The sequence below is a fragment of the Theropithecus gelada genome, chromosome 3 (genome assembly GCF_003255815.1).
Source record: "Theropithecus gelada isolate Dixy chromosome 3, Tgel_1.0, whole genome shotgun sequence".
Classification (NCBI taxonomy): domain Eukaryota; kingdom Metazoa; phylum Chordata; class Mammalia; order Primates; family Cercopithecidae; genus Theropithecus; species Theropithecus gelada.
Window position 1 is genome coordinate 29424471 of NC_037670.1, and position 60948 is coordinate 29485418.

At 42.9% G+C, this 60948-nt stretch overlaps 1 protein-coding gene and 1 pseudogene across 2 annotated transcripts; both read right to left on the reverse strand.

Annotated features, from left to right (window-relative positions):
* Positions 1-27986: 27986 nt before the first annotated feature.
* IFNAR1 (interferon alpha and beta receptor subunit 1) lies at positions 27987-58988 on the reverse strand. Of its 2 annotated transcripts, none has more exons than XM_025379780.1 (11): positions 58507-58988; positions 47376-47499; positions 44418-44593; positions 42147-42304; positions 41825-41966; positions 40164-40278; positions 36026-36225; positions 35769-35923; positions 32166-32316; positions 31297-31442; positions 27987-29762 (listed from the first exon to the last, which is right to left on the reverse strand). In XM_025379780.1, exons 3-11 carry the CDS (start codon positions 44584-44586, stop codon positions 29529-29531), a joined length of 1470 nt encoding a protein of 489 aa, XP_025235565.1. In that variant the 5' UTR covers positions 44587-44593; positions 47376-47499; positions 58507-58988; the 3' UTR covers positions 27987-29528. The 2 variants fall into 2 exon arrangements, with proteins under 2 accessions (XP_025235565.1, XP_025235564.1); XM_025379779.1 differs by lacking the exon at positions 58507-58988 and adding an exon at positions 58019-58234.
* LOC112620532 lies at positions 47858-48434 on the reverse strand (annotated as a pseudogene).
* Positions 58989-60948: the final 1960 nt, after the last annotated feature.

Sequence of the window (60948 nt, forward strand, 5' to 3'; positions counted from 1 at the left end):
AAAACTTTCTACTCTCTGAAGGTTTGATAATTGAGCCTATGAAGTAAACTGACAGTGGACAGATGACAGGAGAAAAACCATTTTAGTTGTGTGCACATGCATGGAAGTCCCACCAAATATGAGGCTCAAAAAGGCCAGATGATTGAGGTTTAAGCAGTATTCTGTTTGGGTTTTTTTCTTGTTTTTGTTGCTTGTTTGTTTGTTTGAGATGGAATCTTGCTCTGTCGCTCAGGGTGGAGGGCAGTGGTGCAATCTTGGCTCACTGCAACCTGTGCCTCCCAGGTTCAAGTGATTATCCTGTCTCAGCCTCCTGAGTAGCTGGGATTACAGGCATGTGCCACCACACCTGGCTAATTTGTTTTGCATTTTTAGTGGAGACAGGGTTGCACCATAATTGCCAGGCTGGTCCCAAACTCCTGACCTCAAGTGATCCAGCCGCCTCTGCCCCGCAAAGTGCTAGGATTGCAGGTGTGAGCCACCATGTCGGGCCTTACGCAGAATCTGCTCTACAGAAAGGAGTAGAGGCTTGAGGCTTCCAGGGATTAAGCAACAGCAAGTCATGGCAGGGAAAGGGGAATAAGTGCTTGGTGAGCAAACCCCGTCCTGCTCTGCAGAGAAACAGTCTCTCAGCTAATAGAGGTATTAAAAAAAAAAAAAAAAGAGGTATCCCAGACACTCTGCCTGATACAATTTACTGATGTAGATTTCCTTTGTAGATGTAAATGTTCTTTACAAAAGGACAGCTTTTCAGCTGCGCCTGTGCCTGCAGTTTCTCAAAATAATCAGCTCAAAATATGCCAAGGAAGTATATTTTGGCATGTTCTGATCTCCTATGGCCATATTTTGGGTGGTTTGTCCTGAGCCGAGGCAGGTGGATCACCTGAGGTCAGGAGTTTGACACCAACCTGGCCAACATGGTGAAACCCCGTTTCTACTAAAAATACAAAAAATTAGCTGGATGTGGTTGCTCCTGCTTGTAATTCCACCTACTCAAGAGGCTGAGGCAGGAGAATCGCTTGAACCCGGGAGGCAGGAGAATCGCTTGAACCCAGGAGGCTGAGGTTGCAGTGAGCCAAGATTGCACCATTGCACTCTAGCCTGGGCAACAGAGTAAGAGTCCATCTCAAAAAAAAAAAAAAAAAAAAAAGTAACATACCAATTACACATTAAAACAAACCACATATTTCTCATGAAAAATATATTTTCCAAAACAAAAAAGTACTCTTTGATAAAATTGCTATTCTTTTATTTATTTATTTTGAGACAGAGTTTCGCTCTTGTCACCCAGGCTGGAGTGCAGTGGTGCGATCTCGGCTCAGTACAACCTCTGCCTCCGGGGTTCGAGCGATTCTCCTGCCTCAGCCTCCCAAGTAGCTGGGATTACAAGCATATGCCACTATGCCCGGCTAATTTTTTTTTGTATTTTTAGTATAGATGGGGTTTCTCCATGTTGGTCAGGCTGGTCACAAGCTCCTGACCTTAAGTGATCCACCCACCTTGGCCTCCCAAAGTGCTGGGAATATAGGAGTGAGCAAACGTGCCTGGCCAAAATTTCTATTCTTTAAAAAGAGATTTTTAAAAAGCTCTTTAGTTTCTGTCCTAATAGAAGGAAGTTGGGTTCTTACATCTGCTCTGTTCTGCACAGGTGCAATATCACATATGCAGCCTCTGGAAAATCCCATTGCACATCCCACTGAAAGAATGAGAGTGAAAAAGATAATTCATCTCTTGATTGGTTATGAGAACAGTTTTGACCTTGCATATTCCCTGAAAGGAGTTCCGGAGACTTTGAGAACTACTGTTCTGAAACACTTAGATGCAATCAAAAGCTTCGCCATGGCCAGGCATGGTGGCTCACGCCTGTAATCCCAGCACTTTGGGAGGCTGAGGTGGGCGGGTCACCTGAGGCCAGGAGTTCAAGACCAGCCTGGCCAACATGGCGGCACTCCGTCTTTATTAAAAGTACAAAAACTAGCCGGGTGTGGTGGCGCACCTGTAATTACAGCTACTCAAGAGGCTGAAGCTCTAAATCGCTTGAATCTGGGAGGCACAGGTTGCAGTGAGCCAGAATGGTGTCACTGCACTCCAGCCTGGGCAACAGAGCAAGCCTCTGTCTCAAAACAAACAAACAAACAAACAAGACAACTTTGCCAGTATCCATGAGCTTGGGAAAGTGACTGGATACATGTCAAATGTATGCAAATGAATTGCTTTACCATATACCAACATTTCTGGAATGTCCCAGGCTCCACTCAGTGTGTGTGTATACTGTATCGCCTTTATAGAGAATCTCAAATCTCAACAATTAGATGTCTCTTAGCATATGTTGCTGGGAGTCCAGGCTTTTGAAGGGCTCCTTCTCTTCAGCCATTTCTTCAAAGGGCTCCTGGGTGGGGAGAGAAGAGCAGATGGGAAGCCTAGGCAGAGAAGAAGGGCTCCTACATATTCTCAGAGATGGTACCTGCTGCAAGCAGCCCTACTGTTGGCTGTGCCATGCCTTCTCTGCTATGATGCTGTTGGCTAAGCCTTCTCTGTGCTGCGACACTGCTGCTGACTGCTCCGGCTCTCTTGCCAGGCCTTTCAGACACGGTCCCCACAGTTCTTTCAGCACTGCCTGGATAGTCCCATCGCTCCTGGGCACTGGAGAAGCAAGTGAATGATAGAGGTTGGGCCAAGGGGTAATTAGGTGGGGTATGTCTTCAAATTCTGCCACCCAGCCTCTGCATTCAGGAGACATTTATCAAAAGGGGCTGTGTTTTCTTTTCCTCCAGTTAAGCTCCCTTGCAAGAAGGGAGCTGTACGGATGGGTTTCTGGACCTCATGTGAATCAGGAGGTGACCAGTCATCTGTGTCTGTGAACTTACACAGTTCAGGGACTTTCAGAAGGGTACCACATTCAGGGCAGGTGAGCACACAGTGGCTAACTATGAGTCTCATTTAATACCTGTCAAAATGCTGCGGTGACTGCTATCACTGCCATGAGGATGGGAAATTTTTAAGAGCATGGAAAAAAAAAATCCCAGAAAAACTGGCAAATTGGAGAAAGCAAAGAAGGCGACTGTGCTAGATAGAAAGGAGAGTACGGGGCCGGGCGCGGTGGCTCAAGTCTGTAATCCCAGCACTTTGGGAGGCCGAGACGGGCGGATCACAAGGTCAGGAGATCGAGACCATCCTGCCTAACACGGTGAAACCCCGTCTCTACTAAAAAACATTAAAAAAACTAGCCGGGCGAGGTGGCGGGCGCCTGTTGTCCCAGCTCCTCGGGAGGCTGAGGCAGGAGAATGGCGTAAACCCGGGAGGCGGAGCTTGCAGTGAGCTGAGATCCGGCCACTGCACTCCAGCCTGGGCGACAGAGCGAGACTCCGTCTCAAAAAAAAAAAAAAAAAAAAAAGAAAGGAGAGTATGGGGGGACGGGGGAAGGATAGCATTAGGAGATATACCTAATGTAAATGACGAGTTAATGGGTGCAGCACACCAACATGGCACATGTATACATATGTAACAAACCTGCACGTTGTGCACATGTACCCTAGAACTTGAAGTATATATTTAAAAAAAGGCCGGGTGCAGTGGCTCACACCTGTAATCCCAGCACTGTGGGAGGCCGAGGCGGGCAGATCACCTGAGTCCGGGAGTTCGAGACCATCCTGGCTAACACGGTGAAACCCCGTCTCTACTAAAAATACAAAAATTAGCTGGGCGTGGTGGTGGGTGCCTGTAGTCCCAGCTACTCGGGAGGCTGAGGCAGAAGAATGGCATGAACCCGGGAGTGGAGGTTGCAGTTAACCGAGGTTGCAGTGAACCGAGATTGCGCCGCTGCACTCCAGCCTGGGCGAGAGTGCAAGACTCCGTCTCAAAAAAAAAAGGAGAGTAAAGAAAGAAAAGGGCAGGCTGAGCACAGTGTGTTTGGTGGGAGAAAATGAGGGACCCAGAGGTGAGCAATGCCCACCTCTGGAAGGTTTTGTTTGTTCCCTACGCAGGGTGAGTGGGCCTGGAGGAAGACAAGGCGGGAAGGAAGCTCCCTCCTCCAGCTGTCTCCGGAAGCCCAGTGCGGATGCCGCTGAACATGAAGGGACAGTGTCACTGTCACGGCACCAGTGGCTTCTTTGTGGCTAAATCCAAAGGGTGCATTTTAGCCCTTTCTTTTCAAAAGCAGTTAATATTTTCAGTGTCATTCAAATTTATAAGAAAAAAACTTATTACCCTTTAAAAATCATTAATTATTATTATTGTTTTGAGACAGAGTCTCGCTCTGTCACCCAGGCTGGATTGCAGTGGCACAATCTCGGTTCACTGTATCCTCCACCTTCTGGGTTCAAGCCATTCTCCTGCCTCAGCCTCCCAAATAGCTGGAATTACCAGCGCGTGCCACCATGCCTGGCTAATTTTTGTAATTTTAGGAGAGCTGGTATTTCATCTTGTTGGACAGGCTGGTCTTGAATTCCTGACCTCAGGTGATCCACACGCCTCGGCCTCCCAAAGACTTGGGATTACAGGTGTGAGCCACCGCACTCGGCCAAACATTATTTTTAAAAGATTATTTTCTTGTGTCTACTCAGGATTTTGTCTGTAATACTATTTTTCAAGTGCTTCCTGATTTTATCCTACTTATAATTGCATACTATCAAGTGTAGTTTTGTCTCAGTCCTGGAATTTTCTGTTTAAATGTTCTTCTTAAAATAGAATGTTTTTACATAATTAACAGCTCATTTGTTGCCCAATTAAAAAAAAAAGCCTTATCTCGATATAATTTACCTGCCACAAACTCATCCATCTTAAGTGTATACATCAATAATTCTTATTAACTTCACAGAGTTATAGAAATACTACCACAATCCAATTTTAGAAAAATTTTTGTTTAACTTTTCAAAAACACCTTAAATACAATTAGCATTAGAGAAAAAATATGTCTATTTTAAAAACCCTAAAATTTGAACTTTTTTTTTTTTTTGATGGAGTAGTGCTCTGTTTCCCAGACTGGAGTGCAGTGGCACGATCTCAGCTCACTGCAACCTCTGCCTCCTGGGGTTTAAGCGATTCTCCTTCCTCAGCCTCCCTAATTTTTGTATTTTCAGTACAGACGGTTTCACCATGTTGGCCAGGCTGGTTTCAAACTCCTGACCTCAGGTGATCCACTCACCTCAGCCTCTCAAAGTGTTGGGATTACAAGCGTGAGCCACCACGCCCAGCCTGAATATATTTTTTAAATGGTGTGTTTTTTTCTTTCAATGACACTAGCTTAAACTAAGCCATTTGAACTCTTATTTTAATGGATCAACTATTTGATCATTTACTGAACGTCATGTGATAGTTAATGTTATGTGTCAATTTGACTAGGTTACGGTACCCAGGCATTCGGTCAGACATTATTCTAGATGTTTCTGTGAAGGTGTTCTTTAGATGTGTCCTAATTTTTCTGAATGGTGGCTTGGACCAGGGTAGTAGCAGTGGAGGTGGTAAAAGTGGTCAGATTGGAGGTATTTTGGTAGCATGGGTGCAATTTCCTGACAGATAGAACTCGGGTCATAAGACAGGCAGGAGTCAGGCGTGGCATAAGGTTTTTGATGTTAGCAACTGGAAGAAAGGAGCGGCTACTTATGTTGATGGGAAAAGACTGAAGAGTGGGACTGTTTGATTTAGTTTGAAATCAGCATCAGTACCTCCCATTTTATAATGGAAGACTTTTGTGTATGTGTGAAAGAAAATGTGTCTTGGTTGAGTGCAGTGGCTCATGCCTGTAATCCCAGCAGTTTGGGAAACTGAGACAGGAGGATTGCTTGAGCCCGGGAGTTCAAGACCAATCTGGGCAACATAGCAAGAACCTGTCTCTATGGAAAAAAAAAAATATATGACTGAAGCACATGACCTGTTATCTAGATAATACTGCAACTATGAACTTGCTAGAAGCTGTATGCTCATCATCACTTCTCTTTACAACGTCCCCGTGACACCGATGTGAGCATGAGCATGGCAATTTTATGTTTATTACTATAATTATTATATAATACTCACCAAGCACTTCTTGGGGTTTTAGGTACAGAGACATAAAGTTATTTGACCAAAGTCACACGGTCAGTAGGTGGCAGGGTTGGGATTCAAACTGGGTTACTGTACCCTGGAGTCCCTTTCCCTGCAAGATATTGTTTTGCGCCTAATTGCGAATCTGAACTTTGTACAACCTCCAAAAGAAATACTTGATAATAATTTGGAATCATCTATTTCCACACTCGAGGAGGGTGAACTAAGTAATTTTTTTCCTATGGGAACTGTTTGCTTTTAAGTTCTACAAATAGAAAAAATAAGCATTTCCCTATTGAAGAGGAAGTGTAACTAGACACTACATGCTTTGCTTAGTCAAGGGGAAAATTTAATATAGAAACCACTATACATTTGAGGAAGTAGGTCAAGAAGCCAAAAGGCCAACAAAGAATCAGAGAAATGTATGCTTCTCCGTAATAAGTGTTTACAATTGAAGGAAAGTCCCCAAAGCAGTACACATTCTAAATTTCTACTTTGTCTAAGTCAAAGATCCTTGAACCTGGCAATGAGTAGATGTGCACTGTATAGGGTATACAATACATGTGCACAGTTTGTAGGATGAACAAATGCACTGGGTCTTCTTTCTTTCAGCTTCCTTTCCCTAAAGTGACAAACAGCAACAGAACTGAAGACCCAGCTTTGGTTCATGTATTTATTCTTTTTTTTTTTTTTTTTTTGAGATGGAGTCTCGCTCTGTTGCCCAGACTGGAGTGCAGTGGTGCGATCTTGGCTCCCTGCAAGCTCCACCTCCCAGGTTCATACCATTCTCCTGCCTCAGCCTCCCGAGTAGCTGGGACTACAGGTGCCCGCCACCTCGCCCGGCTAGTTTTTTGTATTTTTTTTTAGTAGAGATGGGGTTTCACCGTGTTAGCCAGGATGGTCTCGATCTCCTGACCTCGTGATCTGCCTGTCTCGGCTTCCCAAAGTGCTGGGATTACAGGCGTGATCCACCGCGCCTGGCCCATGTATTTATTCTTGATGATTATTGTCATAAAGATGTGAGTCACAGGAAGTAGATACCAGCCAAAGCTGGTACAGAGCTGGTTACAGAAGGAAGCTTTTGGGTACAACTCCAGTTTAATTTCAGGGGAAAACACATACGTGCAACAGAAATGCCTTATTTTACCAACTTATCTCTTTAAAAAGAAAAACAAAGTCATGTACTGTTTTCCATGCAGTTATGATTTTAATGAAATCAGATAAACTCTTCTTGCTCAGGGTGAATATATACTTGAACTTCATAAATAATCATTTCAGATGAATTATCCCAGTTTCGAAGCAACTGGTCACCTGGCAGCAGAGCCTGCTGTTTACTCCCCAAGGGCTCTGCTCACCACACTGGCACCTCCTGCCTTTTGCTTTTCTCTCTACTGGTTCAGTCAACTCTGGGCACTTCCTCCCTTCATTTTGCAAAGAGATAGTGGTGACAAGATTACAGCTTTAATGTGACTTCCCTGAAGGTTTACGGGTAAAGGAAGGGAATTCCTACCCAGGCAGTCACTTGTTAACGCTGCCATGCTGGGGCCATGCTTGGAACCCACAGGAATGAACTCAGGGCCTCGAAGGGCCTCCTGTCTGCTAAGGAGCCAGGCCAACCTCTTCAGAATCACGGTGCCCTCAGGCAAATCTCTCACCCTGGTAGGTGCCCACGTGCCTTGAGATCAGAGGGAGGGAGAGGCACCTCCCTGAATCAGGGGTTACGGATTCCTTCAAGTCTTCATTTCCCGACCTGAAGTTCATTGCTTCCCAGGAGGACTTTTTTTTTTTTTTTTTTTTTTTAACCGAGTCTCACTCTTTTGGCAGGCTGGAGTGCAGTGGTGTGATCTCGGCTCACTGCAACCTCTGCCTCCCAGATTCAAGCAATTCTCCTGCCTCAGGCTCCCAAGTAGCTGGGACTACAGGTGCGTGCCACCACGTCCAGCTAATTTTTGTATTTTTAGTAGAAACGGGTTTTCACCATGTTGGCCAGGATGGTCTCAACCTCTTGACCTCGTCATCCACCCATCTTGGCCTCCCAAAGTGCTGGGATTACAGGTGTGAGCCACCGTGCCCAGCCCATTCTCATTTCTTTTAGGAGCAATATCTTTACTCCACCCACAAGGTGAGGCTGGGCCCCAGGGTTCCCCAAAAACAATCCTACCACACCCACAGCACCTGGGCGATGCCCTCTGGAGCCAGTCAAATGGTCTCCTTCAGCATTAAGTGAGGGCACGAATGTCTTGCTACAGACCTAGGGGCTGCTGGCCTCTCTACAGTGACAAATGCAACATCACATACTCATACCTCCCCAAGAAGCAGCAATCATTTTTAGTAGCAGAAAAATCGAAATATGTCTCTCAAAGCAACAAAGCCAAGAGTATGCACGCTTCGGCCGGGTGTGGTGGCTCCCGACTGCAATTCCAGCACTTTGGGAGGATCACAAGGTCAGGAGATTGAGACCATCCTGGCTAATATGCTGAAACCCCATCTCTACTAAAAAAATTAAAAAAATAAAAATTAGCCAGGTGTGGTGGTGGGCACCTGTGGTCCCAGCTACTCGGGAGGCTGACACAGAAGAATGGTGTGAACCTGGGAGGTGGAGCTTGCAGTGAGCTGAGATTGCACCATGCATTCCAGCCTGGGCAACAGAGTGAGACTCTGCCTCAAAAAAAAAAAAAAGAAAAGAAAAAGAGTATGCGCAATCCTAGGGGTTCCTGGTCATTTTCCAGAAGTGCAGACACAGACGTGTTTAAGGCATAATCTCTCCACCTGGTCACTGTTGACATTTTGGGCTAGATGATACTTGGGTGGGGAAAAAGGGACTGCTCTGTGCATGTACCCACCAGATGCTGGTAGCACCTACCCTCACCCTCCAGTTGTGACAACCAAAAATGTCTCCAGACAATGCGAAATTCCTCTGAGGGTAAAACTGCCACCACTGCTGTCATGTAATTAATTTGCAATCTCTCAACTTCCATAAGTGCTTTTGCCTACAATTCATCTTCAGGGCCCATGTTCTGAGATTCTTCTCCACCTTCCCTTCCACAATCACCCTTCCTTCACTTCATAAAGAAAAGCATGCTCTTCTCTCCCCTCCCCGGACTCTCACTAGGATGACCTGGGTGTGAAAATCTCTGGGGCACAAGCTAAGAAACAACTCAGTTGAGAAACAGAATGATTCCAGTGACTGGGTGACAAGCCCTTTAAGAAGGCTGGCACTCATTAATATTTGCTTACAAAAATAATGTAAGTAGGAACTACTCAAATTGTCTGCTGACCAATCAATCATTAAACAAATTTTTGTAGGTTTTATTATGGGAAATTTTATATGCTCCTGAAATTACAGAGAAGTATAATGAGCCACTCAGCTGAGTTCCCATCACTCAGCATTGATTAGCAACAGGAAAATCAGAATGTTAAACATTTATGATGACTGTTATGGGGACCAAGGGAAAACTTCCTTTTCACCCTCTGAAGTTTTGCTGAAAAATCGATGGACAAAAGGCTGATTAAGGCTGGGCCTGGTGGCTCACACTTATAATCCCAGCACTTTGGGAGGCCGAGGTGGGTGGATCGCTTGAGCCCAGGAGTTTGAGACCAGCCTGACCAACGTGGCGAAACCCTGTCTCTACTAAAAATACAAAAGTTAGCCAGGTGTGGTGGGGCATGCCTATAATCTCAGCTACTTGGGAGGCTGAGGCAGGAGAATCACTTGAACCCGGGAAATGGGGGCTGCAGTGAGCCGAGATCATGCCACTGCACTCCAGCCTGAGCAACAGAGTGAGACTCCATCTCAGAAAAAAGAAAAAAAAAAAAAGAGGGCATATTAAAAGGATAGAAGGCATTCAAATGTATTAACGTGCACACAGGAGAACCCCAGAGTGAAGACTCCAACTCCCCAGTGGGGCTCAGTAGCTTCCATGCCTTCCTGAGTATACAGACAGAATGGGGACTTGAATCATGGCAAAACAGGTATGAGAGGGGGAGAAGATGAGGTCTGGTTAGCAAAGGTGGTCTTGTTAGATAGATGAAACTTCACAGATAGCAGCACTCAGAGAAAATAGATGATGAATGCTTTTTGGACCTTTAAAGACATCTGACTCTCAGTTAATCTTTCCTGGATAGGACAAGGGAGGGCCTGAGAGGAAGCCTGGTTGCATCAGTGCAGATTTTCTCGACAGATGTAAATCTCACTGACAAAAGAAAGCGTTTTAGTTACTCTTGTATTTCTAGCCTTTCTGAATTGCCATCTTGAACTATGTCAAGGAAATATATTTAGGGGTGAAATATTTTGGTTTTCTTCACTACGGAAAATTTGAAACTTGTACAAAAATAAAGAGACTAGGGTTATGAACCTCCCTGTGCCTGTCGCCTAGTATATTAGGTTTCTGTTGCTGTGCAACAAATTCCTGCAAACTTAACAGCTTAGAACAATATCCATGGACTAGCTCACACCCTGCAGTCAGAAGTCCAGCATGGCTAGGCTCTCTGCTCAGCATATTGTAAAGTTGAAGTCAAGGTGTTGGCTGGGCTGTGTTCTCATTCGAAGGCTCTGTCGGGGAGAATTCTCCTTGAAGTCTGCTCCTGTTGGCAGAATTCCATTCCTTGCAGCTGTAGGACCTAGGACCCTGTTTCCATGCTGACTGCCCACAGTGTATGCCCCAGCTGCTACCAGTCACTTGCATCCCATGCACTGTGGCTCCCTCCATCCTAAAGCCATCAGAGGCCTGTTGAATCCCTGTGCTTTGAATTGCTATCTGGGAGGAGCCAGAGAAAACTCTACTTTTGGAGAGCTCATGTGATTTGAGTCAGGCCCACCAGAATACTCTCCCTGGCTAGAGGTCAACTGTGCCATAGAACCTAGTTACAGGTGTAAAATCTATTGGCAGACAGTACTGGGGATGATACAGCATGTTTACACCAGAGGTGGGGACCTTGGGGACCATCTTTGAATTCTACCTACCACACTCAACTTTAAGAATTATCCATTCACGGCCAGTTTTGTTTCAACTTGTACAGGATGAGTTCCCTGGGAGCAGGCTCTGAGATCCAGGTTAGCTTGCAGGAAGTTGAATAGGGAGTGCTCCCAGGATCAAATCTATGCAAGGGAGAGAAGGAAGCAGGGCTGGGAAGAGCGAGCTCTAGGGGATGGCCCTGGGAGTTGACCCAGTGGGGCAAGCCCTGATGGAGAAGACACTGGATGTGGACTCTCACAGAGAAGGGCTCAGCACAGGCTGGTACTCCTCAGTGAGGTGCTTCTTGAAGATACTGACAGAGTCAGGCTGTCTCTTGGCAATGCTTCAGCAGATGGAGGAATAAGGCCTTCCCTTGTGCATGGTGCATTACAGCCATTGCACTGCCCTGAATTTCTGTACCCTTCCTCCAGTGTTCCTTTGAAGTAAATTTCAAATACCATCTTACCTCATTTACAAACATTTCAGATGCATCTTATTTAAAGCACAAGATACCATAATATTATTACCTGGCACAAAATAAGTTAGTAATTCATGTTACAAAAAATTGTGGGATGTGCAGTGGCTCAGGACTGTTGTCCTAGCACATAATCACATAATGAGGGGAGGTCAGGTGTTCGAGACTAGCCTGGGCAACATAGGAAGCCCTCATCTATGTAACAAAATAAAACAAAAAAATTTAGCTGGGTGTGGTGGCTCATGCCTGTAATCCCAGCACTCTGGGAGACTGAGGTGGGTGAATCACCTGAGGTCAGGAGTTCAAGACCAGCCAGGCCAGCATGACAAAACCCCATCTTTACTAAAAATGCAAAATTAGCCAGGTGTGGTGGTGTGCACCTGTAGTCCCAGCTACTCTGGAGGCTGAGGCAGGAGAATCCCTTGAACCCAGGAGGTGAAGGTTGCAGTGGGCTGAAATTGCACCCTTGCACTCCAGCCTGGGCAACAGAGTCAGACTCCATATCAAAACAAAAAATTGTTGGTGTTAAAAGTTTTAATGGTCTTGACACAGGATTTTTCTCTACCACTTTGCCAACCAGGGACCTCCATGACTGGGGACACACACCCCCATCCCCTACCTTGCCTGGGCTTTGCTCAGCCCCAGGCCTACTCCTGGAGACATCCTGACCACTCGGCCCCACCTGCGTTATGGCTTGTACCCAGTTCCCAAGCTCTTGTCCAAGAAGAATGAGGATACGCTGCCAATTCAAAGGGGGAGGATGGGCAGAGAAGAATTTTATTGAGCAGAACAGCTCTCAGTGGAGAGTGGACGTGGGGCTGGTCCCTGACCCCCACAGTCAGGTGGTTTCTCTCTCCCAGTGTGGCTGAGTCCTGGGGCCTTTATGGGCTCAGAATAGGGGAGTGCATGCTGATTGGTTTGTGAGTATGCAAAAAACGCTAAAGCAAAGATACCACTCAAAGGAAGGCATGATAATGTAGAAAACCAATTAGGAGGTATATATAAAACAGGTGAAGGGTGGGGATCAATCAGAGGAAAGTGCACCAAATGGGAAGACAGGTTCTCAATCCAGTCCGTGGATTTGACTTGTAGCTTGACTGTCAGGCTTTAAACTGTCTTCGGCTTAGCAGTGGGGTTTCACCAGGGACCCGCTGCTATCCCCCTAGGCATTTGCCTGCCTCTTGCCACTATCCATCTCATAAATGTAATTTCCTCTCTCTTTCTCTGTCACATGCACACACACACACACACACACACACAATTGAACATAGATAAGCTTGGCTGGGTGTGGTGGCTCATGACTGTAATCCAAACACTTTGGGAGGCTGAAGTGGGAGGATCACCTGAGATCAGGAGTTCAAGACTAGGCTGGCCAACATGGCAAACCCAGTCTCTACTAAAATACAAAAATTAGTTAGGTGTGGTGGCGGGCACCTGTAATCCCAGCTACTCGGGAGGCTGAGGCAGGAGAATCGCTTGAACCTGAGAGGCAGAGATTGCAGTGAGCTGAGACTGTGCCACTGCACTCCAGCCTGGGTGACAGAGTGAAACTCTGTCCCAAAAAAGAAAAGAGAAAAGAAGAGAAGAGAAGAGAAAAAAGAAAAGAAAAGAAGCCGGGCGCGGTGGCTCAAGCCTGTAATCCCAGCATTTGGGAGGCTGAGACGGGCGGATCACGAGGTCAGGAGATCGAGACCATCCTGGCTAACACGGTGAAACCCCGTCTCTACTTAAAATACAAAAAAATTGGCCGGGCGAGGTGGCGGCGCCTGTAGTCCCAGCTACTCGGGAGGCTGAGGCAGGAGAATGGCGTGAACCCGGGAGGTGGAGCTTGCAGTGAGCGGAGATCGCGCCACTGTACTCCAGCCTGGGTGACAGAGCGAGACTCCGTCTCAAAAAAAAAAAAAAAAAAAGAAAAAAGAAAAGAGAGAAGCTCTCCCTCTTTTTCCTTGCAATTTATTTGTCAATGAAACTGGATCTTTTGTCATAGAGACTTGCTCACAGTCTGGAGTTAGCATCGGTACAGTGTCACGTAACCTGTTTCTTTGTCCCCTGTATTTTCTATAAGTTGGCAATTCAATCTAAGGCCAGGTCAGTATGGTGTTAGAAACAAGTGCTCAGTGCTGTAAAGAAAAACCAGCACTTAGACAGAAAGTTTCTCAGCAAGGCACATTTACTTCTGCAGAAGGGTGCTGCCTGTGTCCGCCCACTCGCAAGAGCACACTGAACAAATGAGAGAAGGGTTTTTACCCCTCACGCAGCTTCTGTTCCTGTGTCCTTTCCCCATTGGTTAGAGTTGGACCGCACGATCTAAACTAACCCGATTGGGTAAGACTTAAACTTTCTCTAAATATGGTAAACGTGCAGCTAAGAGAAGGAGGGGGTAGGGATAGTTTGTCTGTTGGAGTACAAGGCATGTCTGGACATGGCTGGGCATGTCAGGGCGCAACCAGAGTGGGAGAGTTGTTTGCAGCCTAGAAACAAGAGAGTACAAGGAGGTTGGGCTTCTGAACAAAGAACAAGAACTTTACACAATTAAACCCTTTGAAGAGGAATTTATCATTCCTAACAGTGGGTTTATTCAAGACTACTCCTGATCTGCCCATCAGGAGATGTATAATGTTTGGCAGTTTCTATTTTTATAATGTTAGCGGCTGGGTTTTTTCTTTTCTTTTCTCTTTTTTGAGACAGGGTCTCAATCTGTCACTCAGGCTGGAATGCAGTGGCTCAATCGTGGCTCACTGCATCCTGCACCTTGTGAGCTCAAGTGATCCTCCCACCTCAGCCTCCTGAGTAGCTGGGACTCAGGTGTGCACCACCACGCCCAGCTACTTTTTTGTATTTTTTGTAGAGAGGGTTTTTTACCATGTTGCCCAGTCTGGTCTCAAACTCCTGGGCTCAAGCGATCCACCTGCCTTGGCCTCCCAAAGTGTTGAGATTACAGGAGTGAGCCACCATGCCCAGTCAATGTTAGCTACTGTTGATTGTAAACTGAAAAGTATCTGAGACAGTTCTCAATTGGGAAGTTTATCTTGCCAAGGTTAAGGACAATGCCCAGGAGACAGGTCTGTGCCTTTCTCCAAAGATGATTTTGAGGGCGTCAGTATAAGGGAAAAAACAGGCTGGAGCAGAAAGAAGGAGGGTATGGTCACATTATTGAATCCACAAGTTGTGCAAGAGAAAAGGAGCAGGTAGGGGAATAGTCAATTATTTATTCCTTGGATGTTCAGAAAATCAGCACTTGACGGAAGATAAGGTGAACACAGAGTAGGTTAAATATCCCCCCAGGATACTTACTTTTACCTGTAGCTCTCTGCTTAGGAACAAAAGGAAAGGCAGCTTCTTGCACGACTCAGCTTTCAGCTTAATTTTTTTCTTTTGGCAGAGTGACTTGGAGTCCCAAGATTTTATTTTCCTTTCACATCATGCTCAGTAATTAGATAGAGATAATTTTTGATAAATGTTCACTAAATAGCTTTTGACCTATAAATCAGAAAGAATCCAAAGACTGGAGTGGAGGTGACGCTTTGGGATTCCTTCCAGGCCCATCACAAAGCCTCACCCCAAAGCATGGAAAACAGGAGCAGCAGAGGCACTAGGTCCTGTCTCCACGTGGCAAGAGGCATGTTCATCTGCAGACACCTGCAGTCATTGAAGGAAGAGGGAAGAAGCTCCATCCAGATGCATTTCCAGGCTGGGCGTGGTGGCTCATGCCTGTGATCCCAGCACTTTGGGAGGCTGAGGCAGACCGATCACTTGAGGCCAGGCGTTCGAGACCAGCCTGGCCAATATGGTGAAACCCTGTCTCTACTAAAAATCCAAAAAATTAGCTGGGCATGGTGGCGTGCACCTGTGATCCCACCTGTTTGAGAGGCTGAGGCAGGAGAATCGCATGAACCCGGGAGGTGGAGGTTGCAGTGGCCTGAGATAGCACCACTGCACTCCAGCCCTGGGTGACAGAGTGAGACTCTGTCTCAAAATAAATAAATAAGTAAATAAACAAATCAAAGAGATGCATTTAAGGAAGGAGACCACTACTACTCCTGCTGCCCTCCTCCCCCGACCTTGCCTAGTTCACAAGACAGGAGGAAAAAGAGAAAGCAAAAAGTTAGAAAGAAACAAAAGTAAGATAAATAGCCAGACAACTTTGGCACCACCACCCGGCCCTTAGAGTTAAAAAAAGTAACAATAATAACATCAATCCCTGACCTAAACTAGTGTTATATGTAAATTCCAGACACTGTATGAAAAAAGCATTGTAAAACTTTTTGCTCTGTTAGCTGAGGCATGCAGCCCCCAGTCACGTTTCCCACGCTTGCTGGATTTATCATGACGCTTTCAAATGGACCCCTTAAAGCTGTAAGCCTTTAAAAAGGCCAAGAATTTCTTTTTCAAGAAGCTCGGCTCTTAAGACGCAAGTCTGCTGACGCTCCCAGCCGAATAAAAACCTTTTCTTTCTTTAATCCAGTGTCTAAAGAGTTTTGTCTGCGGCTCGTCCTGCTACACATTTCCAGTGAAACTGGACTTTTTATGCTCAAAAATTATTTATCAAAGGTTATGAAATATTTGTTTTGATCAATTGTGTACTAATAATTGCAATAATAATCCAGAAAAGCTATTTTTCTTTTTTTTTTTTTTTCCAGATGGAGTCTTACTCTGTCCCCCAGGCTAGAGTGCAGTGACTCGATCTCGGCTCACTGCAACCTCTGTCGCCGGGATTCAAGTGATTCTTCTGCCTCAGCCTCCCGAGTAGCTGGGATTACAGGCTCCTGCCACCGTGCCCAGCTAATTTTTGTACTTTCAGTAGAGACAGGGTTTCACCATGTTGGCCAGGCTGGTCTTAAACTCCTGGCCTCAAGTGATCCGCCTGCCTCAGCCTCCCAAAGTGCTGGGATTATAGGCGTGAGATATACGACAGATGATCAATAAATCTATTGCATGAAGATAAACTTTTGTGGGGATAAGAATATGAATTCAAGGAGAAAAGGAAATGATGTAAAGTTTCAGAACCCATAAAGAAGAGTTTCTGGAGTTTCTTTGTAAAAAAATTTTTAAAAATTTTTTCTGAGACAGGGTCTCGCTCTGTTGCCCAGGCTGGTGTGCCATGGCACAATCTTGGCTCACTGTAGCCTTGACTTCCAGAGCTCAAGAGATCCTCCTACCTCAGATTCCCAAGTAGCTGGGACCACTGGTGTGCCACCACACCTGGCTAATTCTGTTCATTTTTTCGTAGAGACAAGGTCATCTCACTATGTTGCCCAGAATGGTTTTGAACTCTTGGACTCAAGCGATCCTCTCGCCTCGGCCTCCCAAGTGCTGGGATTATAGGAGTGAGCAACCAGGTCTGGCCGAGTTTCTGTAATTTCAAAGTAGACAATGATGGGTATCAAATTGCTTTGATATTAGATTCCATTGAATGCATTTATAAGAGTTATAAAGCAAGTTTATTTTAAAATGTGAATATTTACAACCTACTGTAAGGTATATCCTTTGCAACTATTTAAATGTGTCAGGAAATATTTTAGATGTCGATTAAAACATGAAGAAGTAAACTGATTTATAAAATTCTCTTGGGGGTAAACCAGCAGAAATTAAGACATGAAATGTTTAAAGTTTGCCTCCATCCAATCTCCCAGCCCTACTTCTCAGTCTAAACCTTGGCGTTCACATTTCTTTACTGATGTAGAGCAATGAGGAAGTACTTGTCTTATACTGACATCAACACAAGCCTACGTGATTAACTGCACACTCACGACAGAGTCTCATGCTGTTGCCCAGGCTGGAGTGCAGTGGTGCAATCCCGGCTCACCGCAACCTCTGCCTCCCAGGTTCAACTGAGTCTCCTGCCTCAGCCTCCTGAGTAACTAGGATTATAGGTGTGTGCCACCATGCCCCACTACTTTTTGTAGTTTTAGTAGAGATAGAGTTTCATCATGTTGGCCAGGCTGGTCTCAAACTCCTGGCCTCAAGTGATTCGCCCACCTCAGCCCCCTAATTGCTGGGATTACAAGTGTGAGCTGCCACGCCCAGTCTGCACACTCACTTTGGAAAAGGATTTGTGTAGCTTGTAATAAGACATTACTATACTTATATTCTGGGCAGATAAAATAATGGTAGACAGCAGACTTCCTTTAGAGAAAGGAGGAAATAATGTATCAGAAACCAAGAATGAATCACTTACTGTTAAGTCTGCCCTAATTAAAAATAAATAAATAAAATAGTGACCTTTTTAAAGCTGGGTGTGGTGGTACACACCTATAGTCCCAGCTACTCCAGATGCTGAGGCCGAAGGATCGCTTGAGCCTAGAAGTTTGAGGCCAGTCTGGACAACAGAGTGAAACCCTGTCTCTTAAAAAAAAAAAAAAAAAATTACTATCTTAACCATTTTACATGTACAATTCAGTAGTGTTACCTATTTACAGAACTTTTTCATCTTGCAAAACTGAAACTTTATAGCCATTGAACAATTCTCCATTTTCCCCTTCCTTGAGCCCCTGGCAATCACCGGTCTAATTTCTGTCTCTATAAATTTGATTGCTTTAGACACCTCATATAAGTAGAATCACATGGCATTTATATTTTTGTTGCTGGCTTATTTCACATAGCATGATGTCCTCAAGCTTCACCTACGTTGTAGCACATGACAGAATTTCTTTCTTTTTAAAGGCTAAATAATATTCCGCAGGATGTGAATACCACATCTTATCTGCTAATCTATGAAAGCAAATATTTTGCAAATACTTTTCCCAATTCCAAAGGTTGTCTTTTCCATTGATTATTTCCTTTTATATGCAGAAGTTTTTAAGTTTGATGTAGTCCCATTTGTCTACTTTTGCTTTTGTTGTTTGTGCTTTTGGTCTAATAGCCAGTAAATCATTGCCAAGTCCAATATCATGAAGATTTCCCCTATGTTTTTGAGGGGAAAAAATTCACACCGTTTTTCCTCTGCTCTCATGCCACAACAATCAACACAGAAGACTTCTGTGACCAAATGTGTAGTGATCTATCCCCACTAACAAGAAGGCAATCAGTTCCGCAGCAGACACTCCTATTTAATTCTGACACTGTCTACCTGGAGATAGCATCAGATCCTGATACAAGAACTAAACAAAATTTACTGAGGCATTTAGTGAGGATAAGAGAGTCCTCAGTAAGGTTTCCCTTTAAATAAAAAGAAGCCCCAAATCATTTATTTTCTAACAAAAAGAGCCTGAAAAATCAAGCTGCAAACACAGATATGCAAACTGGAAGCTTGCATAGGCAAATGCCAGCCGCTGTGCCAATAGAAAAGGGATACCTGGAAGTCAGGTATATGCAACATGTAAGTTCCCTTTTCCCTTTTCTTTGTTGCCACGTGTGCAGTAAAAAAAGCAGGCAACATGGCCTTGGATAGGTAGAGATGCCATTTGCCATAACAGATGAGGGTGGGATGGCCAGCCTCTTCCTGTGCTGTGTAAATAGGACACCTGGTCCAACCAATACTCTGTGCCCTATGTAAATCAAACACCACTTCCTCAAGCTCATCTATAAAAGCAACCGCATCTCGCCATAAACCTGGAAACCTGCTCGGCACCCCTTCCTCTGCACGGGGAAGCTCTCTCTTCTTTCTTTTGCCTGCTAAACTTCTGCTCTTAAATCCATTCCTTGTGTGTCCCCATCCTCGATTTCCCTGGCTTGGGGCAACGAACCTCAGGTATAACCCCAGACAAACCATGCCACTTCCATCCCACAGGTCGAGAGCTCATTCCCACAAGACTGCCCCCTTCCAATGCCAATTGCAAGCCCCAAGTTTTAACTGTGCTGACTGAACGACTATAAACTGAGGGTCCCATGGCCCCCTCCTTGTGTTCAACTGATTTGCTAGATTGCCTAACAGAACTAGAGGAAACACTAACTTCCACTTACTGGTTTATTACGAAGACTATTACAAAGGATACAGATGAAGAGATATGTAGGGTAAGGTATGTGAGAAGGACTGCAGAGATTCTATGCCCTCTCCAGCAGCCTCTGCATGTTCAGCTATCAGGAAGCTCTCCAAACCTAAGCCTTTGGGTTATTATGGGAGTTTCACTGTGTGGGCATGATTGATTACACCGTTAGCCATTGGTGATCAACTTAACCTTCAGCCCCGCTCCCATCTCTCGAGGTTGAGGGGTGGGCTGAAAGTCCCAACCCTCTAATCATGCCTTGGTCTTTCCAGTGACCATCCCCCACCCTGAAGCTATGCAGGGGCTGCCAACAACCAATAAACTCATTAGTGTACAAAAAAATCACTTTGGAGATTTTAAAGATTTTAGGAGTTGTATGTTAGGAAACAGGTTGAAGATCAAATATATATTTTTACAGTCTCTCAATTTTCTTCTGAGAGTTTTATAGTTTTAGTTCCTATATTTAAGCCTTTAATACATTTTCAGTTTAATTTTTAAATATATTGTAATATAAGAATCCAATTCATTTTTTGCATGTGGATACCCAGTTTTTCCAATACCATTTGTTCAAGAGGCTGTTCTCTACCCATTGTGTGGTCTTGGCATCCTTGTCAAAGATCATTTGACCATATAGGTGAAGGTTTACTTTTGGGCTAATTTGTACCATTGAACTGTATGACTATTATGTCAGTAAGACACCTTTTTGATTACTATAGCTTTATAATATGTTTTAAAATCAAGAAATGTGGGGCCTCCAACTTTCTTCTTCTTTATCAAGATTGTTTTGGTTATTTAGGGCCCCTTCAAATTCCACATGGATTTTAGAATAGTTTTCTATTCCTGCAAAAAATGTCACTAGGAATTTAATAGGATTGCATTAAATCTGTAGGTTCCTTTGGGTAGTATGGACATTTTACCAATATTTAGTCTTCCAATGCATGAACATGGGATATATTTCCATTTATTTGGGTCTTCTTTATTCCTCTTTAATTTCTTTCATCAATGTCTTACACTTTTCTGCATACAAGTTCTTCATCTCCTTGGTTAAGCTTATTTCCATTTTATTCTTTTTGATGCTATTATAAATGGGATTGCTTTAAACATTTCCTTTGGAATTGTTCATTGTTAGTACATAGAAATGCAACTGATCGGCCGGGCGCGGTGGCTCACGCCTGTAATCCCAGCACTTTGGGAGGCCGAGACGGGCGGATCACGAGGTCAGGAGATCGAGACCATCCTGGCTAACACGGTGAAACCCCGTCTCTACTAAAAAATACAAAAAACTAGCCGGGCGAGGTGGCGGGCGCCTATAGTCCCAGCTACTCGGGAGGCTGAGGCAGGAGAATGGCGTGAACCCGGGAGGCGGAGCTTGCAGTGAGCTGAGATCCGGCCACTGCACTCCAGCCTGGGTGACAGAGCGAGACTCCGTCTCAAAAAAAAAAAAAAAAAAAAAAAAAAAAGAAATGCAACTGATTTTTGTGTGTTGATACTAACTTTGCTGAACTTGTTAGTTTGTCTTCAATTTAGCACTCTGGAAATACAAACTTTTTTTTCATAAAGAATTTTATTTTATTAATCTTTGCTAGAACATCATTGGGTAATATGATAGATGACATCCTTAACCACGATTCTGTAGAAAATATAGAAACTTTTTTGGTTGTCATTTATTTTACTTATTCTTTTGTTAACAGATATGAATTAAGCACCCACACGTTCCAGGAACCATGCTTGGATCTGGGTATATATTAGTGGATAAAGCATACTTGATCTCTGTCTCTTTGAGTCTAGATTCTAGTGGGGGAAATAGAAAATAAACTAGTAACCAAACAAAGAAAAACAATGACAAATTTTGGTAAGGACTGTGAAGAAAATGGTCTAGGAGTGGGATCGGGGATTAACAGAAAGATCTCTTTGGGAAGGTGACATGAAAGCTGGGACTTCAAAAAGGAGACTTCCAGGTGAGAATGAACGGGAGGGGCAGTGGGGCCACCACTGAGGGAGATGCCCCTATCTGTCAAGGCCTTGAGGTGGGAAAGAGTTTCAATAAACAAAAAAGAGGCCAATATAGCTCAAGTGTAGTAGGTAAGGAGGCAAAAGGCAAGAGGTGAAGATGGGAGAGGCAGGTAGAGGTCAGGCCAGGCCACGTGGGCAGCCTGTGGAATCATATTGAATTGCAGTTTTGTCACAGGTAGTTAGACACGCATGAGCCGGGCAGGAGAGGGCTCTCCCTGAGCCCCATCAGGAATGTCAGACGATCATCAGGTGATGTGTGTGCAGTTATCACATTGCCTCTCTAAAAATGATAATTTGGCAACGGCAAATTTGGTCCCAGAAAGAAACAATCTCCTGATGGTCCACAGCTGTCACACTGAAGGGTTAATTGAATGCAGGCGCCAGGGAGAGGCAACTCCCCAAACAGATAAAAACCTTGACATTGGTAATCGACTTCTAACAAAATCTCAAGGAATTGGATGAGTGAGCCCGGGCATGTGCAGTAAGAGACAGAATGGCGGAGTATGACCTTCTGGGGGCACTCCACTGGAAAACGAAGAAAGTCTTAGATGGGCATGCGCACAACTTCCTAATCACACTGCACATACTCACCTCCCAAGCCTAAGGAGGGCGCTGTGCATGCGGGCAGCCCACCCTAAGGGAAGAATGAGGGGAAAGGGGTGGAAGATGCCGGAGGTGGGCCACCCTATAAAGCCCTAGGTTTAGTCCAAGGTTAAACACTGAGCTTGTCCTTCAAGTCGCCAGCTTGAGTCTCTTCCAAGTGTACTTTCCTTTCTTTCCTGTTCTAAAGCCTTTTTAAATAAATTTCCACTCCTGCTCTGAAACTTGCCTCAGTCTCTTTTTCTACCTTAAGCCCCTCAAATTATTTCTTCTGAAGAGGCAAGAATTGAGGTTGCTGCAGGCTCATACCGATTTGCTGCCAGTAACTCTTCTACCCCTTCTACCTACCTAGAAGGTATCTAGGAATACCTTCCACCCCTAACAGTTTAGCAAAAGAACAGTCATCGGGCATATCGAGGCCAGTGTGCTGTGCTACTTTCTACATTCAGAGAAGCGGCAAGTTAAGTGAGCTCTCTCCAACTCCGCCACACTTTCTCAACCATAGACAAGATGGAGAGCAGTTCTTCTCAGCTGAGCCCTTTGGGGAGTGTCTGAACTATAGATGTGTGACTGGGAGGAAGAAGTGCCAGATGGTGAAATTAAGGACCTGACACCTGTTCTTCCTTTATTAGAAAGCCATTCCATGTTCCTCCTATCATGTATGCAGTCAAAAAGATTGTAAATATTGCAAAAAGTCAATACAACTTGGAACAGATTTTCAGTGAGATGCAAGTAATTTTCAGTAATACAAAAGTTGCGCTTAAGATGAACCCTCTGAGTAAAATGTATGAAGATACTGTTTCACGGTTTGTAGAGAAATTTGGGAGAGAATTTCAGAGTATACCTAACAAACTAATTTGCCTATCATTTTGGGAAAAGTTGTATTTGCTCCCTTGCATTTTCTAAAAGCGATTAACTATCATTTTATATGGCCCTGAGCTAACTAGTTGAATTAAGACGAAAGGAAAGCATTCTAGTCCGTCCTTCCCATGTGAGTTAATTGAACTAAACATTTTACACAATGCCCTGTAGAAAAAGGAAAATGTATAGGCCATTTATAATAGGCTATTTCTTGGGTACAGTGGACAAAGGAAGCAGTGGCCGGGCGCCCGGTGGCTCATGCCTGTAATCCCAGCACTTTGGGAGGCCGAGGAGGGTGGATCACCTGAGGTTAGGAGACCAGCCTGGCCAAACTGGTGAAACCCCCTCTCTACTAAAAATACAAAAAGTAACTGGGCGTGGTGGTAGGCGCCTGTAATTCCAGCTACTCAGCAGGCCGAGGCAGGAGAATTGCTTGAACCTGGGAGGTGAAAGTTGGAGTGAGCCAGTGAGCCGACATCCCCCCACGGCACTCCAGCCTGGGTGACAAGAGCGAAACTGCCTAAAAGAAAAAAAAAGGAAGTAGTGATACAAAACACTGTCTCCACACTCCACCCTAGTTATAACCTCCAGCTGGTACCCTGAATGGTCTGGCCTCTCCCTGGGGGCGCATAGGACAGGAGACCCTAAAGTATTATCTTTTTTGATCATGGCTCTAACCGTTCTGCGCCATCTTCAACAGGTGAGACTAAGGAAGGGAATCACAGCTAATGAGTCATCTCAGCCAGGCGCAGTGCAGTGATCATTCCCAGAGGAAATGATCTCCTTGCAGGTTCATCTCAGCTCTGCAGCAATGCCTACTTCTTCCCACCCGCTTCAAGGCTGGTACTAAGGATGTGGAGCTCCTTTTCAACAACTCGCTTACTACAAAGTCCTGCTCATTCAAAGGCGAAGGTGGTAGCGGTAGAGGACCTGGTGGGCTATTTGCTCAACTGCTGCTCTATCTTGCTTTGTAACTACCAAACCATTTCTGGGTGAGAGCATGGGGACACAAGATTCTTCACATCTAGCTTCCTTTCCTCATTTGCTCGAGATAATCACAAACAGAACTTTAAGAAACCACCTGTATAAACATCTTCGGGGAATCGAATTATTGAATAGTAACCGATTGTCAGCCTCAGCAGGGTGACTTGTTGCCCCCTAGTGGTAATCAGTGTCTGTACCGTCAACGTCCCCACTCAATCACTGTGAAACACTTAGGTAACCAAGTGTCAGTCACAAAGTTAAAAAACAGTCCTTGCTTTCATGGAGCTTGCCAAATATAGGCAAATGGTATAAAAATCCCTTCCCTAGGGAGCACGCTAGACACACCCGCAGGTGCAGGCACAGACGGGGCATGACTTCTACACATGTATGCAGGGGAGGTCTTTCAGGGAGATTTCAGAGTGGAGGATGTACTTTTATACTACAACATTCAGAATTATCTCTTCCTCTAAGTACAATTCCAGAATATTAAAAATATTATAAAATTTGGGAATAGACAGAGTCAAGTACACAAAAAGCCTATTATATATTTAAGGACTATGCTTAGAAAAAAGGGTCCTTTAACTGGAAAGATAGGAAAATAGGTTTTTCTTCTTAACTTTATGGATCCAGAAAATCTGGGAGGGAGGCCCAAGGGTGGTGAGTCACTGTGAGAAGTAATGTTTAATTTAATCCAGCTACTGAGTGGTATACTTTTTCAACTTCCTCCCTTTTCCCAAGACCTTAACAAAAAAAAAGCCAATAGAATATCTTCTCTGCCAACATTTTTTTTTTTTCTTTTGAAATGGAGTCTCCCTCTGTCGCCCAGCCTGGAGTGCAGTGGCGCGATCTCAGTTCACTGAAACCTCCACCTCCCAGGTTCAAGCGATTTTCCTGCTTCAGCCTCCCCAGTAGCTGGGATTATAGGCGCGTGCCACCATGCCTGGCTAGATTTTGTATTTTCAGTAGAGACGGGGTTTCACCATGTTGGCCAGGCTGGAACTGCCAACATTTTCTTCATGCTCATCATCAATCACTTCTTCACCTACAAAATGCCTTTTGCTAGAACATGAGTTCCAGGTGGAGACAGATCACTGAAAAGGGAGGAAAACTCAGAAATCCTTTGTTACGAGGCACTATCGAATTCCCCTCTTGCCTTTGTTTCCCTCAGGTAAAGAAAAAGATCGCTATTTTTCCATCAATATCACACCACAAATATCCACCTATATGTTGCCCTCAAGAGTTGTAATTCTGTTATCATCCTACTCAAGAAAAAAGGTAGTGAGAAACAACTGGAAGTTACCGGTATTTTGTCATTACTAAGTAACAGGGCATTTCTTGGGCATTAGGGATGATTTATGTATTATTTGTGTCCTTGTCCACTGTAAAAAAGGGAAGCTTAGGAACACAAGTGTGTGTTCAGGTTCCCAGCCTGAATACAAATTGTATTCAACTTCCGAGTGAAACGTGTCCAGACAGCAGGAGAGATCTACTTACCTGTGAGACTGACGAGCCTCCTTGGAACGAACTAATCCTGACAGAAGAAATACTTGTGAAGGGCAAACAGATTAGTTCAAGAAAGCAAGGCTATGCAATACCACAGCAGACTTTCATTCAATGAAGACTGTGCTCCAGCCACGTCTCGAGAGCGGGAAGAAAAAGCAGCAAATGGGCTCTATCTCCACAGGCTCTGGGGACAGTGACGGCTGCACTGGCTCCTTCAGGATGCCCAACCCTGGGCTGTGGAACACCAAGCACAGGCCTCAGCCCTTCCATGATGAATACCGTTTAAAGGCATCAGCTGCAGCATCTCTGTTGCATACAAACGCACTAAGTACAAAAAAAACCCCAGACTTTTGGGCCCATTGCTTATTATATAAAATTGTTTCCAGCAGTAGGGTTTAAGACAAAACACAAGTGAAATAAAATGTACAAGTTTGTTGCACAAAAACACTGAACACACGGTTATGTCCTTCTACAATTCAATAAAACAAACACTGCCACAAACACCCTCAGATTCAGTTTAGATTTCATTCATTCAATAATTATTTTCTAAGTACCTTCATTACTGGGGATGCAGTAATGAATAATAAACTCCCTGCTCTCTTGGAGCCTCTGTTGTAGCAGTGGGGCAGGGGAGACAGCCAGCAAACAGATCAGTACACAACATGTTAGGTAGTCACAGGGCCCTGGGTAGGGAAAGGAAAGCTTCTGCACACCCAAACCCCTCAGGAGCAATTTGAGGCTGCTGTAAATATTACAGCCTCTTTTGGGGGAAGATACAAACTCTAAGTTATATATATATATGAGATACATACAATATATATATATATGATATATACAATATATCATATATATATATATCTCTCTCTAGATATAACTCATATATGTGTGTGTGTGTGTGTGTATATATATATATTTTAGAGATGGGGTCTGGCCATGTTACCCAGGTTGGTTGGTCTTGAACTCCTGGCCTGAGGTGATCCTCCTGTCTTTGCCTCCCAAAAGGGCTGAGATTATAGGCATGAGCCACAGTGCCTAGCCCTAACTTATATTTTTAAAAGTAACTTTTTTGTAAGTTGCAAATTTCTGGTCAGACTCTTAAAGTTCATAATTCTAGGGAGCTGTTCTAATTTTTAGTTACAAGCTATACGAATAAGTACTTTAAGTCCATACTAAAGGAATAACACCCACACCACGTGGGTACATGTGCAGGTACATATATGAGTATGTTTACAGGCTCATGTCAAAAGTTACACAGGTACATATATGTTAATCTGTATTATATATTAATACAAAATTATTTCTGGCTCTAATGATACAAATCTTTCATATAAATTCTTAGATTATACTTGGTCTCTCCAAGAACTACCAATATGCTAATTTTAAGGCAGTTAATTGGTACACCCAAGTACATGGTATTTCTAAGTAAATTTCTGTTCAGAAAATATACTTGTCACTTACAGCTAAGCATATGCTGATGAAGCAACATGTAGAACATAATGAAGAGTGGAATGCAACTGCCTTTTAATGTCTAGAAGACGAGGTAAAAACGAGGTTTTTTTGTTGTTGTTGTTGTTTTTTGCTGCTGGTGCTCAGTGCTTGTTCACTGAAAACCACAGATGGTCTCAAAACGTAAAGCCCTGTGCTCCAAATTCCTAGAGATCTAACAATTTCACTGGTGTCGTATTTTCCCTTCTCCACAACCTACAAGGGCATTATTACTCCTTTTTAGGCTATCCAGTCTGAAGCACGTTTTCCCAGTGGTGAACCCAGGGCCAGAAGTCCTGGGCAGGATCATTGAATTGCAGTAGTCTGATAAGCAATGGTGGCAGGCAGTCAGGATATGTTTCCAACCGCCTCTTCAAAGACGCAAACTTCCAAAGTGACAGGGCTTTTCCAAAGGTCAGGCCAGCCATGCATGGTGGCTCACACCCGTAATCCCAGCACTTTGGGAGGCCGAGGTGGGTGGAGCACGAGGTCAGGAGTCCAAGACCAGCCTGGCCAACATGGTGAAACCCCATCTCTACTAAAATACAAAAACTAACGGGGTATGTTGGTGGATACCTGTAATCCCAGCTACTCGGGAGGCTGAGGCAGAGAATCACTTGAACCCGGGAGGCGGAGGTTGCAGTGAGCCGAGATCAAGCCACTGCACTCCAGCCTGGGCAACAGAGTGAGACAGTCTCAAAAACACAGCCTCTGGTCTGAAAGATGAAAATGTGTCAGTGTGGGGTTCTCCGGCAGAGAGCTGGGTCTCAGAGGAGATTCCTGGGTCTCCTCAATGGCTCACTATGCTCTGCTTGAACCACTCCAGAAGCCAGGTGGCAGGTTCGGGGACACGCATGGTGTGGTCTGCAGACACGTTACGTGCCCAGGATGTGCTGAGCACCACAGCCCTCCCGAGGGCAGCTGCCTTCAACCTCTTCTTCCAACAGGATGATCTGTTTTTTCAGCAGAAATGACTACTTAAATCAGACTGGCCTTAGCAATGGCCGCTTCCCAGAACGCTCTAACTTTGTCTCTTTTCTCTTTCACTGGTCCTTGCCGGAACGGTGCTCTGAGAACTCTGCCCTAGAGGCCACCAGAATTCCCAGACTTCCGGCCTATTAAGGATATCCATGGGTAATCCCCAGTAGCAAGTAATTTAAAAATAAGTTGTAGATGCCTTTGGAAAGCATCATGTGATTTCTTAAATTAGGTTTTTCGTCCTAGTTACATTTTTTCCCCCTCAGTTCAATGATTTGTATTTTAAGGCCAAGCAGGCTGAGCAGAAGGGGTATCTGAATACTGCTAGACAGTGCAGAGAAGCCAGCCTGGTACTCAAAGTGACAGAGACCACCCATAACAGAGTGGGTTCATCACTGAGAGCTGATGAGGCGCTCAGGCTCCCAGTGGAACATTCTTCTTCCTCTTGCACCAAGGCCAGCGACCTCTTTCCTATGGAAGCATTCTTCTTCTGTGTCAGTCTCCCATCATGGCCATTTTCTGGTCCCAAGAGTTCTTGCATACACTATCTTCTGGCATGGCATGTATATTAAAACTTGTACGCACTCTCAGATCTTAAAATACAACAATTATTTCTCTAATTAGATAGTTACTTATTTTCTATGACTTCAGGGATTGCAAATTCCAGCCAGAAACTATTGTTCTAGTAAGTTTTGAATCAGAAGTCTTACTGTGCAGTAAAAAATTGCCTGGCTTTAATCCTAAACCACGTAAGGGTAGATACTGTGATGTAGAAGCCAATGTTCTTGGGATAAATGAACAGAAGTCCCTGAACATTTTTAGGGATCATCTTTCTGGCATCTGCAGCTATTTTCTAGGCTAAGCTACTTTCCAGAAAACCAGGTGATAACGTGTTCAGACTTTCCTAAATAAATTTCCTGAGGGCCTAACCTCAGTGTTAAAAGACCAAATGTTTGAAATATCTCCAGAGGAAGAATGAAATAGAATGTTAGGAATGGCGAACACACAGGTGTGGCACATGCAGTAACCAGCAGCATCAGTGACGGACAGGAACACACACATCATCCTTAGCCACAGTGCACAGCGAGCACAGTTGCACTTAGGCTCGCAAGAGGGAGACAGGTGGCCATCGTTTTGATCTGACTCATCTCATCCAATGCAGGTCCAATGACAGGCTTTTTCAAGATTTTACACGTGGAAAATAATGTAGGAAACGTTTGTCTCAACTCTTATAATTACTTTCTTTATTTTCTTTCTTTTTTTTTTTTAAAGAGAGTCTCACTTTGTTGCCAGGCTGGAGTGCAGTGGCGCTATCTCGGCTCACTGCAACCTCCACCTCCCGGGTTCAAGTGATTCTCCTGCCTCAGTCTCCTGAGTAGCTGAGACTACAGGCACATGCCACCATGCCCAGCTAATTTTTATACTTTTAGTAGAGATGGGGTTTCACCATGTTGGCCAGGATGGTCTCAATCTTTTGACCTCATCATCTGCCTGCCTTGGCCTCCCAAAGTGCTGGGATACAGGCATGAGCCACCGCGCCTGGGCCTGTAATTTCATTTTTAAATAGTAAAGTGCTTGCCTGTATTTTTAGGGCCTATGATCTGAAGATGTTTTTTCTTCCCCGAAACAGGGAAATGTTCTCTTTGTAGTTACTGAGAGGAAGGCAAGGAGCTCAGGATCCCAGTGTAACTCCTGCAGAAAAACCTTATACTTGACAGAGTTCATTTCTGGTCATATAAAGTCCTGCTGTAGTTCTTCACTTGTTTTATTTTCACTTTCATCTTCATTGGAATAATTTCCTGAATCTTGGCTAGTTTGGGAACTGTATTTTTTATGATCTTCATTAGTCTGATTAGTTTCTTCTACTGTAGCAATTGTGCTTATATTTTCAATTATAAGACATTTTTCGATTTGTTCCTCAGAAGTTGAAAGCAGAAGATTCTTCAATGACTGTTCAGAGAAATACTAATTAAAAAAAAGGGAAAGAGTAGAAATCAATTATTTAAAATAATAAAAATTCCTTTTCTAGTTATAATAGCTTTAGTTTCTTATGTCCATTACTGAGAAAACCTATCTTCTGGTCTGCATATTAAAAAGTCACCTAAGAACATACTAATTGCCTTATAATGTTTAAAATCATTAGTGAGGTCACTCTTATCTTAGTACCTTTTGTAGGAGTCTTTGAAAAGTACCTAAGAAAGGTACACCGTGCCATCAGGGGTAGGCGGGGAAGAACACGGGAAAGGACAGGAGTGGGAGGGCTCTGGGATCATGACATTTTTTTTTTGAAATAATAAAAATGTTTGTATCTAACCCATAGATATCCAAAAGAAGCACAAGTGAGAAATTATTAGCTATTGTAACTAGTTTTAAGTCTATTTTAAATAATAGCTATGGATATTAGAGTACACAGAATGACATTCTTGTGCTCAGGGGTGTAACAGTAAAATTGTTAATATTTACTGAGCATTTTTAGAGTGGTAAGGCTCTTAAGGTTTATCTCCTTTGTTCCTCACACCTCTACGGGGTAGTTTACAGCCAAGGGTACTTGCTTACCTGCCCTTAGTGACTCGCTCAAATTCATAAAAGCCACCCTAGATGAGTGCATCATTTCCCAGGAACAGATTCTATGCTTAGGCCTTCACCATTTAGTGCTTTCATTTAATATGCTAACTTCATAGAAGTGCCAAACAAAAAACTGTGATGTGTCATAAAAAAAAAGTCTCATGTTTTATTTCATTTTGTGTGATTTCACCTATATAATATGCTTTCTACACTGATAGAATATTTCAGTCTTCTGGATATATACAGATGCTCCCAACTTACAATGGAATTATGTCCTGACAAATGCGGGACATAATTCCAACGGCGTAAGTTGGGGACTGTCTGCACTGAAAAGAATTACATCACAGACTTTATTTATTTACTTATTTAGAGACAGAGTCTTGCTCTGTCGCCCAGGCTGGAGTGCAGTGGCACGACCTCGGCTCACTGCAACCTCCACCTCCTGGGTTCAAGCGATCCTCCTGCCTCAGCCTCCCGACTAGCTGGGATTACAAGTGTGTGCCAACACGCCCAGCTAATTTTATATTTTTAGTAGAGACAAGGTTTCTCCATGTTGGCCGGCTGGTCTCAAACTCCTGACCTCAAGTGACCCACCCGCCTCAACTTCCCAAAGTGCTGGGATTACAGGCATGAGCCACCACGCCTGGCCAAGAATCACAGGCTTTAAATGGTAAAACAAATGCCACAGTGAATCTAGGAATTGCCAGAAAAATATGAAATTAAGGACAATCATTACTATCCCATGCTATGTTATTATTTATATTAAATTACTGTTTTTAAAGTTAATTGGCTAAAACTTTGAAGAAAACACCCAAATCAGTCTCTATTATTTTCTGGATATCAAGAAAACCTATATATATCCTGTTGAAATCAAACACATTTCCTGTTCATTTCCTAGCTGTTGACAAAAAAAAATATAAAGAAAGTAACATACCTCATCTATATTGGAAGAAGGTTTAAGTGATGGAAAGAAGACATAATTGATGCATCTCAAGAGGACTTTCACAGCATAAATGACAAACAGGAGAGCAAGTAATACAGTAAAAATTCCAATTATAAGCCAAATTTTAGATGTATTTCCTAAAAAGATATACATGATATTTATATGTTTTGACATACAAATGCCCTAACAGTGCTGACAGCTGTGTGAAAGACAAGCCATATGAAAGGAAATATAAAATCTATTAAATAATACTCTTAAAAATATTTCTGGTAGCACTGAGTCCACACCAACCATAGACAATGACATTTACATTTAAAGATTGGCGTGGGAACTGAAGAGATCCTCAGGGAGAAATACAATATTGACATACAGGCCAAACATGCAAGTATCCTTCAGCACTTACACGTATGTCATACAACTAGCAAAATTTAATAGATATTCTGTGACTAAGCCTCTACCAGTCAACACTAGAAACTAAAATAGAAAATGAGACTAAACCAGTTCCCACATTAAAAAAATTCAAAATGGAACTAAGTGATTTCTACATGATAATTATGTTAAGGATATTATTAAAATTTTAAACTAATAGTCTTATTAAATGTTAAAGAGCAATAAATTAAGGAAATTAATTATAGGGCTACTGGATGAAATATAAAGCATCCAACAACACCAACTTGAGAGTTATGCATTTACAAATATTTTCTAGAACGTCTACTTTTGATTTATGTAGTTCAAGAAGAAAACATTCTATATATTTTTTGCAGTAAAGAGAAAATGTTTTACAATTTTCAGTGTTCAGTATAGAATTACTTTTATTCTGTCTAGTCACATTTTTAAAAGAGATAATAAAAGATTCTGACCTGATTTTGTTTCCTCACACACAACATCACTAAAAACACTGCTTTTATTCAGCTTTTCATCCATGCTGTGTGCTCTGGCTTTCACACAATATACAGTCAGTGGTTTCAAATTAGGAATAGTAACATCAGTTTTTTTCTTGATAATTTTTCTCTAGAAAATATAATTAAATCATTGATAAAATTTAGTCACCTCATGAAATCAGAGAATATGTACTTTCTCAATTCTTTTATGTTCAGTCTAACATTGGCCTCTCCCACGTAGTTGGTACGTGTTTGTTTTTTTTTCTAGACAGTCTCGCTCTGTCACCCAGGCTAGAGTGCAGTGGTGCAATCTGGGCTCACTGCAACCTCCGCCTCCTGGGTTCAAGTGATTCTCCTGCCTCACCCTCCTGAGTAGTTGGGATTACAGGTAAAGATGCCACCACGCCTATTTTTTTTTTTTTTTTTTTGGTAGAGATGGGGTTTCACCATGTTGTTCAGGCTGGTCTTGAACTCCTGGCCTCAAGTGATCCACCCACCTCAGCCTCTCAAAGCACTGGGATTACAGGGTATATGTGTAAGAAATATAAATTTGTTTTAGACAAACCACTATATCCAAATCAGAAAGTTAAAAATGCTGCTGCCAAAAAGCATATGATCTATTCCTAAGAGAATTCTAATTGATTTATAAGTACATGCCAAGTCTGGGGTAATTGCCATTGTATTACCTCTGATTAGTGACAGAATGGTTAAGAGTACGGGTTTGGGCCTCAAACTGCCTCATGAAGAGGTATCACTTACAGCTGTGTGGTCTTGCAATCGTTATTTAATTTCTCTCTGCCTGATTCCCTGACCTGTAAAATTGGGACAGTTATTGCTCCTATCTGTATTAGTCAGCTATTGCCAGAATAATGTCTAACAAGCCTGTGGCTCACACCTGTAATCCCAGCACTCTGGGAGGCCAAGCAGGAGGATCACTGAAGCCCAGGAGTTCAAGACTAGCCTGGACAACATAGCAAGACTCTGTCTCTACAAGAAATTTCAAAAAAATTAGCCAGGCATGGTGGTGTGAGCCTGTAGTCTCTGTTACTTGGGAGGTTGAGGAAATCCCTATTTCCAAAACAAACAAACAAACAAACAAACAAACAAAGCCTGGGCAACATGGTAAAACCCCATCTCCAGCAAAAATACAAAAAAATTAGCTGGGCATGGTGGCATGTGCCTGTAGTCCCAGCTACTTGGGAAGCTGAGGTGGGAGAATCGCTTAAGCCCAGGAAGTCGAGGCTGCAGTGAGCTGACATCACATGAGTGCACTCCAGCCTGGGTGACAGAATGAGACCCTGTCTCAAAAAAAAAAAAAAAAAAAAAAAAAAAGATATAACAAAACTGCCTTAACATTCAGTGGCTCACAACATGATTATGTAGTTTCTCACTCGCAAGTCTACAGACTGGCTGGGGAGCTCCCATGGAGGCTGTGCATCACATCGGGTTTAGGTCAGCTCCAACAGCCTTTAATCCTCCTTGGACCAGAGACTATGTGGAATACGCTTTCTCCCTGGCAAACAGGAGCAGCGCAAGAGCCAAGCCAAACCCTGCAAGCACACTTAAGGCCTCTGCTCTCAGCACATCTACTCGGGCTCCAGCATCTACAGTCTGGTGATGCCGGGATGAAGGCACCATCCCAAGTATTTGCCAAACAGCAATTTAACCAATCACATCATTTGGCAGCGTTGTTTTGAAGAATGATTCAGACAATTCATGTGCAATACTTAGCATAGTACCTTACATATAAGTATTCAATAAGAGTTTCTATAATAATAATTACTGATATATGATCCAGTATAGGATAAGATGGCAACTACAATCTATTGAATCTCTACTACTTGTCCAGCCATGTGCTAGGTATTTGCTATCTGTTACTTCCTTTTAAACCTTATAAACATCCTTTTGAAAAATTTAGTTGTTATGATTACCACCACTTCAGAGAAGAGGAAGCAAAGTCTCCAAGAGATAAAGCACCTTGAGTAACGTTACACAATTTAGTAGTGTGAGATAGAAATTTAGGTTTGTCTGATCTACAGACATCTGAAAACTGACCATAATTCTCAATGGGCTACATTATGCTATGGTTACAGTGTTGTTAGACAGTGAAAAAGGGAAGCAGCCAAATCAATGGAATTTGCTTAGATTTCCAATAGAAAATGAAGCAAAGTGAAAGAATTCACCAGCCTGCCTGGACAGGAGTTTTAAAGGTAGATCCTTGACTAACACTCCACAAGGAAGAAGTGATCTGGGAAACACGTATATTATCTGATGGTGTATATTATCTTTGTCAGTGGTACCTGAATTTTAGGGTTTAGACCAGTGTTTGTCAACCCTTTTTTCATTACTTTTTGGGCAATTTTTTTCTAATCCTTCCCCCATCATAAAATTAAAGACTAAGGAATAACATTTTGTTGGGCAAAGCTGAACTTTGGAAGAATGTTTTCCAACGGTTTTGGAGGAATAAAAACAACTGTACTATCAATTCTTTTGTCCCATGAGAATCAATTTTTGTCCCCTTGGAGGAGCCACCAGAGGACATCTGACAATATTTGGAGATATTTTTGGTTGTCACAACTAGGAAGGAACACTACTGGCATCTAGTAGGCAGAAGCCAGAATGCTGCCAGGCATCTTGCACTGCACAGGTCAGCCCCGCCCCCCCCCGCAAGGAACTATCCAGTCCAAACGTCAGTAGTGCTAAGAAACCTGGGTTTAGATGAATACATAGGAATCATGTTAAAAAAATGCAAATTCATGAGCTCCATCCCCAGAGATAATGATTCAGTAACAACAGGCTCAGGAATCTGTATTTTAAAAGTAAACTGGGCCCAGATGTAGCCACCCATAACTCTATAGTACAAAACATGAAAAATGCTCATGTTCTTCATTCTGTAAATATCTGAGTTAATCACTCCTTATTTTTTTTTTGAGATGGAGTCTTGCTCAGTTGCCCAGGCTGCAGTGCAGTGGCGCGATCTCGGCTCACTGCAAGCTCTGCCTTAGCCTCCCAAGCAGCTGGGACTACAGGCGCCCGCCGCCATGCCCAGCTAATTTTTTGCATTTTTAGTAGAGATGGGGTTTCACGTGTTAGCCAGGATGGTCTCGATCCCCTGACCTCGTGATCCGCCCGCCTCAGCCTCCCAAAGTGCTGGGATTACAGGCATGAGCTACCGCGCCTGGCCTTTTTTTTTTTTTTTTTAAGACAGGCTGTCAGTCACTCTGTCACCCAGGCTGGAGTGCAGTGGCATGATCATGGCTCATTGCAAGCTTGACCTCTGAAGCTCAAGCAATCCTCCCACCCCAAGTAGCTGGGAATATTAGGTGCACGCCATCACACCAGGCTAATTTTTAAAAATTTTTATTTGAGACAGGGTCTCTCCCTATTTTGCCCAGGCTGGTCTCAAACCCTTGGGCTCAAGTGATCCTCTCGCCTCGGCCTCCTGAAGTGCTGGGATTACAGGCCACTGCACTCAGCCCACATAAAAGTTTAAAAATTTCCCCCAAATTTTAAATTCAAGCTTTATTTACCTAAATCACAGTTATAACTCTAAGCTACAAAATTATACTATAGTCTTTTTACCTCAGCCTTTGAAGTGTTTTCCCAAAAAAGAATTTCATAAATCAGTGGATAATCCTGGATCACAGGCTTGTTTTCAGACCATTTTGGAGCACCGATAGAGATATGTAATGAATCACTAAGGGATCTAATGTTAAAGACTGGAGGAAGCAGGGAAGCTAGAAAAATTTGTAAAGAAATAATGTTCAATTAGAAAAACAATTTTAAGAACTTGTACCAAATCAGAGAATTACAATCTCCAGTAAAAACTACTGCCTTACCTTGTATTTCAGTATCAAACTTTATCTCTTCAGACCAAAAAGACGTGTTATTTCCATCAGATGCTTGTACGCGGAGAAGGTAAATTCCTTTTTGGAAAGTGTTTTGAGGAAAGACACACTGGGTAGTTGTGACATTTTCGCAGTCAGGTATTTGTTTCCATTTATACAAATGGTTTCCAGGATTCCTTTTTAAAAAGGCACTTTTAAGACAAACAATTTTTAAACTCAACCACAGATTAATTCAATAGATATTTATTAAGTATGTACAATATGCCAGACACTGTGTTGGGGGCTCAGGTTACAGAAATAAATAGTAGCCACCCTCAGGAAACTCACAAACAATGGTGGAGATATGCATCTAACATAAAAGAAAGCCAAACATTGTTCCACACTATGATCACGCTGTGCTCTGCTGCAGGTGGCTTATGTCAATGTGCAAGAACATCTGTTAGTTAGAATTTCCAGGAATGCTGCAAGCTGGTTTTTTTTTTTTTTTTTTTTTTGAGACCGAGTCTCGCTCTGTCACCCAGGCTGGAGTGGAGTGGTAGGATCTTGGCTCACTGCAACCTCCGCCTCCTGGGTTCAAGCAATTCTCCTGCCTCTGTCCCCCTGAGTAGCTGGGATTACAGGCACACACCACCAGACCTGCCTAATTTTTGTATTTTTAGTAGAGACGGGGTTTCGCCATGTTGGCCAGGCTGGTCTCGAACTCCTGACCTCAGGTGATCCACCTACCTCGGCCTCCCAAAGTGCAAACTGGTTTTTAAACAAAAACCATTATTAAAAATTAAGTTATAAAAATTTGCAAATCAAAATTGTTTTAAAGACAGAGGTGATAAATAAATTCATCTTGTCCTAACTATTTTACTACATTTTATTGTCTAAGCTCTTGGGGCTATCTTTATCTATTGTAGCTATACGACAGTGGTGTGCTACTGTGCATATCTTCCCAACTCCATGTTCAGGGACATCAGGCTGGTGGCTTGAAAGTGGCCATGGTGGGAATATTTATATCACGAAAATCAGCAAACACTACAAAATAGGACTTTTTCTTTCTGGAAAGCCAGTTGCTAAACATGCGCCAGCATACCAGAGGATAAGTACCAAAATAGAGACACACTGCAGGGTTATGAGAGCAAGTATAAGTACGAGACTAAAGAGGTTCAGTAACTTGCCCAGGAACCAGGAGCTAAAAGCACCTCAGTTCAAGCCCAGAACTCTAACAGCCTCCTGACTGGTTTCCTTGTCTCTCTCTAGTGTCTTCTTCTTAGTCCACTCTCCCATATACCACATTGCCATGCACACCTTCCTCAAATCCAGAGCGCAGGTTACCCATCACCCCAACACAAAATCCCCAAAAGCCTGCAGGACAACCTGAGGTTGACCCTAATCTTGTCCCATTCTACTTATTCAGCTTTCTTCCCATTGCAACCTGGTGTCCAAATGTTCTGCTACTCTAGAAGGACATCCTTCCCACTGAAGAAGGCAAAATTCCGAGATGGCCCCCAAGATTCCTGCCCCCTGGTGTACACATCCTGTATAATCCCCTCCTCTTGACTGTGGGCAGGACCTGTAAATACGATGGAGGCCCTCCTCTCATAATGAGGTTACATCGAGTGGCAGAAGAAAAGCCATTTCACAGATGTAATTCAGGTCCCAAATCAGTTGAATCAAACGAGAGACTATTCTGGGTGGGCCTGACCTAATGAGATGAGCCCCTTCAAAGAGGATTTAGCCAGGCGCGGCGGCTCATACCTCTGATCCCAGCACTTTGGGAGGCTGAGGTGGGCGCGGCGGCTCACACCTCTGATCCCGGCACTTTGGGAGGCTGAGGTGGGCGGATCACTCGAGGCCAGGAGTTTTCTTTTTTTTTTTTTTTTTTCTGAGACGGAGTCTCCCTCTGTCGCCCAGGCTGGAGTGCAGTGGCCGGATCTCAGCTCACTGCAAGCTCCGCCTCCCGGGTTCCCGCCATTCTGAGGCCAGGAGTTTTCAAACAGCCTGGCCAACATAGAGAAACCCTGTCACTACTAAAGATACAAAAAAACTGGCTGAGCGCGGTGCCTCATGCCTGTAATCCCAGAATTTTGGGGGGCTGAGGCGGGTGGATCACCTGAAGTCAGGAGTTCGAGACCACCCTGGACAACATGGTAAAACCCCGTTTCTACTAAAACTACAAAAATTAGCTGGGTGTGGTGGCGCACACCTGTAGTCCCAGCTACTCGGGAGGCTGAGGCAGACAGAAGAATCACTTGAACCCAGGAGGCGGAGGTTGCAGGGAGCTGAGATTGTGCCCCTGCATTCCAGTCTGGGCGACAAGGTGAGACTCCCTCTCAAAAAAAAAAAAAAAAAAAAGGATCTAGAGGTCAGACTCTCCCTCCCTGATAGTCTCTTACGAAGTGAGCCACTATGAGTTCTAGAAATAAATTCTGCCAACAACATGTGAGCTTGGGAGCAGCCCCCGAGTCTTGTATGACTGACTGACTCCTTGACTCCTTGACTGCTTAGCAGAAGACCCAGCTAAGCCACGCTTGGACTCCTGAGTCACAGAAACTTTGAGACAATAAATAGCTGTTTAAGTTGCTAAGTCTGTGGTAATTTGTTACAGAAACAGAAAACATCTAATACTTGTCTATTTGAAAAAAATCGGAATTAACAATCAAGGCCTTGTTCCTACCTCATCTCTTTTCTTATGGCTTCTTTGGTCTCTTCAGCCCCTATTCACCTTTACATTTTCAATTTCTGCAACCCTTATAATTTGTATACCACTCTTTAGTCTGAAACCATACAACACTTTGCAATGTCCGCTAACTGCTTTCGATTTCTAGAACCGTGTGTTATTCTGTTGACTCTTTCCATTTCTTCAGTGCTTTGTACAATATGCTAAGTGCCCCAAAGCAGCTTAGAGATCAGCCATCAGAAATACCGCTCATTATCTATTTGGTGACCCTATTATTTATTCACTTCTGAAAGTTAGGTATACACAAAAGATTACTGAACAGTCTGCTAATTGGTTTGTGAGGTTATATATGCACTGTGGGGCACATATGCACATAAATGCATTTCCATTCTACTGGTCACCCTTGGTTCAAAATGAACACTAAAAGACAGAGAGAAATTGATCATAGCAGTACTAACACTTCCCTTCTCCCTCATTTTTTCTGTTTCTTTCTAGTTTCTTCTGACTTTTCCTTTCCTGTCTTAGCTATACTTGCCTTTGCTCTCTACTCCTCTGCCACCAATGTATATCTTTCTTTCCATTTCTTTTCTCCCCATAACCCACTTTTCCTTCTACTTAATTTTCCTCTTCTCTTTTTTCTCTCTATTCATCTCCTACAATTTTCCAATCAGTATAAACTACATGCAGTTCTCTTTTATCAGTTTTGTTAAAATTTTAATGTTTAGAGATGGGGGTCTCACTATGTTGCCCAGGCTGCAGTGCAGCGGCTACTTGCAGGTGTGATCATAGCACACTGCAGCCTCAATTCCTGGTCTCAAGTAATCCTCCTGCCTCAGCCCACTGAGTAGCTGGGACTATAGGCATGCGCCACTGCACCAGGCCAGTTCTCTTTCATTTATGCAGTGCCTAGACTTCATCCGTGTTTAGCTAGCCTCTGCTCAACCACATAGAACACAGTTCTTTCCAACTTTCTTTCCCACTGAAGTAACTACCACAAAATTTTGTCAAAACCACTGAAGTAATAAAGAAATGAGGAAGGCTAATTTTTTGGATTGAACAAGTGAGTGGACTGAGATCATTTTAAGGACTCATGGAAGAAGAGAGTTCTTAAGAAAAACATCAGGGTCAAGGGTCAAGTGTTCCAGATTGTGGAAATAACACATGCAACTAATCACATTTTTTTTTTTCTTAAGCCAGTAAGAACCCCAGATATTAGAATCCATCTATTTTACAAGTGAAGAAATTGAGGCCCATGGAGGTTAAGCGATTAGCTCAGTGTCATCCAGTCAGTTACTGGCTGAACTGGGGTTAGAAATGAGATTCCTCATGTTTCCAATATATCGTACCCACCTCCCAGTTGGTCATTCTGTGTGCAAGGACCTGGTTGGTGACTGAAGCAGAGTGAAAAGAAGCATAATCAAAACAAACTGGGCAAAAGGAAATTTATAGAATAGAACTTACTGGAGCCACTGAACTTGAAAGGTCATGTTTGCATACGTATAATCCCACTTAAGAACATAGTTCTGATTTTGAACAATGACTTCTATATTTTCTGGTGGAGGTAGTTCATTTTCAACTAGAAGCCAAAGAACAGATTAAAAAAAAGCATACATTTTTACTCAAGTGAGATAACTGGCAAGAAGATAAAGGCTCACATTTTATCATTATAAGGTAATAGTTAAGGACGGTTTGTATTCACACTGTGTAATACTATGCAGCCATTTGAAAGACGACAGGCCAGGCGCAGTGGCTCACGCCTGTAATCCCAGCAATTTGGGAGGCTGAGGTGGATGGATTACCTGAGGTCAGGAGTTCAAGACCCGCCTGGTCAACATGGTGAAACCTCGTTTCTACTAAAAATACAAAAAGTAGCCGGGCATGATGGCACACCCCAGCTACTCGGGAGGCTGAGGCAGAAGAATCGCGTGAACCTGGGAGGCAGAGGTTGCAGTGAGCCGAGATTGAGCCACTGCACTCCAGTCTGAGCAACAGAGTGAGACCCTGTCTCAAAAAAAAAAAAAAAAGAAAAAAAAAGAATGCAACAGATGGCTAAGATCAAATGAAGAATGTAACAGATCTGTATTGACTGATATAGAATGATATCCCCAACAAACTGGGTTAAGTAAGCAAGCTGTAAAGTACAACTAGTAAGATTTTATTTTGTAATTTAAAAAACAAAACCCAAGAAACTATGGGTCTGTATATATGCTTACATAAGCCCTGAAAAAAAGTTGTGAAAGGATATACACAAACTGCCAAGCAATGCTTACCTCTGGTGAGTGGAATTGGGGATAAGAAGGGAGGGGGAAAAGACTTCACTTTAAACCCTTCTGTAATGTTTGATTAAAAAAATAAAGCAGATGAAATTTACAATTAAAATAAACAAATCCCAGCTCCTGTCCCTGACCTTAATTATTGGAAAGATGTTACTGACTAAATATATCAGGATGCTTTCCTATTTTAACATCCCACGTACAAAGGTATGCTTGCTGGAAGAATAACTTGTCTACCAGCAACTACTTCCCCTCCTTTTCTTCCCATTTGCAGAACTCATATTCAGCTACCTCCCGCTTTATGTGGATTCTGAACAAATGAAAAGTTTTGTCATTACAAAATATTTGAACTTTTTTTTTTCTAAGAAGGAGTCTTACTCTTTGTCCGACTTGCTCCCCACTGGAGTGCAATGGTGTGATTTTGGCTCACTGTAACTTCCACCTCCCAGGTTCAAGGGATTCTTGTGCCTCAGCCTCCAAGTAGCTACGACAACAGGCGGATGCCATCACGCCCAGCTAATTTTTTATTTTTAGTAGACATGGGGTTTTCCCATGTTGGTCAGGCTGTTCTCGAACTTCTGGCTTCAAGTGATCTGTCTACCTCAGTCTCCCAAAGTGTTGGGATTACAGGCGTGGGCCACTACGCCCAGCCTGAACTTTTAAGTAGAATTAATTTTCATTACTATTTGAGACAAAAATCCCAAATAACATTTATTTTGCTTATGTAAATGTTACAATGTTTTAAACATGTATCAACCTATCATGTAAACTTCAGCAATATGGGAAAGATGCCAAAATTGACAATTTGTATATATACTTATTGAAACGAAAACAAAACACCTTCCTTACCTGTGGTCTTTATACAATGCACTGGACTATAGACACCAATTTTCCGTGACGTAAGTAGTGCTGCTTTAACTTTTAAACAATAAGTCGTCTCTGGTGAGAGTTTAGAAATTTTATGTCTGGAATAAATATTTACAATCCTTTCCTATAATAAAAATATAAGTTACTTCTTTAAAAAAGTATAAAGTCAAATTTTAGGATTAATTCACCTAATTTTAATAAAAATATAAGTTGCTTCTTTAAAAAAGTATAAAGTCAAATTTTAGGATTAATTCACCTAATTTTTCTCTCACATCGATTAAACAAAGGTAAAAACAATGCTTACTTCTACACTTGAAGAGTTTTTCCAGATAACTAAGCTATATGTAAAGCTTGAACGATCCAAAGCCCACATGACACTATCTTCTGTTCCAGGAGGAGAGATGTATATCACTATTGCCTTATCTTCAGCTTCTAAATGTACTTCTGGAGGACCAATTTGAGCTGCAAAAAAAAAATCAAAACAGTTACTTTGGAACTTTATTAATATAACGCCAAAACCTTCATTCGACAAATAATTCTGAGCACTTACTATGTGCCTGCCACTTCTGGGAGTTAAGAGCACACAGATAGCACAGAAAGCTGTAAGATCACCAGTGGAGTGATACAGAAAGAGAAGAGGTTCAATGACTGAGCCCAGCAGCAGTCTAACACTGAAAAGTCAGGAAGATGAAGCAATCAATGAGCAGGAGGAGAACCAAGAAAGAGCAGTGCCCTAGAGATCCAGTAAAGGGAAAACTGAGTGATGACCACATCTGTGCTACTGAGGGATGAAGCCAGAAGAGGACTGGGAATTTGCTTGGTATTGTGGAGGCTGCTGTGACCTTGAGAACAGTGTTTTTTTTTGTTTTTTTTTTTTTTTTTGAGATGGAGTCTTGCTCTGTTGCCCAAGCTGGAGTGCAGTGGCACGATCTCAGCTCACTGCAAGCTCCGCCTCCCGGGTTCATGCCATTCTTCTGCCTCAGCCTCCCGAGTAGCTGGGACTACAGGCATCCACCACCAAGCCCGGTTAGTTTTTTTCATTTATTTTTGTATTTTTAGTAGAGACGGTTTCACTGTGTTAGCCAGAATGGTCTTGATCTCCTGACTTTGTGATCCGCCCGCCTCGGCCTCCCCAAGTGCTGGGATTTCAGGCGTGAGCCACCGCGCCCGGCCGAAAAGAGTGGTTTTAATAGTGATGAGGAACAGCGTTTGAATGGAGTGGACTGAGAGGGAATGGGAAGGTAAGTAGTATAGAAACGGAGTACAGATCATTCTTGGTAAAAGGCAGTGGTTCTCAAGCCTTTTGGTCTCAAGATCCTCATCTTTTTTTGAGATATGGTCTAGCTCTGTTGCTTAGGCTGGAGTGCAGTGGCACAAACACGGCTCACTGCAACCTTGATCTCCCAGGCTCAAGTGATCCTCCCTCTTCAGCTTCCTGAATAACTGGGACTACAGCTGTGCACCACCATGCCTGGTTAATTTTTATATATTTTTTGTAGAGATGGGGTCTCACTATGTTGCCTAGGTTGGTCTTTAACTTCTGGCCTCAAGTGATCCTCCCACCTCAGCCTCCCAAAGTGTTGGAATTACAGGTGTGAGCCACTACACTCGGCTCCTTTACATTCTTAAAGGAATTACTGAGAATCCAAAACAGCCGTTATTTATGTGGGCTGTATCTTTTTATATTAGCATATTAAACATTAAAACTGGTAAAGTTTTCAATCCATTTTAACTAATTAATCCATTAAGAAATAACAATGGACTGGGCGTGGTTTCTCACGCCTGCAATCCCAGCACTTTGGGAGGCTGAGGTGGGCAGATCGCCTGAGGTTGGGAGTTCGAGGTCAGCCTGACCAACATGGAGAAACCTTGTCTCTACTAAAAATACAAAATTAGCCGGGCATGGTGGCACATGCCTGTAATCCCAGCTACTTGGGAGGCTGAGGCGCGAGAGTCACTTGAACCCAGGAGGCAGAGGCTGTAGTGAGCCAAGATCGTGCCATTGCACTCCAGCCTGGGCAACAAGAGCAAAACTCTGTCTCAAAAAAAAAAAAAAAAAAAAGGAAAAAGAAATAACAATGATAAACCTATTTTATGGTAACAAACATTTGCCACAAGGAACATAAAACTTCAGAGTGGTGCTGTTTTACATTTTTTTCCAAATCTTTTGAATGTTGGGATTAATAAAGAAGGCAGATAAATTTCACATTGAGTTCTATGTTAATCAGTGACCATACCACCACATCACACATCAAACAGCCTCCTCTGGAAAACTCCACTGTGAATACAAGAAAGAACCAAAATAAAAAGGGCAAGTAAGTCTTAGATTTTTCATAAATATAGCTTTGTCTTTACGGCCCCCTGAAAGGGCCTTGAGGACCACTCTTTGAGAACCACTACTACAGGGAAAGCAGGAAAAATAGAGCCATAGCAGGAAGAAGATACAGGTTTAAGGGAATTTTTGTTCTTTTTAAAAGATGTTAGATTTTGCATCATGCAAATGAATGGCTTGGAAAGTGAACTGCTCTGGCGATATTTACTAAAGAATATAATTCAGCTAGCAACTTTTTCTTACCTTTGCGAAATGGTATAAATGAGTCAACCTCATACCATGAAGAAGTGTTTTCTTTTTCTGCTCTTATACGCAATTTAATTTCTTCATAAACGTTCAGCTTGAGCGAAGAAAAGTTGCATTTGGTACTAGTAATATTCTGACATCCAGGCAATTTTATCCAATTATCCATCTCAGGTCTTTAAAGTAAAAAAAAAAACAAATGAATGAGTGAGCAAATGTATAAATATAAGTGTCAAATACTTTATATTTACTGGTTTAAGAGTTATTTCTTAACTCTTAATAACTCTCGTTTAAGAGTTATTTCTATTTTTAGTTTAAGAGTTATTTCTTCTATTTGAGCTAATGTCCTATTAACATTTTAGGGTACACCCTTCCACTCTTTTTCAATGCATATAAGCCAAGTTATTACTTATAAAATTGAATTTTAAAATACAGTTCTTTTTTTTTTTTTTTTTTTTTTTTTGAGATGGAGTTTCGCTCTGTCGCCCAGGCTGGAGTGCAGTGGCCGGATCTCAGCTCACTGCAAGCTCCGCCTCCCGGGTTCCCGCCATTCTCCTGCCTCAGCCTCCCGAGTAGCTGGGACTACAGGCGCCCACAACCGCGCCCGGCTAATTTTTTGTATTTTTAGTAGAGACGAGGTTTCACCGTGGTCTCGATCTCCTGACCTTGTGATCCGCCCGCCTCGGCCTCCCAAAGTGCTGGGATTACAAGCGTGAGCCACCGCGCCCGGCCAAAATACAGTTCTTTATATAATTTTTTGGGTGGTTGCTTTACGATTTCAAGGAAGCAGAGAAATAAATGACCTATAAGGTAAAAGTGGATTTAGTATGTTGGCTCTGTTAAAAACAGCTGTGTGACTTCTGTAAACTATTTTATGTTTCTGGATCTTATCTTCCTTATTGAAAGTTCGGAGCCTGGTCAACATAGCAAACCCTGTCTCTATGAGAAAAAAAAAAAAAGGCAAAGCAGGGTATGGTGGCATGTGCTCATAGTCCTAGCTACTAGGAAGGCTGAGGTGAGAGGGTCATTTGAGCACAGGGGTTCAAGGCTGCAGGCTGCCATAGGCTACGATCATATCACTGCAATCCAGCCTCAGCAACCGAGTAAGACCCTGTCTCTAATAAAATAAAATTAAATAGAAATTGGAGAATTGGATTGGATGATTCCTTTCTGACCTCCTCCTATGAATAGACTTCCCTAAGAAAGACCTCGGAATCAGTATGGTTTCAGGGTTTCCACAGCCCTCTCAAAGACCATCCCTTCTGCTTGCCTGTCTCCGTAATTTCTTCTATTACATCATCAGAAACCACTTAAAACGTTTACATAAACAAATTAATTTTTGGAAGTGGAACTGGCCAATCAAAAAGCTGAAGTGATTGATATTACCTTTTGAAAAAGGGGCAAACATGAAGAAATCAAGTGGGCAGGGGGTGCCTAAAGCAGAAAAGGACATGTTGCTCAGAAAGGGGAAGAGCTTGCAGGGAAAGTGAGGGATAGAAATGAACTTAGTAGCTTTCTTTTTTTTTTTTTTTTTTTTGAGACAGAGTCTCACTCTGCTGCCCAGGCTGGAGTGCAGTGGAGCAATCTTGGCCCACTGCAACCTCCACTTCCTAGGTTCAAGCAATTCTCCTGCCTCAGCCTCTCAAGTAGCTGTGATTACAGGCGTGTGCCACCACGTCTGGCTAATTTTTGTATTTTTTCTTTTTTTTTTTTTTAGTAGAGATGGGGTTTTGCCATGTTGGCTAGACTGATCTTAAACTCCTCACCTCAGGTGACCTGCCCACCTCAGCCTCCCAAAGTGCTGGGATTACAGGCGTGGGCCACCATGCCTGGTCAATTTAGCAGATTTCAAAGCTTTTACCTATGTTAAGCCCATCAACTGTAAAAGTAGCAGGGAAACTATCTTCTGGGAAGGCACTTTTGTCAAGCCTAATTCATTAGCTGATTTATTTATTTTTAATAATATCACAGATGCCATTTTAAAGATGATTTAGATACTAGAAACTAGAAATAATACCAAAATAATTTTGCTGCTGAACCAAATACTAGTCTACCTTATTTTTCAAAACGGAAACATTTTAAAGAAATTACCAAAAATATACACTAGCATATGAAATACTTCATTGTTGGTCAGTTTTCACTTCCACTTTACATATCTGAGGCCTGAGATTAGAGCTGGCATTAAAAATATCTTAAACATTCTTGAAAAGGTTCCACATCAGAAACTATTTCTAAAAATCCAGAAACTCTTGTTATAAACAGAAAACCTTATCAAAAATTTGAAACTTAATATAATTTCAACCCAACCTCACTGTTCACATCTGTCTTTCCTATTTCAGGAGATGCTGATGCATGCTCCATTAAAACTGTTTCACATCTAATCAAGATATTGCAGCAGAAGCTACTTTTATAGTTTCTTAAAAAAATCATTATTGGCTGGGTGCAGTGGCTCACACCTGTAACCCCAGCACTTTGGGAGGTGGAGGCGGGTGCAGCATCTGAGGTCAGGAGTTCAAGACCAGTCTGGAAAACATGGAGAAACCCCATCTCTACTAAATATATCATGGAGATAATAGGAAAGCCTGATCACAGGAAACCTCGTGGCCTATTCCAAGGTCTTGGATGGGCCTTTTGGAGTACTATGCCGTATCCTCAAGATACACCCTAGTTCATATCCCAACTTATATTGAAAGAAGCTGGAACACCCAGAGGAAAGAAGGAACGGCTATGGGTTAGAGATGCTGTCTACCACCTTCATCCCCAATTTTTTTGCTTCAACACCCAAAGATGTATTTGACTAAGTCTCTACAGAAACAAAGTTAAAAATACTATGTAAAATAGGCATAACATTTCTAAAAAATAGAAAAACCAAATACTTTCCAAATCTGAAAATTATGGTGCTAAACTTGTAAAAATTATTCAGGTCATTCTGACAAATCAGTAAGTAGAGTCACATACTTTTGATAATCGAATGAAAAAGTCACATTCCCGACAGATCCTTCACTCCTGTTCCACCTCAGGATAAAGCTGTCATCTATGACGCCAACCTCTACTTTTTGAGGAGATTTTAGATTTTTCCCACCTATAAAGGCAACAAGAAATAAGAACATTATATATAAACTGTATAGATATTCTAAATGTTACTCTATCCCTCACATCCCTGATTAAAGAATGAATACAGTAAAATATAACGAAGTATATTTTAAAAATCTAAAAAAATCTAATGATTGCTCCCAGCACAGGGATGCTGGTCATTACATTTCTGCATCTGAGAGAGCTGAAAACAGAGTTGATTTTTTTTCCTTTTTGAAAAAGAGTTGTCTTTTAATTAAAAAACGAATGGTCTCTGCATGAAAATAGAATTTTTCTTGGCCTTATTAGTGACACTGATGAGTCACTCTTATGATGAGGTTCAACTGTTTTATGGCCTCAGTGTGATTTCACATTGTATGTTCAGAGATAGATAGAGATGCTTCTTGCTTTACAATGGTGTTATGTCCTGATAAGTAAGGGTGAGTCCTAGGGGCAATCAAGTGCTGGCTTCCTCCCTGCAGTACTCCTTGTGGTAACACCGTCACAAATAATTGACCAGTGCCAGGAGGAGTCACCTGCCCAAGCAGTGCCTCTGAGCCCTGGGTAGTACCAACAGCAGCTGTACTCCCTGATGTCGTACCCCCTGCCCCATCTCCCACTGCAGGAGTGGGAAAGTATAGTGTATCTCAGCAGCTGTCCCCTCTGTGTTAACTGCATCATAACTGGTGTAAGCACCCTGGATCACCACCTGGGTCATGGATTGAGTGGCAGGATAGCCACTGATGGCACCAGTGCCCTCAGTCTGGACATCCAGCTGCCCCTCACACACCTGGATCACCCTGCGCATCACTTGACGCTGGGGTCAGGGAAGGCGGCAGCTGACTGGATGCTGGCAATAGCCCCACTGGCTGGGTCTTCCCCAGTAGCCATTGCACGTGCCTGAATCTGCACTGTCCCCTCTGTCTAGTGCCCTTTCATTTCACCTTTCAGGACTTCCTTAAGCATTTCTTGCAGGGGAGGTCTAGTGGTAATGAACTCCTTCAGCTTTTGTCTATCTAGGAACATCTTAATTTCCTTATGCTTTTGGAGGGCAATTTTGTCGTATACAGGGTTTTGAGTTTTGTTTTGGTTTTTTTTAGCACTTTGAATATACTGGTCTCCAAAGTATCAGATAAGAAATCTGCTGATTATGTTATCAAAGATCCCTTGTGTATGACAAGTCACTTCTCTGTCTTTGGCTTTCAAAAGTTTGACTATGTTTCTTAGTGTGGTCTCTTTGAGATCACTGTACTTGGAGTTTGCTGATCTGTCCAGTGCTGAGAGTGGGTTGTTCAAGTCACCAACTACTATCATATTGGAGTCTATCTTTCCTTTTATGTAGAGTAATATTTACTTTATATATCTGGGTGCTTTGGTGTTGGGTACATGTATGTTTAGAATTGTTATATCCTCTTGCTGAATTGGTCCCTTTATCATTATATTATAACCTTCTTCATCTCTGTTTTTACAGTTTTTAACTTAATGTCTTTTTAATCTGACATAAGTATAGCAATTCCTGACAGCTTTTGGTTTCCATTTGCTTGGAATAACTTTTTCCATCCCTTCAATTTCAGTTTATATGTGTCTTTATAGGTGAAGTGGGTTTCTTATAGAAAGCATATAATTGAGTCATTTAAAAAATATTCATTTAGCCAGTCTCTTTAAGTACAGAATTTAATCCATTTACATTCAAGATTATTATTGATATTTGAGCACTTACTTTTGTCATTTTGTTAATAGTGTTCTAATAATATCCTTCGCTCCTTTCTTCCTCTCTTATTATTTATCATTGTGGTTTGATGGTTTTGTCTAGTGATAAGGTTTAATTCTTTTCTCTTTCTCCTTTGTGTATCTGCTCTATCAGTGAGTTTTATACTTTTCCATGTTTTAATTGTACTGACTACTTTCTTTTCACTTCCAGATGTAGGACTCCCTGGAGCATTTCTCATAAGGCTGGTCTAGCAGTGATGAATTCCCTCAGATTTTGCTTGTCTGGGAAAAACTGTATTTCTCCCTCATTTCTGAAGGATAGTTTTGCTGGGAATAGCATTCTTGGCTGTTTGAGGATATCATCCCATCCTCTCCTGTACTGTAAGGTTTCTGTGAAGAAATCTGCTGTTAGCTGAACAGGGATTTTCTTAAATGTGACTTGATGCCTTTCTCTTGCTGTTTTTAGAATTCTCTCTGTCTTTGACTTTTGACAACAGACAATAATGTGCTTTGGAGAGAACCTTTTTGGGTTAAATCTATTTGGGAATCATTGAGCTTTCTGGATCTGGATGTCTGTCTCTCCAGACTTGGGAAGTGTTCAGCTATTATTTCATTAAATAGTTTGTATACGTCTTTTACCTTTTCTCCTCTTTCTGTAACTTACATAGTATGAATATTTGTTCCTTTAATGATATCCCATAAGTCTCGTAGGGTTTCACTTGGTTTTTCTATAACTGAGTAATATCAAATGATATATCTTCAAGTTCAGAGATTATTTCTTCTGCTTTACCAAGTCTGTTGTTGAAGCTGTTTATTGTATTTTTAAAATGTAATTCATTGAATTCTTCAACTGCAGGATTTGTTTGGTTCTTCTTCATCATGTTTTGATTTTTTTGTTCAATTTTTTGTATTGTGAATTGTTTTCCTGATTTGTTGAACTATCTGTATTTTCTTTTTCCTTTTCTTTTTTTTTTTGAGATGGAGTCTCGCTCTGTCACCCAGGCTGGAGTGCAGTGGCCGGATCTCAGCTCACTGGAAGCTCCGCCTCCCGGGTTTACACCATTCTCCTGCCTCAGCCTCCTGAGTAGCTGGGACTACAGGCGCCCACCAACTCGCCTGGCTAGTTTTTTTGTACTTTTTAGTAGAGATGGGGTTTCACCGTGTTAGCCAGGATAGTCTCGATATCCTGACCTCGTGATCCGCCTGTCTCAGCCTCCCAAAGTGCTGGGATTACAGGCTTGAGCCACCACACCCAGCCTGTATTTTCTTGTATCTTGTTGAGTTTCCTTAAGATCATTAGTTTTAATTCCTTTTCCAGCAATCTGTTGATCTTCTTTTCATTGGGCCACCATTAGAGAGTTCTTACTTTCCTTTGGTGGTGTCATATTTCCTTGCTTTTTCATGTTTTTGTGTCTCTGCATTGATAAGATAATTACGTCTTCCAAACTCTACAAACAATGGCTTTCAAAGACAAAGTCTTTTATTAGCAGTTGGGTTTCAGTATGCTGGTTTCAAAAGGTGTGGTGACTGTTTCCTGACAGATGCAGTGATATGGTCTGCATGCAGCTGCTGTACCTGTGTTCAATGTCAGTAGTAAATGGGTGCCTCAGGGCCTAGGCTGCAGAAGTTTGTGGCAGTGGTAGTGTAGGTTGTTAATGTCCTCAGTGTCAAAGGCTTTTAGGATGCTCCTATTCTTGTCTTCCCCACAATGGGGAGACTTAGGCAAGGGGATACCTCTTGGTGTCAGGTCTGACAGGGGCTATATATATGCAGCTGCAGCAGCTCTTGATTCCAGGTGAACGTGCTCAGAGTGGCTACTGGGCAAAGGTCCTAGGCTCAGGATCTCACAAACCTATTGAGACACTTGGTTCCTGAGGTGGGTTTGCTCTCTGTGGCAGGGGTTGGATGTAGGTTGCTCACAGAGCCAGGATTTGTGACCTGGAGGTGCTTCCTGGCAGCTCAGGCCCAGAGAATGGGTTATAGCTTTGATTCTACCCCTCTGGAGGTCAGGGCATAGCAATGGCCTGACTATAAAGAAGGGGTTCCCTGGAGGTTTGGGCCTGGGGAGCAGGGTATGGTTTTAATTTGGGAACATGAGCTAATAGGGCTCAGTGGCAACACAGGTCCCAAAGGATGAGGCACCATGAAGTCATGACTTTAAATCTTGGACTAGCTGGGGATGAGCAGTACCCCAGACTGTGAGACCAGGTGTAGCTGCAGCAGCAAGTACTACAAAATAGTGAAGCATAGCTATTATTTGGGCTGGGAATGGGGGTTAGGGAACAGTACAGTGATGACTCTCACTCAGCAGCTCAGACTCTAGACTAGTCCAGCTCCAAGGAAGCCGGGTACTACAGTTGTTTGGCCTGTAGAACAGGGTGTCTCAGCTGAGCCACTGCTCTGTTTCCCTGAGACATAGCGTACTACATCAGCTCAGCCCTGGGATGCATGGCTGCTTGGCTTGGATAGGACACTGATTCTGCAGGGAGCGATGTGCTCCTTCAGCTGAGGCCCGGGGAATGTGACTGTTCTGGTGGTTCAGGCCCTGTTTCCCTGGAATACAGTATACCACTTCAGCTTAGGCACAGGGGTGCACAACTGCTCTGGGCGGCCAAGGTACTGTTCCCTTCCTATTCCCAGGAAATAGGATGCTGCTTCAGCTCTTGCCCAAGGGAGGTGGGGGAGAAGTAGGTGGAGTAGTTCCACCTCTACTTGGCCCCACAGGGAAGGGTGTAATAGCTGCTTAAAGTTTAGCTTAAGGATGTTAAGCCATCAGCCTGGGGTGGTTCAGATGAAAGGAAGCCATGTCTACAAGTCTCCGAAGCAAGACACACTCCAGAAGTAGTTCCAGTTCCAAGATGGAGTGGCACAGTAGCTGTGAGGGCCACAGCAGGCAGAGCACAGTGTTGGTTCCTTCTCTGGAGGGAACGCAGCTAAGCAGACTCTAGGCAGCTTCCTCAGCTTGGCTTAGTTGCTGTCCAGACTCTAAGGAACCCCAGTGGTGAGATCTGTTGGTGCCCATGGTGTAGCTGGGGATTACTGGGATCTTCTTATCTCCTTGCCATAGGAAGAAGCTCCTCCTGGTTCCCAGATGATCCTAGGAATCCTGGTATTTCCTCCCATTCTCCATGTGGCCATCCCACTTTCCTCTGCTCACTAGGATTTCTGTTACTTCTTTGATGTACTCTAGCACTCTTAGTTAAGTTTGCTAAAATGTAGTTGTTTATTTGTTGTTCTGGCTGTCTTATGAGGGGATGAGCAGTAGAGGCTTCTAGTTGGCCATCTTGCTAACATCACTCTCCCAGACAACATTGTGTGTGTGTGTGTGTGTGTGTGTGTGTGTCTGTGTTTTGCTTTGTTTGATTGCTGTTTAATTGTTGTTAATCCTGTGCCAAGGGTCAGCTTGAACTATAAACTTAAGGTCTCTCCTGAGCCTTTCCCTAGGTATGTACAGTGACTTTCTAATTTTCCCCATAAATGCAGTTGTTTTTATATGTCCTAGTCTTTAGTATCTGACTCCCAAAAGTGAAAGAGAAAAATGAAGCAGAGGGGGATTTCTAGCCCTTTAAATCCATGAGGCAGGGGAGTGAGTGGGGTGGGGGTTGTAACAATGAGTAAGGGCAACAACAACCGTCCATCTCTTTGCACTTTTGTGATGAGAAGGAGCAATGAGTAATCAGAGCACAGATCCCAGAGATCTAGATGGTGGGTTTCTTTTTGCTCACCTGATTCCTGTAAGTTGTGTGCAGGTTGCTCTAATAATGTGCATAGCTGTCTGCCAAGGGTTGAGAGGTGGAAGATGGGTAGCTGCTATTGTACTAAGAGCTCAAACAGACCAAAATTAACTGCAACTTACCATCTAAGCCTGCCCTGCCCCCTGGAAGTTGCAAGCCTTCAATAGACTCCAGAGTTCCAAAATAGTTACATCAGATTCTGCCAGTACAGTTCTTGTCTAGGTGAGGAGACAGATTCCTGGTGCTTTCTACCTTGCCATCTTTCCAGAATCCTCAAAAGAAGTATTTGTAAAAACTGCTTCTTTATGTTAAACACATATCTCAAACTAGATTGCAAGTTCCTTAAGGGCAGAATCTATATCGTTTCATGGTTGATTTGCATTTTTTCAGAGTATCCAGCATAATGGTGGGCTCCCAGGAACTCCTTTAATATCACAAAGGACTGACCTTTCACTTTGATAAGCTATATGTTTTTTAAAAGACCAGCTTTTAAATTTATTTATGGTTCCTACAATATTTCTTTTACTTCTGCCTTGGGGCAATGTTATCTCATTGTAGACTTGTTCTACCACAGGGGCTCCCTTACAGAACTTTCTTAATTGAGACAGCTTCTTGCACTTTCCAGTTAGATCTTATAGTATGGGGTCAAAAGGGTAGACATCTGAGAAAACACTTTCTGATTTTTTTTTTTTTCTTTAATTTAAGGTGATATCCATCAGGTCTCCCCATCCTCAATTTTCTGTTTCATACTTGGAGTCTCTAAAACTTCATCCCTGAATAGAATACATCACATCCCCTTATCCCACTCTAGAATTCTTAACTTGCTTCTCATCCATTTATTAGAATTTATAGATTCTATTCAGCCAAAGGATAGCAACTGGGTTTACAGACTTTAACAAAAGATCTGATGGCATCTGTAGTATTTACAATATCTTGGGCAGAATATTATAATTCTAGTAATTTTGGGCCTTGAGACAAGAATAGAAAATGTTATAGGGTACAGCTAGCGATCTCCTCAGGGAGAAAAAAAATCCTTTACTGCTAAAGGAAGGAGACCCTGAAGTTACATGGGTAACTTCATGAAGGCATGCTGGCATTTGGAAGACCAACGAATAACTGACTGATAAATGGACAGGGGCTTGGAAATAAAGTTATTAAACAGGATTTTAGTTTTCACAGATTTTGCTCTGTTAGTATTGGCAATCTCCTTTTAATAATTTTTTCATAAAATTATTGTTATGTAACACTAACATACAATATATTAATTTACTAGTATATTAATGTGTTTTATATTAGCATATTAACAATTATTACCCCACATGTAAATGTATAAATGGACATTTAATCTAATATACATAAATGTATTTATAATTTTGGTTGCTTTCAACTTTTCACATTCATCTTGATGACCAAAATGGTGTACTATATTTTTAAGTCTGACATAAATCCAAATATAGGTATCTGTACAAATATGTAAGTAAATGTCTTCCCATATTTTTTATAGTTTTCTTAATCTAGGGTCCTAGAATTGCATTTACTAGGCTAAAAGGTATATTTATACAACTTCTGAAAGAATGAGCAACATTATAATCTCACTGAGTTAACTTTCAGGATCAGCTTGAGCTGTAAACTTAAGGTCTTGAGTTTTGAACATTCTGTTTTGAACATGATTATTTCTTTGGGGAAAAAGTAGGTAGTTGTGTAAACCAAAAATAAAATTCTAAGTCCCTTAACCATCAGAATGGACCCCTTCTCTTGACCAAGGGCATTCCAAAATTAACCTGAAAAACTACTTCAGGCCAAGATGGGGAAGGCAGGTTTGGCTATGCCTCATTATACCCTCCTCTCTTCTGGAATTCAGAAAAAGCCAACCACCATTAACATCAACACAGACTTTAAGTTTCACAAGAAACAGTTACAATCTATTCTCTCTGAAGCCTGCTATCTGCAGGCCTCATCTGCATCAAGGGTGTTCACTCTTTTGGCTTCCTTGGGCCACAATGGAAGAACAATTGTCTTGGGCCAAACATAAAATACACTATCTGATGAGCTAAAAAAAGAAAAAAGAAAAAAAAAAAAGGAAAAGAAAACAAACAAACAGACAAAACCCCTCATATTTTAAGAAAGTTTTACAAATTTGTGTTGGGATGGATTCAAAGCCGTCACAGGCTGCATGCAGCCAGTGGGCTGTGAGTTGGACAAGCTTGATCTGCATGATAAAATTTTGGTCTCCACAACCCCTTGGGACATCCCAGACATTCCTTTCTATTGATTCCAGGTTTTTAGATAATAACTCTTTCAAGCAATTATCAATCAGAAAATCTTTAAATCTATCTATGACCTAGGAGCCTTGCTTTTTGTCCTGCCTTTCCAGATCGAACCAATCAAATGTACATCTTCGATGTACTGATTGATATATTATGTCTCCCTAAAATGTATAAAAGCAAGCTGGGCCTTGGGCACATGCGGCCAGGACCTCTTGAGGCTGTGTCATGGATGCATCCTTAACCTTGGCAAAATAAACTTTCTAAGTTGATTTGAGACCTGTCTCAGATATTTCTGGGCTCACAGTTAACTGAAAGATACTGATAATTGGGCCCTTAACATACAAGTAGACAATCAGGAATTTAAATTGTTTGGCCTTTAGGAAAACAGTCTAGTCTGGTTAAGCCCCAGGGCTCTTAGGCCAGACCCAGGGTTGACTTCCCCACTCAGCCATGGACTGGCCTATACAGCCTCAGGCAAGTCACTTGATCTCTCAGTTGCTCAGTTTCCTTGTCTGTTAAATAAGGATAACAGTATCTGTGTGGCTCTGAAAGCTTAATGAGTTTATACTGTTAAAACACTTAGATTAGTGTCTGGCACACAGTTAAGAGCTTAAGAAATGCTAAATGCCTATAAATTATATCTTGCCACCTGTCCTCTAACCTAATTTTAAATTAATTTCTTAACACATACCCTCCTGGAATGTCAATTTTATATGAAAATTCTGGGAAAGCTCTTTTCACATCAAACGAAACATGAGTTTAATGCAAATTTTTCATAAACAAAAGACTTCAAAGAAATTACTACGGGATGCACAGGGACCCTAGTACCCACATCCTAGGGAAAATATACTACATATTTGTGGAAAAGTTTGAGAAATAGTATATCATGTACCACACAGGTATATGGTTTCCTAAGAAAACAGGTAAGTATTTTGAACTCACTCGCAGGCTCACAGACCACCTGGACTCCTGCACTGGGATGCTAGCCCTGATTCTCTTTGGGTACCCCTCCTCACTACAAAATTACCTCTCAGTCTCTTATCAACCTTATAATAGTTGCCATTTCCCCATGCATCCCAGGTAAGTATGAAGAATTTCAGCAAATTAGCCTGGTGACGCCCTGCCTTTGTATTTTTCTTTTACTATTTTTGTAAAAGAAAAAAAAAAAAATCTCAGGCCCTCTCCCAACTTTCTTACACAAAAGGGAAGATAGTTAAGCCCAGAGGCCAAGTGACTGCAACACCCTCTTCCAAATGAATGGCTGTTACTAGCACAATGCTTCAGCCAAATCCCCAAGGAAAGATAAAAAGACTCAGCCATCTGCGAAGGACTACCCCCACAGATCATTGTGAGTCAATTCTTTGCTGGTTTCCCATAAACAAGGGGATGCCAACTGTAACTTCAAGTCTACAACCTAAGTCTAGTTCCTAAAACTAAAGTCTAAAGTATAAATAGACCGGGTGCGGTGGCTCACGCCTGTAATCCCAGCACTTTGGGAGGCTGAAGTGGATCGTTTGAGGTCAGGAGTTCGAAACCAGCCTGGCCAACATGGCAAAACCCCATCTCTACTAAAAATACAAAAAATAGCCAGATGTGGTGGTGTACACCTGTAATTCCAGCTACTCAAGAGGCTGAGGCAGGAGAATCACCTGAACCCGGGAGGCAGAGGTTGCAGTGAGCTGAGATCACACCTCTGCACACCAGCCTGGGCAACAGGCTGTCTTCTCAAAACAAAACAAAAAAAAGTATAAATAAAAACGTCTTCCCATATTTTGGACAGTTTTCTTAGTCCTGGGTCCTAGAATTGCATTTACTAGTTTAAAAAGTGTGAATATTTTTATGACTTCTGAAAGACTGAGCAACATTACTATCTCACTGAGAAAACATTTCATTGAGTTTTGAACATGATTATCTCTTTGGGGAAAAAGTAGGTAGTTATGTAAACCAAAAATAAAATTCTAAGCCCCCCAACCATCTGAACGGACTCCTCCTCTCAACAAATGGCATTCCAAAGTTAACCTGAAAAACTAATTCAGGCCTTCCACACTGACAGTGTCAATTACAAGCTTATCTTCTCAGGTGCAAAACAAAGTGAAGACCCCACCTACTCAGAGACATCTGCACAACGGACTCCCTTTACTCTCTTTTTCTCTTCAACACACTCATGGTATCTTAAAATACAGATTTCTTGGGCACTAACTGAAGTGTCACAGAACTATCTGCCTTACTGCCTCACTGCCCCACCTCCTGAAAACCTCTGGAAAACCAGTCACAGATGTGTCTGTGGCTCATGTTTTTCCCGGATGCGCCTGAAGCAGGATTAGTAAACCTCGAGGACTGAGAATTACGCCTCAGTCACTCCGATTGTCATTTCTTATTGGCCTGTATGACTCCTGAGGGCAGAGAAATCCTGGTCACACTTAGCTCACTCCTCCGTGGGACTGGCCGCCTATTTACCAGATTGAGGAAATGCATTTCGGGAAATGTTTTGTTTATTATCAAACAGGCCAGCTGAGCCGCAGTACTTTCCCGGAAAGAAGCAAACTCGACACAAGGCTCTGGCACTGCCACCTCACGGGGATGGGGACCCGGGCGCGCCCAAGGACCGGAACACGCGTTACAGGCAAGCGGCGACAGAGGACCCAGAACACCACTTTCTCCTGATTGATTTTCGAGCCCAAGTCGGGTTTAATCTTTGCCGCGGCAAAGAGGATGGAGGGTTGGGGGTCTGTCGCCCCCAACACCATCGCCGCCCCGGTAGCCCAGCTGCGCGCCCTACCTCCGGCCCTCCGCCGAGACTCTCCTCCCGGCCTCTCACCTGCGGCTGCGGACAACACCCACATCGCCAAGCTGACGAGCACTAGGGTCGTCGCGCCCAGGAGGGTGACCATCATATGGGAGCCGCCGCAGGTCCCACCAGTCACATCTCCGAACGCAACACTCCTCTTAGCTTACATGGCCCCCTCCTAAGCCACACCGCCCCTCTGCGCACGCGCTGCCCCTCCTAGCTCTCATCGCCCCTCTGCGCACGCGCCTTTCCCCATGGCTCGCACCGCCTCTCCGCGCACGCGCCATTCCTCCGCGCACGCGCCTTTCCTCCTAGCTAGCACCTCCTCTGCAAACTCCCATTGCCCCCTCTAGTTGCACCACGCCTGTGCACGAGCGCCTTGGAAATGGTAGGCCTCCTGCCTTGTCTTCTTCCAAACTCTTTCCGGCCAGTGGCCGATCTGGCGCAGTTCACCATCGCATTCCAGGAAGACCCCGTCTCACGGGAGGCCTTGACCTTCACAGGATCGCGGCACACACGTGCGCAGACCCAGCGACTTTGGAGTTCCTGCGTGTCTTCCCCATGTCTGCAGTCGGAGGGCGTGGGTGGGGTCCGGGTTGTGGCCTCGCGCTCTTCGTCCTTGCCCTTCTCCGCCCGGAGCGCTTGCTGACCCTAGAGCCTTGGATAGTGGCGTTGGGAGTCCCCAGCGGCCTGGGAACCAGATGAGGCTGGAAGGAGGAAGTGGCTGAGCGACCAGACTGTTCCTGTGTGCAGAGCCAGAGCGGGGCAGAGGCACTCGTTTTCGGGGCGACTTGGCTGAGGGGCGAGATGGTCCCTTGGAGAGAACCGCCACGGGCCCTGGGCCGAGGGGCTCCAGAACAGCGGTCGCTAGGCTTTGGTCGTCGAGCTTTATCCGTAAACAATTCGAGCCCCCCGTTCGAATGATTATTTAATTAAATTACTCAGTAATAGATCAAGTGCATTGTGAAAATATGCAAAATAAAATTTAAATGATGAGATAATCAAATAATTGGTTATTATAACAACCAAGCAATTAATTAGCGGTTACATAATTAAATGAATGTTTGTAAAGAACAATACAATGGAATTTTTTTTTTTTTTTTTGCTTTTTTTTTTTTTTGAGTCGGAGTCTTGCTGTCTCGCCCGGGCTGGAGTGCAGTGACGCGATCTCGGCTCACTGCAACCTCTGCCTTCCGGGTTCAAGCGATTCTCCTGCCTCAGCCTCCGGAGTAGCTGAGAGTACAGCGGTGCGCTATTACGCCTGGCTAGTTTTTGTATTTAGTAGAGATGGGGTTTCCGCTGTGTTACCCAGGCTGGTCTGGAACTCCTGACCTCAAGTGATCCGTCCGCCTCCGCCTCCCAAAGTGCTGGGATTGCAGGCTTGAGCCACCACGCCCAGGGGAAATATGCCTGTTTTAAAGAGGTATAATTTACGTATCATTAAAGTAACCCAGTTTGAGTGAATAATGATTTTTAGGCAATCTATCCAGTTGTAGGTATCGTTTTAAAAACCTTGAATTATTACTTTATGATTCATCGATTTGGGGGTTTGATTCTGAGTGTGTCAGTACTTCGTTTTAACAACATCAAAGGTGGAAAAGCACCCCATGAAGACAGGCCAAATGGAAGAGGAAAAATTCCTGGTTGCGATTACAAAATCATAGTTATTTTAAAAGCCTTTCAAACGACTCTGTCTGTTTAAATTAAAATGTCCATTTCCTGCTGCCCAAAAGTTCTGCAAACTAGTTGGAATAGGATGCATTTTTATATTTAGAACAATGAGCTCAAAATGACTGAAACGTTTCATTAGATTTTTAAACACATTGGCAATTTCCTCCCCTCCTTTTCTTCCTGCTGTCCTTTCCTAAAATTTTCGTAGTCTTCCCTATCTTAATACAACCTGTTATGAACATTGAATTGTATTTTAATAAAATTGGATTGTGCTTTAATAAAATTTGCCACAGCTGTGACACCCTGTGGTAAGCACTTTGTGTACTTTAGTTTCAGCTTGTTATAATAACTTAAGGATAAGACATGAATTAATTTCCCCTGTGGTGCTAGCTCTATAACCTTAACCCAGAACCTCCTTTCTCTCCTTAATTCTAGTTAAAATGGTCCATTAGAGTTTTTCCATACAGCATGTTCTTTTTTACTTTTTTTTGGTGGGGAGGGGAGAGGGAGTCTTGCTCTGTTGCCCAGGCTGAAGTGTAATGGCATGATCTCGGCTCCCTGCAACCTCTGCCTCCCCAGTTCAAGCGATTCTTCTGCCTTAGCCTCCCAAGCAGCTGGGACTACAGGTGTGCGCCACAGCGCCTGGCTAATTTTTGTATTTTTAGTAGAGATGGGGTTTTGCAATGTTGGCCAGGCTGGTCTTGAGCTCCTGGCCTCAAGTAATCTGCCCACCTCAGACTCCCAAAGTGCTGGGATTACAGGAGTGAGCCACCACACCCAGCCCCCTTTTTACTTTTTGCTTAGAAATAATTTCAAATTATAGACAAGTTGCAAAAATAGTAAGATAACTCCCACATACCCTTTGCCCGGATTCAGCAAATCATTAATATTTTGCCATATCTGCACTCCCTCTTTAAATACACATACAAAGTCATATATGTATGTTACTTATTTTCCTGAACTTCTTTAGCTTTCTTTAATCCAGAGTAATTCCCTGGCCATTGTCTTTCATGTCATGGACATTTTTTTGATTTGGGGATTTTTGTTTTTCTTTTTTGAAAAACACAGGCCAACTATTTTATAGAATGCTTCTCCAATTTGCACTTGTCTGATGGTTTCTCCTGATTAAGTTCAGATTATGCGTACCGGGCTGTAATTCTACATAAATTGTGTGGTGTCCTCAGTGCATTCACAGGCACATTAAGTTTATTAGTCCCTCATCTGTAATGTTAATTTTGGTTATGTATCAAAATATTATAGTCCCCATTGTATAGTTACTATTCTGCCCC

Excerpts from the sequence above, each read along its gene's own strand:
- IFNAR1 (XM_025379779.1), bottom strand. The coding sequence starts at position 58,094 with ATGATGGTCACCCTCCTGGGCGCGACGACCCTAGTGCTCGTCAGCTTG. Across the intron at positions 42,305-44,417 it reads ATTTATACCATTTCGCAAAG|CTCAAATTGGTCCTCCAGAA; the intron begins GTAAGAAAAAGT and ends TTTTTTTTGCAG. Across the intron at positions 29,763-31,296 it reads CTTCTTCCAATATAGATGAG|TATTTCTCTGAACAGTCATT; the intron begins GTATGTTACTTT and ends TTTTTTAATTAG.